At 45.8% G+C, this 69,990-nt stretch overlaps 2 protein-coding genes across 3 annotated transcripts in view; one reads left to right on the forward strand and one right to left on the reverse strand.

The window, feature by feature from the left end:
• GASK1A (golgi associated kinase 1A) overlaps positions 1–8,759 on the forward strand; it is a gene marked incomplete at both ends in the record, with an annotated part of 10,200 nt that extends 1,441 nt beyond the window's left edge. Inside the window, 5 exons of the mRNA XM_084208357.1 lie at positions 206–349; positions 3,288–4,112; positions 7,539–7,661; positions 7,910–8,013; positions 8,549–8,759. Of these exons, the coding sequence (XP_084064483.1) occupies positions 206–349; positions 3,288–4,112; positions 7,539–7,661; positions 7,910–8,013; positions 8,549–8,759 (1,407 nt within the window). The remainder of the gene's footprint in view (positions 1–205; positions 350–3,287; positions 4,113–7,538; positions 7,662–7,909; positions 8,014–8,548) is intronic.
• Positions 8,760–28,558: 19,799 nt separating this feature from the next.
• POMGNT2 (protein O-linked mannose N-acetylglucosaminyltransferase 2 (beta 1,4-)) lies at positions 28,559–60,694 on the reverse strand. 2 transcript variants are annotated; one of them, XM_084216642.1, is made up of 2 exons: positions 60,596–60,694; positions 28,559–30,796 (listed from the first exon to the last, which is right to left on the reverse strand). In XM_084216642.1, exon 2 carries the CDS (start codon positions 30,702–30,704, stop codon positions 28,968–28,970), a length of 1,737 nt encoding a protein of 578 aa, XP_084072768.1. In that variant the 5' UTR covers positions 30,705–30,796; positions 60,596–60,694; the 3' UTR covers positions 28,559–28,967. The 2 variants fall into 2 exon arrangements, with proteins under 2 accessions (XP_084072768.1, XP_084072769.1); XM_084216643.1 differs by lacking the exon at positions 60,596–60,694 and adding an exon at positions 35,205–35,296.
• Positions 60,695–69,990: the final 9,296 nt, after the last annotated feature.

The following is a 69,990-nucleotide window of genomic DNA, read 5'->3' on the forward strand; positions in this document are numbered from 1 at the left end:
CAGCTTAAACTGCAGCATTTTTTTACAGCATGGGCTCAGAGAAAGACTCTTTGGAAAAGTATTTACCCAGAGCTTGTAAATACAGTATTATTTCTGCAATGTTTTATCACCCAGGTTATTATTAAATTTGCAATATCAACTACCAGAAATAACAGAGAGACTGTACTTGCACCTTTTTTGTTTCTTTTTGTTGTTGATGTGGCAGGGAAACCCTGAAAAGCACTGGGGAAGGGAGCCTGCGCTGGCCCTTGCTCAACTTCACAGCCCAGGGTTTCGAGTTCAGGGTGGGAAAGCAATGGGGCTCCAACTTGTGATGCCCAAACCCAAGCTCACTGACAAGGAAGACAAAGTGGGTTTGGACAATAATGATTCCTTAACCACTTGGACTGTAAACTAACTTGACATTAGAAACCCAGCAATCGTTGCCATCCATTTGGCATACTCTGTTCTCTGGCTGTGGGTTGAAAAGAATTTTTCCTGCAGTGCTTTGAAGGTTCTCCACGTGGTTCCCACATGCATTCCTCCTCCAGGATACTGAAAGTTTTGGCAACAGGCTTTTTAGATACCCAGAGAAGGTATAAGCAACCAGAGGGTTATTATCAGCTGGATAACAAAAACAATCCCCCTGAAAATCCTCTGTGTTAAAGAAAAGGGTTACAGGGGTTTTGGTGAGAGTGGGATGGGCTGTGTCTCTCCAGAAGGGTGGGACATGGGAGGTGCTGGGAAAACATGCCCAGGAAAGCACAGATTGGGAAAGGACTTGGCTCGATGCAGATGGCAATACTGAGATTTACAGTTAGCCCTATCCTTTGGGATTGATGCCATAGATATCACTGCTGTTAATTCAGCATACTTTGAGGCCAGAGGAACAGACTGTGAGACACTTACAGTGATGATTAGAAAGGAATGTGGGCATCAGGATACCAGCACCAGCCCTTTATACGCCACAGAGTTACTTTACTGCGATTAAACTAGGATTTAGACATTGCACCTCCCCCAAACTCTTGCTCGGGAGGCCAGACATGGATTGCAGGTGTTTGGGAAAGAATGTGTGTCTCCACTCTGCAGAATTTGCTTGAAATCCGGGGCATGAAGGTTTTGAGTAGCTGAGCTTGGGTGTTGCCTGTGTCACTTGGTGTTGGCTGTGTTTCACAGCAAATCATTATTCCATTCAAGTGGGAGAGAGCTGGGATCACGACCAGCCTCTTGACAGAAGTCCTGCTGCCCCTCAGGGTGCCTAGGGGTGCTCATGCTCATCCCCTCCCCAGAGAGGCACCTACGACAATGATTTTAGCTATGTAGTTTGGTGCCTGGGACAGTTAATGCCAAGCCTTGAATAACCCTGATCTAGGACAGGACATCCCTCTCTGGACACCCTGAACTAGGTCCTTTCCACTCTGGGGAGAGATAAAGCAGAGGTCCCCTGGCAGGTCCCAAAGACCTGTACCAGGCAGCCCCAGGTTCCTGGCAGAGGCTGGTCTAAACCCTGTCTGAAAAAGAGCATTCAGCCCAGCAGATATACTTTGCTGCACTACATTGTGTTTCTGGGAGAGAAGCAATTAAGTGGGAGCTATAAAGCTGAATCACTCCAAGTGCACCATCAATAGCTCTTATAAACTGCATTAAATCTGCTCAGTCCTTGAAAGGGAGGCATGGAAGGAACACCCCTATGGCTGGGGCCAGTGAGCCAGTGCCTCCTCTTACCCACCTCAGCTGATGCAGTGTCTTTGCAAGGGATGTGGCTCTTCACCAGGGGGCTGCCTGAAGCAGTCTCCCCAAACTGAGGACGTGAAACCTGATGGATTTTAGGTCAGTGCTGTGTCAGCTCATAAGCTCATGCACTGGGGTTGCCTGGGGCAGCTGCTCATGGGGCAGGAGTTGTGCTGGTGGTGGGTCCCTGTGGTCACTGGGAGCCTGTGGTCCTAAAAGCCCCACAGCTGGAAAACCTTTTGCTTGCCCAGCTGCTTTCTGGAAGTAATTCTGGCTGCTGGCTCTCACCTCCCCAGCTTTTTAGCTCTTTTTTTCAAGCTTTTCATCTTATAAACAGTCACTTATCCCTTCTTTGGCAATATATTGTCCTGCTGTGGCTGCCATGGATATGCTTGTGCTTCCAAAATAAATAATTGGAAAAAAATGTATCCACTTGACCATCTCCTTGACTTCCAACATGGGTTTGAGCTGCTTGGAAATGCCTGTTGAAAGCAGAGAAATGGTGCCAAGGTGCTTTTTGTGGCTCCTGCCTCCTGAAGTGTGCGAGGCTGCCCAAACCCGAGTGAATGAGGCATGGGTGAAGCGTGGTCCAGGGACTGGATTGGCTTGGAGAATGTCTGCCATCTGCCAGGGATGGGGCTTCCACAGCTTATCTGAGCAACCTGTTCCAATGCCTCAACACTCTCACAGTGGAGAATTTTTTCCTAATATCTAACCTGAACCTCTCTTTCAGATTAAAGTCCTTTTCCCTTGTTCTGTCATTCCACATCCTTGTAAAAAATTCCTCTCCAGCTCTCTTGTGGGCACCTTTAGGCACAGGAAGGTGCTGTATGCTCTTCCCAGAGCCTTCTCTTTTCCAGTCTGAATGACCCTAGTTCTCTCAGCCTTTCTGCATGGAGAGGTGTTCCAGCCCACCAGGAGTTTGTGCCCTTTTGTTTAAAACATAGCCAGTCACAGGTCCTGACTGACACTTGGAGCCGCCTTGCTTTTGCTGGATACAGCGATGGGCAGAGCTCCAGAGGCCTTGTCTCAGCATACATGGAGATAGATAGCCACGTTATGGGTTCAGTGTGCAACTAGAATAGGAACCAGTGGCAGTGCCCAGAGTAAGGTCTGAAAAATAAAACCTCTTAGGAACTGGAAAGTGTTCACACCTAGAGAGGAATTTGCTCTAGTTTGTTTTTTTTTTTCCCCCTCTTCATTTCTTGAGTCTTTAAAGTGAAATATTTGACCATGACAAATTAATTGCCCATAAGGCCATCCTGTACCTCAGTGCTGCAGATATGGCAACCTCTGGGTGGGGAGTGAGCCCGTGCTCTGATTTGCTTCTGGAGGGACTGCAGCTAATTTCTGGCACAAACCATGGCACCAGCCATAACCCTGCTGCAGAGTGATAAGCTAGGGATAAGCAGCACGTCTGTCACCAGCCCCATCACATCCACGGTGGAACACCTCTTGCAGGGATCACACAAGCAGAGGGGCTGCTTCCCTGGAGCACGCCCTACCGAGGGCTCTGCCCGCAGTGACACTCCAGCAGTGTCATGCAGTGACATTATTCCCCCTTTCTGTCCCCGCAGGCCCAGCGACCCTGGCGAAGGGCGGGGATGAAGGCCCCGGCCCCGGCGGCGGTCGGGGCGCTGCTGGCCCTGGCCCTGCTGGCTCTTATCCACCTGCCCCCACCCCCGGAGCACTCCCTGCTCCCGCTGCCGGCCTCGGCCCCCCCAGGGCCCCCGAGGGAGGTGGCTGCCGCCCTGTCTGGAGGACAAGCCCACAGAAGAAGGCCCCCCATGTCCCGCACTCGCCTGCAGCAGGAGCGGGCCCCTGGCCGGGGCCGGAGGCGGCGGGGGCTGGAGAGGGACGCTGCCCCTTGGCTCTCTGCTGACGACCTCCAGAAGATGTGGCTGCTGTCCCGCGGGCAGGTGATCTCCAAAACCCGCATCCCTGCCCACGGGCAAATCATGCGAGTCGGGCTGCGTGCCGTCGGGGATGCCGAGGGAGATGCCGAGGGGGATGCCTTGCCAGCCGGCTCGGAAGGAGACTGCCGGGATGGGCGCTGCGGGCTCATCAAGCGCCCCGGGGACCTGTACGAGGTGCTGGCCTTCCACCTGGACAGGGTGCTGGGGCTGAACCGCAGCCTGCCCGCCGTGGCCCGGCGCTTCAGCAGCCGCCTCCTGCCCTACAGCTACACCGACGGCGCCCTGCGGCCCATCATCTGGTGGGCTCCTGACCTGCAGCACCTGGAGGACGCCAACAATGACCAGAACTCCTGTGCCCTGGGATGGCTGCAGTACCAGGAGATGCTGCAGTGCCACAGACCGATGCCGGTGGCCAGGGACGCTCCCTGCTCCAGCATCCCACACAGCGAGTGGAGCCGCCTGGCCCTCTTTGACTTTCTTCTCCAGGTAGGGCTGTGGTGGCTGAGGCCACCTGTCCCATCAGCTGTGGCACCCGGGTTCCCTGCACTTGCACCTCTATTGTCTGACCATGGTCTCCTTCTGCTCTGCGGGGTCACATAAGATGTGGTTTCTTGGGATGTATTTTCACTCTTCAGCTGATGGGGAGCAGCAGAACTTGGTGCAGAAGCGCTGTGGCCTGAGTTTGGCCCATGTTTGGCCCTTGCCAGGCAGGTTGTGGTGAGTCTGTCCTCATGTGGGAGAGCTTTCTGCTTTTTATTTTGTGCTGGCAGAGGCTTGGAACATCCCTAGGGGCATCCCTAGGGCACCCCTAGGGATAAGCAGCACGTCTGTCACCAGCCCCATCACATCCAAACTCAGGGATGTGCTGCTGGCATTGGAAATAAGGAGCCATGCCTTGGACAGCACTGCCTTCCTCCTCCTCAGCATTAATAGCACTTAATCTTCTGTCTGGAAAATCAATCCCTGCCGCTACGAGGGATTACAACAGTATCCCAGAGAGTTATCAGGTCTTGGAGGGCAGCTGTGAGGAGGCAAAAGTGATTTCTGTGGAGAAAAAGAAAGCCTGTTTAGGCACCTGGGGGCTGGTTATCAGACAAGAGAAAACTGCCTGAAAGGACAAGTATTAATACAAATAAAAAAGGGAAGAAAGAAAAAAAACCCTCAAACTACTAAAATATGTTTTCCTTACTCTTTTTCTTTTTTTACAACTCTGGCTGGCAGAGGTGCAGCTGTTCTGGCTCGACTTGAAAATATTTTAGCTGAAACAACTAGAGAAATGAGAAGATTAACCAATCCCCTTCCCTTCCCCAGGCCGAAATACTGCTGAGTGCAGTGGAAAGGGTGAGACTGCAGGAGAAAATATCTAGTTCTAAGGAGAGCTCCTCCTCAAGGGCTGAAGCAGTGCAATGATAATGTCAAGGGCAATCCACACGTTCTCCTCAATAATTCTAATGGAATCCTCCCATGCAGAGCAAGTCACAAAAAGGCAAAGAGGGTATTAAAGAAGTGGAGTAGCATCTTTCAGAAATGGCTTTAGCATCTCCCACCCTTGCTGGGGACGGAGAAGTTGGTGGCATTTGAGCCCTGTTGTACATTAGCATTGAAATCTTGGTAGTTTTCTTAAATTTCTCTTAAAATTTGGCTTCTTCTATGTTAATTTCTCTTGTTATTTGCCATAAGGGAACCCCCCACTATGTACAAAGTTTTAGTGGGGACAAAATGCCAAGCCTGGTAGAAAAGGGGCAGCTGCTGATAGCTTTGTCCTGCACTTGAAGATAGCCAAAACCAAATCAATTCTGCAGCCACATCCCTGCCCTGGGACATCCTCTTCCCAGCCAGGGGGAGAACAAGGAAAATTTCCCTAGGGGAAGCCATCCCAGGCTCAATGATAACTGGAAAAACCTGTCAAGTGCAAGGGGATGCCCCAGGATGGGCATAAGAGGGGCTGAAGGTGAGCTTCTGGTAGTGTTTGAGCTTGGATGGGAGAGGCAAGGCTCATGTATTTGTGTCTTAGCAATAATACCAAAATTCCCATGAATTAGAGCTGTTTAGGCTCTGGAAAGAAGAAATTAATACCAAAAAATCAGGGGAGGCCCAGGGGAGGGAGGGCTTGTCAGCATGTCAGGGCACTCCCAGCATCTCCACAGCCATCTGGTCCCTCTCCTGGGCTCCACTTGGACACCAGATCTGGCTCCACCTCACACCTCACACCAATCACCAGTTCAGCACCAACCCACCTTGGTTTCACAGGTGCTCGTGGGCGGGCGAGGGGAGTGCTGAGCCTATTTAATGTCTCTGTAAGTTCTCTCAGGTTGTCTTCACCTTCTGTGCAGCCTGCAAAACAACATAGCAGGTGAGAGAAACTGGCGTGCTGAGCTCTCCAGCAGGCAGAGCGAGGAGATGCAAGGAGGAAATGTGATATTTCTTCTGTTTCCATGTGTTTTGTGACAAGAGGCTCGAGCACTTTTTCACCGGAGTGTCTCCCAGTGGAGAAATACTGACCTGAGTTCTTCATTAAACCTCAGAAAACAGAGAGGTTTGAGAGGCTCCAGTGTGGGATTAATCCTTCTTTTCAAAGGGTTATGAATGGAATGGCCGTGGAGATCACAATTTGTGTTTCCCTGCAGCATCTTCTCCAGTGCTTGGTCAGTGTTTGGGTTCAGAGTGAATGCTGTGTCAAAGCACAGCCTGTAATTGGTAACTTGTGCTAATTACCAGGGCAAAGGGAATAGGCAGTCTCTGTGGGTCCCTTGGCTTCTCTCTCGTTGTCACCTGCAGATCCCTTCTGGATCACCTGAGAGCTGCTCCAGCCCTCCCTGTGGCTCCAGGAGCCTCTCTGCACCCCGAGCCCTGCCTCCTGGGCTGGCACCAGCAATGCTAAGCAAATCAGTCTGTCGGGCACTTCCATGCTGCAACCAGAAAATATATTTATTTTGTACTTTATACATATTTTTATATATTTCAAATATATTTCAAGGAGCATATATATACATGGGATTTTTTTGTAAACAGGCCTTGAGATCAGGAGGAGGTGAGGCAGTTCCCCTACAGGGTCATGTCAACACACAGCCTTGGGGAGGTCTGTTCACAGCCAAGGTCCTGTCTGCACCACAAATCACCCCAGAGGATGTACCAACTGCTTCTGACAAAGCTGAGGAAGCTCCATAAATACTGAGGCCAGGTCTGGCAGAGATTGCTGTCTTTTAAAAGCCCTTCGTTCCTCCAAGGGTGTGGTTGAAACACTGGAAGTTGTCAAGCAGCTCCAGGGTTTCTGCAGAGAACCGGGATGGGAAGCAGGAGGTTTGACAGCCTGGACAACATGGAGCCTTAGCAGCACCTGCAAATGATTAAACACAAATGTAGCTGAAACAAGTCACTGTGGCCCAACTTAAATGTCAGGCATGCTCTGCGTATGCACAGACCACTTTTTCCCTTGCCGATACTTTTCCATTCATCTTTCCATTGAGAACTGCTCCGGTTACCTTAGGGATGGATGAAAGGTTGCATATGTGACAGGAACCAGATCAAACCGTCACACTGAGCACCAGGACTTGGAAAAATAAATTATTTTTGAGGTTATAGACTCTAGGTTTCCTAGGGTGCTTTGTTGGTCTTTTTTATTCATTCATCATCGTGTACGTCTTCATTTCAGCTGGAAGCACAACCCCTTCATTCTGTGCAGATACAGAATGTGGAGGTACCAAGTGTCCAAACTCCGTCAGAAAGGCCTGTCACCATCACCTTCGTCATCACCTTCTTCATGCCAAAGGGGTTTTGCATGTGTGCTTCCGTTCCTCTCACTCACCACTGTGTGCAGCTTTTCCATTGCACGTCTCCTGAGGACCCCTAGAAATGTTTCATTTTCCTCTGTACAAGAACAACTCAGTTAAGATCCCCAAATGTCTCCTGCAGGTTCATGACCGCCTGGACCGCTACTGCTGTGGGTTTCAGCCTGATCCCTCTGAGCCCTGCGTGGAGGAGATGCTCCATGAGAAGTGCCGGAATCCAGCAGAGCTGGTCCTGGTCCACATCCTGGTAGGTCTCCCTGCTGTTCAAGGGCTGCTCTGGGGCTAACATGGAGGTGCCTGGGAGGTACTTGCAGGGCTGAGGTGGTAGCAAAGGGAATGTAGGTCTGCCCAGGCATGGAGGGACATAGACATTGGCATCTGCTTTCCCCCAAATACTCTCAGGCTTTCTCACTGCATTAAGAAGCAGCCTAAACCCCCACACTGCAGTGGGTGACGCTGCAGTGGATGAAATTCTCCTTGTCATCCTGCTGGCAGGTCCGGAGGAGCGCGCCGTCCCGCCTGGTGTTCATCGACAATGCGGGCAGGCCACAGCACCCTGAGGAGAAGCTCAACTTCAGGCTCCTGCAAGGCATAGACAGGTAGGAATGTGCACGTGCTGAGCAAGGGCTGAGCTGGCACACAGGGGATGTCCAGCAGCCCTGTGTGTGCTCACCTTCTTGCTGCTTCTGGCCTCCCTGATGGGGCATCCTTCTGAATGGGGATGGATGTTCTGGATGTCCCCAGAGCAGGGTGGGTGGCTAGGCTCTCAAAAACATCCCACGTGCCCCTGCCCTGAAACTAACTCTTTGTTCTACTCTGGGTGGCTGATGGCAGGCTCCAAACCCTATTTCCCATCTTTAATTGGCAGCTGCACAAAAATAATGAATAATCAGGTATTTCAGCATTTCTTGCACCATTGCCCATGAGGCATTTTGGCATGCTAGGGGCCTCTTGATTTGGAATTTGTTTGGGTCTGATGGAGCTATCCTGCATTCTCCCTATGGGTAAAGTTTTAAGCAGAAGGCTCCTCGTCCTGTGTGAGCATTTCCTCTTGAAGCATTGTTGCTCCAGTGCCCCGCTGCTTAGCCTTCCCTGGATAACCCCTTCTCTCCCTGTCTCTGCTCCTCCCTGCAGCTTCCCAGCAGCGGCCGTGGCCACGCTGCGGTCAGGCAGATTGCAGAGCCTGCTGCTGCAGTCCCTGCGCCTGGACCGGGAGCTCTGGGAGAGCCAGGGGGGCGCCGAGGGGCTGAGGCCCCTGCTCCAGACCATTGACAAGCGGGCACAGATCCTGCTCCACCACATCCAGGAGCACAACCTGACGGTGTTCGAGGACTCGCCGCGCTGAGCCGCCCTCGGGCTGGCTCACGGTGCCTGCCTTGCACGTCCCAGCAGCCTTGGATCTGCCTCGTGCCCTCAGCATGGACGTTATGAAGCTCCACACTGGTGCTTGGCTCTTCACAAGGTGTTTCCCCTCACCTTGTAGGATGACCTGGAGAAACAGATGGAACCACAGGGAGTAGGAAACATGGGGAGGAGATGTCTCCTAAGACAACCCACAACTGCTTGGGAAAGGCAAGTCATCAGGTTATGGTCTCAGTATGGATTTTCAAAGGGAGGGCACATCCGTGAGGTTTTTTGAGTGCCTTTACTCACACACACAGAAACAGACAAACAGCAATTATGAAAATGGAGTCTTGGACAGTTGAACAGCTGACAGGGACCCTGGAAAGAGTTAAAGAAGCAGCGGAAGAAGTCACTGGCAGTCTTTCCATGGCTTTTTGATGATGCCTTCGCTATTTCCAAAACATCACAGACAGAGAGGCAGGGGGAAAGCAGAGGGGAACTTTCTCAATGGATTAAACAAAGACAAGACACTAGAGCTGAGCTCGGCCTTTCCCCCTGCAGAAGAGGTGACGTGTGCCTGGGAAACTGTGAGCCGCTGCCTGGAGCTGAGACTAGGCAGGACCTTGAAGCTCAGCAGCACTGGGTAGCAGCTGCCCTCACATAGCCCGTGGTACCATCCCCAGGGAGAGCCACATGCTGTGTGCCATGTGCCATGGTCCATGCACACGCCCTGGTGGGCCTGGGCTGCTGCCAATGTTCTCAATGTCGGATTTGAAGATTTAAATCTCTCGTTTGCTCTTTGTCTTCACTGTCAGGGGATTAAAGGCAAAACTACCCCACTTCTGAAAAGCACTCCTGGCTGCTATCTTGGGCATGACGGCATGTAACTCTTCCCCAGGCTTGCAGAAATATGTTTTAACAAAAATGCCAAGCTATTTTAGCAGAAGGCAGTCGAGTGCAAAATGCTTTCTGAGCACGCTGGCACCTCCGGCAGAGCCCATCCTGTTCCTGTCACCCCTCAGGCTCTTTCCCAGCAGCCCATTCTGATGAAGCACAGCAGCATCCCAGCTGGGCAGGTCCTCAAGTGTCAGGGCTGAGAGATAATTCAAAATCAAAATGAACTGGAGGAAAAGAGATGCAGGGATGGGCTCCATCATTCCCCACAGTGTGTTTCCTAGCTGAGGCATGCAGTCAGTGTTTGCCTGGAGCAGTCAGTTGGCCTGTGGGTTTATGGTTTGCCACCAGAAGGCTTTTTAAAGGCCTCCATTTCTCCAGTGCTACAGACAGACCATCCATTGCTTCAGGTACTCCAATTCACTTGTGCCTTTGGAAAGTCTCAGTGAGACTGGCATTGGCATCCAGCTGCACCATGGTACAGCTGTCCCATTGCAATAGGTTTGGAGAACACAGCCACCATGCAATGGGAGAGGAAAAGCTGGGTGCGGATACCTTCCCTGCTCCATCCTTCTCAGCACTATGTCAGTTTGAGGAGATGCTTTAACACCCATGCTGATAAGCACAGGCAATTGCCTTATTTCCCCTTTTCCCTCTTGCTGAAGAGAGGGTGAAGCAAGATGTGGGTGACATGAATCAACAAGCAAGCACAAGTGCTCTCAGGAAGCATCAGCACTCAGCATCACAGGCACAGCAGCATGCAAAGTGCCATCAGCTTGTTCCTGGAGTCCTGCCCTCCAATTAGCCAGGGAGGGCCTTTCCCCCAGTACTCTCTCCACCCTGTGAATTATCACTCTATTTGCTGTGCCATGAGATGGATGACAGTCATGGAAGCCCTGCTAAAGCCTGAATCATGAGGATTTATTACTGGGAGGTGAGCTTAGCTTGTGAGCTTGAAAGAGAACAAAATAACTCATCCTGGGTCCTATGAAAAGCCAGGCGTGGCTGTGTAGGAGTAAAGGATACTAAATTTAACAAAATTAAATTCAAAAAATATGCTGGGAAAAAACGTGAGGTAATAAGAGCATTAGTTACAATGTACAGCATCAGTCAGAGTCTTGCTTTATCTCACTGAAGTGAGAAATTTCATCAAAGGAGAGGTTTTCATCCATGTAAGCCAAGTTCTCAGCAAGAATCAAGAGACAGGTGGGGCTCTGTGCTGTGGACATTGCTGAGCTGGACCAGCAGCTTTTGCCTTGCCTCTGGTTGCATCTGCTCTACCTTAACATTGCACAAGGTAGTGGGGTTTTTTTGCATTTCTTTAGTTGTAATGTGAGTTTGCTGGCTAAACTCATGTGGGAACATCTGTAAGCAGTTATACATGCGAATAAAAATCCCTCATGATTTAATAAAGAGCCATGTATGGATAAATGAGAGAAGCAAAAGCCAAGATCTTGCTGAGATTGATCATTAATCTTCTTGAATTAGTCCATTTTTCCATGAGCTTGCCTATGTAACCAGCACAGGCTCTGAACTGCAGTCATGGCTGTTCAGAAGGATTCTGTGCCCTGCTTGTGTCAGCCTTTACCCTGTCATGTTGGGTTCAGTTTGCTCCAGCTATCAGCGTGTATTTCCTATGGCAAACTTACTGTTATGGTTGTAGCTACTTCATAGTTGGAAATATTCCTGTGGGGCCATGCTTGACAAACTAGATTTCATCTGAGCAGGGATGCTGTTCTACCAGATTTTACTGCACATCATCACAGATCGTGTTGGGGTGCAGTCTCAAAAAAAAGTGATCCAAGCTGGCTGCAGGACGGCTGTTTTTAAGAAGGCAGCAGCAGCTAAGCAAGGGAAAAGCCAGTGGAGAGGCAAGAGCTCCTTGACAGGGGGGATCCCTGCAGCACTCTCCTGCTCATGCTTGGCACCTTGGAATGTGCTTGGAGCAGCATTTGGGAGCACGGGCACAGACCTCCACGGAGCTCCACTGGGAGGGAACTGCTTCACCCCGCAGTGATCCAAGCAACACGAGCCGTGTTTCACAGCTCTCTGGCTGTGCACAGCCTTTCAGCTGGCAGGAAATAGGGCTGGGGGTGGGAAGGCAGGGCCAGATTGGCTCCAACCTGCCGAGCACACGCACTCACATGTGCAGACATGCACCGTGTCACTGCTCCTGTTCAGCCTGATCTTAGCCCCCAAAGCTGGTGATCCCTGGCACCTCCAGCAGCCGCTCCAGTGCTTTGCTGGCCTCACCCTCCGTAAACTAAATGCCCATTTGCTGTACTTAAGGGCCATTCCTTGAGCTGGATGCAGGACACCAGGTAGTCTTTTCTGCAGCCCTGTGTGGACCTCACAGAGCAGCCCCAGCACCCACTGAGCCCACCCAGTGGCTAGGGGTGACCCGAGTGGGGTGGCACTTGGGGGTGAGATGATGACCCACCCTTGTGCTCCCTTCCCCTTAAGGGTGGGTTGTCACAGGTGACACTCAGAGTCCCCACAGGGTGCTCTGCAAAACCCACCCAAGCATCCTCGTGCTGCACAGGGAAGCGTGGGCTGACTGCTGCCTGAAAGGCACGAGCTAGCAAGTAAATCCAAATTCATTGTTAAATCTCTGTATATAAAAATAATCTAGCTTTTAGAAAGCAATTTATTTATTCTTTCAGAACTCACTTAAATATTTATGCAAAAAAGGGGGAAAAAAGCCTGCTCTGACATAGGATTATTGTTGTAGCAATGGTCTTTGAGATTAATGGAAGTAAATTAGCCTGATGTTTTATTTACATCCAGAAAAGCAATAGATAAACTCTCCTTGTGATGGATTTTCTTCATTAGCTGGGCGAACGCCTAAGGTACAGCTCTTGACATTGTTTCTTCCATGCAGTTAGACAAACAGTTTATCAAAAGAGTATAAAATTGTCAGGAAAAGGAGCAGATTAATGGCCAGTAAAGTGAAGATCATTGAATTTATGATATAAGTAGCAGTATCACTGGAGCTCAAGAAATGGCTTATTAGATAAGCACCATGTACACGCACAGGGAAGGGCTGAGCCCCCCCGGATCTGCCACATTGTCGGCAGCTGCTTCCCAAATCCCAGTGGGGTGGTGTCCACACTGAAGCTTCACCTCCCTCCTCCTTCCCTCCCTTTAGGTTTGGGTTTATTCTGTAACTCTCTCATACAATTTCCTCTCAATTAAAATCCCTTAAGATTTCAGAAATGATAACTTTTTCTTCATGTCTGTACTGATGCAACCATTTCTGCAATGTATTTTGGCAATTTTGGCTGCTTTTTACACCAGGGATAATCATGCCTATATCAGCAACAATGATGTACAGGTCTTATGATTATTTGTAAAAAATCCCCCAGCATTAGCTTATGGATCCCATATGGCTCCTGCAGCAATTACCACTGCAAAGATAATTACCTGCCAGATAAGGCAAATGGAAGAAAGGAGACAGAGAACCTGGGAGAAGCTAAACATTCCTGGGGATGGCAAAGGGGCTGTGTTTCAGGTTCCCGAGGTCTCTGCTCTGCCAGACATGGGCTCAGGTTTTCAAGCTTCAGAAGAGGGATTTCGGGTACATTGATGACTAAAAACCGTGAATTTTAACTGGGGCCATGAATCTTGGTGTCCGAGTGCTGTCTCCAGCAGGTGGCATTGGCTCGACAGGCTGTCTTTTCCCAGGGCTTGCCAAGAGCATCTTACAAGTTTCATCTCTGGACTGGCAGATTTCAGGCTGCTAAAGCATCATTAAGTCCCTAATTCCTTTGCAGCCTAATCTGCCCAGCTGTACTTTATATCTCTTCACCAGCACCACCTTTTCTCCCCCCATTTCTCTCTTTCCTACAAAAGTCTAGATTTAGGGAAGCGGAGTGTGATGTTGCGAACAAGAGAGAGCAAGTGGCTGCTTGAAGAATGAAATGCCACAGCACCCAGGGCTCTTCCCACCCTAGTGTGCACCCAAATGTGGACCCAGGTGCACAGCAGCCACAGGATTTTTGGATTGAAGATCTCAAATGGTCGTCAAGTCCAGGAGATTTCCCCTAGAGCCGTTTTGGATAGCTGCTGCTTTGGTAGGATTGTCTCTGTTCCAGAGAACTTGTAAAGTTCAGGACATTTTGAATGGGCCCTGCAGCTGTCCCTGGGGTGGATTTTAAAAGGATAAATCTCCCAGAGCTGTGTGCATCCAACTGGCAGATAACACAAACCCAGCCATGCTCTGGGGCTTTGAAATGCACTGGTTTGTAACCAAGGCAAACCAAAGATGGGAACAACCTCTCCCAAACAGGAGTAATTTTCTACCCCCAGACTATCACCATGGGGTCCTTGGGAATTTCCCTGGGTTTTTGCTTCACTCCTGACTGAAGGACCTGCCTCACATTTCCTCCTCTTCTAAGCTGAGCCAGTTTTTATTCCCTTGGGCCACACCCAGCATCACTAGAGATGCTGACTCCATGGTGCTGCTGGTCAGGCTCTCAGCAGGTGTGGTACCACCTCTTCCAGTCCTGCTTTTTGAGTGAATTTTGCTCCCTTGGATTGAATGTTTGGCTGTATCCAAGCAGGGATGTAGCTTTTATTGAGGATGAGGTGAGTGGAAAGAGTGGTGCAGGCTACACTGTAAATGTTGCTGTATTTTTGCATGTATTTGTTTTTAATTTCCCATTCTGGGCATCTGGGAAAGCTTGGAGTAAGCAAAGCGTGTTACAACCCAGGGCTCTTTATGTACATAAACAATTGGAGGCTTATTGCCTTGACCTTCCCTGAAACAAGTTCTTGGCTCCTCTGAGTTAAATCTTGGGGAAAAAAAGGGATCTAATAAGCTGAGCTGCAGATTTGGGCTTCTAGGAAGCACATCTAGGTGCCAGCAAGATACCAGGAGGCTGAGATTTGCCACAACTGGGACAAATCTTTTTGAATGGCTTTTGTTCAGTTCACCAGGGTCTGCCAGCTCTGCTCCTTGCCAACAGTAAATAGTCTGGAAGCAGGGAATTGGTGATTATATTAAATTTAAGGCAATTCAGCATGGTTTTACTTGATTTGGAGTGTGGGGGAGAGGTGGCACAACATCTACGCACAGAATGGACAGGTTCGGTCAGACACTTTATTGTCTGAGCATGAAACATTGCATCACATGGAAAGAGCCATAATAGGTGTTCAAGAAGAGTTCATCCTGCCCATTTGAGTACAGGTGTGAACTAAGAGGGCAGAGATCAAAGGCTTCCACTGAAGGCCAAAGCAATTTGCTGAGGAGCTAAACTGGAGGGGTAAGTGCCCTTATGGGGGCATCAAATCACCTTCAGCCTCTTCCTTGCCTTTAGTTTTACTCCTCTTCCAGAAACAGGACACAACCAAGGTGGGGAAGATAATCTCTACTTCAGCTTGGCCTTTTCAAGCCTTTTCAAGCCTGATCACAGTTCAAGAGGTGGGGGAAAAAAGCTCTGAAAAGGCACAGCTGTGCTTCTGTGGTGACAGCCCCTGGGTGGGCAATGTGGCTTCACATCCTGGGGCTTTGCTCCAGCCTGGCCCCAGGCTGTGCAGAGGGAAACCCTGCTCAGTCCTTCCCTGCCTCTCCCTCCTGGTGATGCTTTTGCACTCACCCTTCTAAAAGATCTCATCTTTCTGAGGCATTTTGATTGCTTTAGGTAGACACTGCCTTCTTTGCCTGCAGCGTTATCCCTTCCCTTCCCCTGCTTGCTGGAACTGCCTCTTCCATGCTCCACAAGGCACTGTCCTCTGTTTTAATTGCTTTTGCCCACCTCCTGGCTTGCCCTCACAGTAGCTTTAGGGGATGTGGAGCAGGGGAAGGGCTTGGAAACAGGGAACATTTGGATGCTGAGAGGCAGAGGAAGGAGGGTAGGCAGGTACCTTGCTGGCTTGGTGGGAGCAGATGTGTCAGTGCAGGCACCTGCATGGATATGGACAATAATTTCTCTGTCTTTGCAGAGCTATGGCCTTGAAGTTTGCATCTTTTATTCTGTAGGGACCATTGACTGCAGAAAACAGATGCCATCTGTCCACCGTGCCTTGTAAATCAGATTTTAATCATCTCAGGGAGAGCTCTGTCTCCAGCTGAGTGCTGCAAACCCAGTCTGCAGGAGTTACTCTGCAAAATTTACATTTCTGAGATAGGTTACTGATTAGGGCTCCAGCTTCATACCAGGGAGTCTGAAATCCAATTTCTTCCCCTCTCACAGATTTCCTTGCTGTGGGTGGAAAATAGCTTAGGCCAGGCCTGAATTGATCAGGTAAGTGCAGGTCTGTTTCTCACCTCCCAGCTGACCTCCCTCCCCAGCACGCTGACTCTGCAGCATAGCTGCATCCAGAGTGGGCAGAGAGGCTCCCATCATGAAGCACACCCCTGAGTTAGGAACAAGAGAGGCACCTCCAACATCCAGTTTTGCTCCATGAAAACTGAAGCCACAGATTTTAGAGGTGCTGGTGTTGGAGTTGCTGTCTCCTTCAGCAGTGCCTGATTCCCAGCAGCTACAGGCTTGCCTGGGGGATAACATGTTTGTTCCAAGGGCTGCTGCACTAGGTTGCAGTGGGCAGTGAGGGAAATGGCACAAGCTCTGACTCTGGTCTTGTACAGCCCTTACACAGGTCTGTAAGGCAAACTGTGTGTTCCTACAACAATAAAAGTGCTCTGTCGAGGATGGTCACAAGCACAGGTGAACTGTCCTTGTCCCTTTTTTCAAATCATTATATATTGCAAAATCATTGCAGGTATTGCAGGGAGGATGCCAAGCAACCTCTTTGTGAATAAAGAATCAATAATTTGTTTTCTTCTTCCTTATATGAAAACAATACCATAAAATCATGTTGGTTTATTAAAAAGGCAATACTCTCTGAGCACAAATGGCAAGGCTGATCACAGCCTGCCTGTCCTTGGGGAGATACAGCTCTTTTGTGCACAGTCTCTGTGGACTTATTTTACAAAAAAGAGCTTAACAAAGCCTCTAAAAACATAGTTATTTATTAGTTGGCATTGCCAAATTTTGACCCTGAGGAACTCGCAGGGGCAGAGCAGATGGAGCCCAGCATTACCTGCTGGAAGCTTTGAAACTAATCTCTGCCCCTTCTCCTCCATCCTCAAAAAAGAGATTTGCCAGGCAGGATGGCTCCTCACAGCTGTCCCAGGTCACTCATCTCTGCCATTTTACACAGAAGCAGTGCATCCTCCCAGGCTGTGTACCACCACATCACAAGAGGGTGGTTACAGCAGTCATATCCTGGGACGAGTCAAGTCCTGTCAGCCCATCAAACCCCAAATCTAATGGTTATAATGATGCTACCATTAATTTTTGGAATGTGATGCCATTAGAGTTTAAGCTCTTGCAAGGCTGCAGGAGAAGAAAGGTGCCTCCCGTCAGCAGCTTCTGACACGGTGCAGAAGCAAACCTGCCTCCTTGCTTCACATGAGTTGGGGCAGCCATCATTCATTTTGCACAAAACCTTTTTTCCCCCACCTCTGCAGTGCAGAGGAGATTGCAGCTGGGCCACACATTGAGGAACTGGGTTGTGCCCTGGGATGAGGGCACAAAGTCATCATGGCTTGCGTGGAAACCATTCAAAGGGGAATCAGTAAAGGAAATGCCCCCTTGTCCCCACCTTCCTGCCCCTTACACACCCCCAGGGAGTTGTTCTGTATGAAATCTCCATGGAGGTGCTTTGGCTGCAGCTCTCTAAAGGTTTGGGAAGGGCTCATGAGGCTGGTGTGAGGTGTCTGATGAGCAAATTCTGGAAATAAGGGCATCAAAGCTTATTTGTGAAAATGGGCTAATAAGGGGTAGTGTGGTACCCAGCTAATAGGGAGAGCCCAGGCTCCACTGCATAAGCCCCCCCACAGTTCTGGGATTCATTTTAATCAGCACTTAGATAGGAAGAGAAAATATTCCCCATCTTTTTTCATTAAAGATTAAATAATTCATTCAGCCAACACCCTAATGAGGCACCAACAGACATGTAATGAATAAATATTTTAAAAACAGTTAACTTAAACATTAAAAAACACCCCCATCTCTGTTGTGTAGGTAGTGTTTGGGGAACTAGGCTGGAGTGGGTAGGAGGTGGAACAGCCCCTTTCCAGAAGAGCAAAGGAGACTGCAGATTAAACCAATTCTTGAGCTGGTTTCTAATGAGCCTGCTGTATCTTTTCCAGGTGAATCAAATAAATGAAAATCATTGGGCAAAACAAATATTTCCATTCAAGTCCTGTTGTCTTCCTATTCCCTAATCTTCCCTCCAAATCCTTATTCCTGACCCAGATGCTCAGCCCAGTCTCAGTCATGAGGATGCTGGGACTAAGGGGTCACACCTATTTCCAGGTGAGACTGTGTTGTCCAGAGGATGTTGGAACCATCACTTTACTGGTGGTTCACCACCTCCCTGGAGCCCAGGGAGCCCTCACCAAGGCTGGCTTTGTCCTACATCCCTCCAAGAGACCCTGCACTTGTGGTCCTTCTCACAAGCACCAAGATTTCTCCTTTCTTTCTTCCTCTGCAAAGGAAGAGAAGTTAAATATTAAATCCCGCTGAGAAATTAAAAAATCATAGGTCTCTTGAGACACAAATACAGCTAAAGCCAACTGCACGAGCAGGGAAACAGATTTTCTACATGTTGGGGGAAGTTTGGCAGATAGGAAAATATTTCTCAGCTGAACACTCTCCCTCTGGTTTGAATTAATAGCTTGGGTCCAACTTCACTACTCCCATAACAAATAAATCTTAAACCATAACCAGCCTGAGAGAAGAAGTAACTGCTGGATATCTTTTCAATGCTGTATTTTGTTCCTCTGTAAAGCATTCCTCTTATGAAAGCTCTCTGGCTCTTCACAGCTTATTTTCCTTGGATTTTATAGAGATGTTGGCACCAAACACATGCACACAACTGAGGTTCCAGGTGGCAACATACACAAGATACATGTGGCAAAAAGTCCAAGGCAAGATGTTCCCAGCAAAACAATGTTTGATTTACTGCTTGTGAATGATCCATGAGGAGATCCAGACTTTTTTTTTTTACATATTCAGCTATAAGTCAAAATTATTTGATGCTCTGTAAGATCCCTCCACCAGTGTCCACAACCCTTCTGCAATACCCTGTCACAGGCTTCTCCTGCCCAAGGGGATGGAGGTTTGCATGGCTTTTTTCCCCATGGTTTTAGAATCTTCTGCAGCTGCAGAGAGCACCCTACACTGAGATTAATTCACCATTGTGTTGGAGCACTGGGGGAAGTTATGAAACAAGAATTCAATGTATCATTTGTACTTCTCTTAAACTAATAAACATTAGATGTTCCCTTCATAGGTAAAGGAACAGTTAATAAAACACTCACACTCACAAGCTCTGTCTTTCAACCCCAATAAAATCTCAGCCAGATGCCAAAGAAATCCTTAAACCCAAGCATTGAACTCGATGTTGGAACGTCAGCCCCCAAACGTGAGAGGAAAATGTCCATTTCCTCAATGTGCCTGGGAAGATGTGACAGAGTTTGAAGGGCTTAATCTTTCACTTTTGCTATCAGGTAGAACAAAATATTTCACATTAAACCTGATAGTCATAAATTAGGTCTTTGAATGCCTGCAGAGAAGTCTTCGAGCAGTTCTCAGCTCCAGATGTGGAATGAGTTTGGACAGACTTTTATGTCCATTTTAGCAAAACAGGTTATACTCCACAATTTTTTTTTGCAGTCCCCTCAAATAAAACCCTTTATCAGCTGTCCTTTTTTATTCATTGCGCTGTCTCTGAGGATGGGAGGAAAGAAAGGAAATTTGGAGTATAAAGGGGAACATAAATGGCTGCACTGAGACAACCCTCTTGCATGGCAGAGGTCCTCTCTCTGGGTAGAGAGCTTGAAACCACTCTGATAAATGATGGAGAGCAAGGCCAGCACACCCACAGGCTCTCCATGGTCCTTTGACTTGGCCAGGAAACAGTGGAAGAGGACAGGGAAGCTGCTTCCAATGCAGAGAGGCTTTAATCCCACTTTTGCAAAGAGTCCAAGAGCAGACTTCTGAGGTGGGAGGTGACACACCAGTCCCATCCAGACCTGGCAAAGCCTGGCCTTGCACCTTGCAAGCCCACTTGGTCCTTTCTCTGGCTTGCTGCTACTCTGCTGGCACCAGGGGAGTGGCTGATGAGAGCTGGCAGGAGCCTGGGCACGTGTTTGAAAGCCAGAGAGAAATGGGAAAGATGTGGCATTAATTAGGATGGCTTGGGACCAGCTGGAACTGTCAGAGTGAGTTAACTGAGGAGAAAATGGCTCACAGCTCAGGGACAGGGCGACCTGGTGGGCTTGGCAGGGGACACCAGATGAAAACCACCACCATGTGCCAACCCCCTGCTCTTTCCCAGCCTCGGCCCTGGAGCATCACCCTGGTGTCACCACGGATGCAGCTTGGACAATGGGAAAACAGAGTGAGCCCACTGTCAGCAGCATTTTCTTTTGAAGCCCTGCCATCACATGTGGGATCCCACTCTGGCAGAGTTTGAGCTGCCTTCTTAGCTAAACTGGGAAATTATTTACCCTGAGCCACACCTCCAAGTGAACAATGGCAACTTGGTCTTGGTGATGCCTGGTCTCAAGCAACTAAATCAAGCTCAGGGAAGCAGTCCAGCACTCATTGCGTGGTGTGCTGTAGGAACATGGCTTCCAGTAGGCAGGATGTTGAAATTAATACTCTGCATCAAGGTCTGAAATATTTGGAGCTCTTGGCAGCTGGAGAGCTGGGCTGGGGTAGCAGCAGGTGCATTGCAGGTGGGTGTAGAAGTACCAGTGTGGTTATTTAAGTGCTTTAAATGGAAACAGACAAAACATTTTAAAATAAATTGCACTGGTGTTTTGCTTCTTGTTGCCTCTGCTTCAAGCTGCAGGTTTGCAATCAGTTTGCATTTATGGATAGTTTACATTTCTAAAGCGTTTCGAAACACTCCAACCACAGAATCTAAACAGATTCATTTCCAGTCTGTTTAGATTCTGTGGAGAGGAACAGGCTCCCCTGTGAGGCAGCTTCAGAGTTAATAAATGGATCCCTTTTACAGTGACAGTCAGACTTCCCCAGCTGCTGTACATCCATACAAAAGTAAGTAGGCTCCCAAGGCAGTGCAGGTGGCTGCAGCCCCCACCAGGGCAGAGCCCCAGCAAAGGTGGCTGTGCCTGCAGTGCTGCACATGGGCTGCATGGAGCTCCACGTTGGTCCCTTTCCTGGGAAGCAATGACATTCAAGGGCCTGATTCTTGTTTATTCTGCTGCAACCCGTGTTGTTGTTTACATGAAGGCAAAGGGTATGAAAAAAGCCATCAGACCAGAACAGGGATAAAAAGGGAAAAGCTCCATGCAGCTGCTGCTGGATGCATGACTGCACCTGGCTGTGTTCAGGCATGTTTGCTTGCTCCTGAAGCTGTTGATCACCTAATGGTGTTGGGACCCAGGACATTCCTCTGGCTGCCCTGGGTTATTCAACACTCCGGCAAGGGGCTCAGAGACCTTGGCACGGAGTCAAAAAGACCTGTGCCTTTGATTTTAGTCCATGGAAAAAAAATTACCAACTTTGTGTGAAGATTTACAAGCCACAAGAGTTTGAGTGGAATGATAGTTAATTTGTCACAAGGTAAAAAAATAGAATTTTGGGGTTTTAGAATGGGGGTTCAAGAAGCAAGATGGAGGAACCTGGGCATGTCCTCTCCTTCTTCTCCTTCTTCTTGTCCTCCATCTTCTGCTGGGATGCTGACACTTTTTGATTGGTTTAGAGTAGAGACAGACTGTCTAACATAGGTAATTGGCATTGGAAAATTATTGTAAATAAAGTACACAGAGTTTGTAGTATAAAAAGTTAACACCACCCCAAGGGCAGTCCCTGTGCCACAACCCGACCTGCTGGACAGATCTCAGCAGGTCAGAGAAAGAATGTAATAGATAAGAAAAAATAAACAACCTTGAAAAGCAGAAGCAATGAATCTTGACTTCTTCTTTGGTCACAGAGCTGGAAAAAAAAAGACTTTCTAATACCTCAGCAGTCATCTCAACCACAGAAACCCGAGATAGTGGTGATCTGATCTTCCTACAGATCATGTGGGATTGGCTGTAAGATCCTCTTTAATTCCACCAAGGAGAGAGGGTTTCCAGGTAAATGGCTTGTCTGGTCTGGAGCAGCACAAACCAAGGTGCACCACTGCTCCACATGGGTCATTTTGTGGGTCTTTGTTTCCCCTGAAATGTTACTGCTTTGAAACAGAGCTGAGAAAGCAGAGCCAAAACCCTGGGACTGTGCAGCTTCTTTGTGTGTGGTGCTTACCTAGGTGGCCCTCATCTGAGCTGCTGGTGAGGATGCATCAGACTGGATAAGGATTAACTCAGCAGGAGCAGTGTAAGAGCAGTGGTGCTCACCTCAGGAAAAACCACATCAGCAGCTGTGTCCATCACAGCCTGGTGTTACACACCTGCCACCCTTCCCTCCACCACTGCTGTAGGAAGTGTGCTCTGCTGGTCAGAGTTTTCCCAAACCTGGGCCGTAAGAAATATGGTTTCTTTTTCCTGAGGAGAACACTTAAATTAGGTCCTTGCTCAGACCTAGACACCTAGAAGGGAAATGTGCAATGTAGAGAATGAAGCCAATTTCTCTTTGGTAGATTTCTTCCTGCCTACCAGCTTTGCAGCACAGTTTTGGGAGGAAAAGGCTGCCCTGAGACTTCCACTGAAAATTCTGCACTGCAGACAGGCACTATCAGGTCAGCCCCACCAATTTCCCAGCCCTTCCTCTAGCCTGGGAAAAGGAAAATGGCATAAACAAACCACTGTTTAATCAGAACCCCTCCTCTAGACCCTAATCAGTTGATGAAAATTGTTTCAAAACCAGTTTTGAGTGGAAAGATAGGTCTGGAATTTACATATTTCATGAAAAATTCTCCCAATAGAAGTTTGATTTTTTTTTTTTTTTTTGCTTGGCTTGGTTTTGTTTGCTTGTTTTTGTTTGTTTGTTTGTTTGTTTGTTTGTTTTTGTGGAGGAAGAAGTTGTCAGAGAAACAAAATGTTTCTCACAAAAGCAGCTGGGACATGCAACTGTGGTGTTTGGCCCTTTGGAGCTGCAGCAGCAATGTCTCTTTGTCCACCTTCTCCAAGGACAAGCATCTTCCAGGCATCAGCAATAACCAGACGATGCTCTACAGAGTCACCCCCTGCCCAAAATTTAGCAAGTGAGAAGTGGGAAAAGAGCAAGAATCCAAAGCATCTGAAGCTCTCACTCCCAGACAACCGAATCCCATTCTTCCCCCTAAGCAAACAGCATTTCTAATTGCTCCTCTGAAGCACCATCACCATCCTGAGGAAGGAATTTGGAGGAAGAAGAAAGGAAAGAGATTTTTCACAGCTGTCTGGCCCTGAAACTGACAAGTATTAATGTGTGGAGGAAAGCACCTTTTTCTGTCAGAAGGAAAGAGATGAAAAACAATACTTATGAAATATGGAGGGCAGCACTCATCTTCCATTGTCCTGCAGAAGCACTGCTGCCAGGGGCTTGCTGGCCACAGCTGGAGACACACAGGTGTTTTCTCATGGAGCTCTCCCCCTGCTCCCCTCTGCAGAAAGCACAGCTCAAATTTTTCATTTTTGAATGGCAAAACAGAAGATGGACTCTAGAGAAGAGCAAATGAAAAGGACAAAGTAATGGAGAATTATATAAATCCTTGAAACAGAGGAGCAGGATTGGAATGAGGACTTGTACAAACAGCAAGTCTTGGAGTGCTATGCTAAAACAAAAGGCTTTGATCTACAGTCCTCTGCTGGTGTCTCACCTAAAAAAGTAGAGGAGATCTTCCAGTAATTCACTCCAGAATACTCCCCCACATGCCACCTCCCTCTCCTCCACGTTTCTTGGAGTGAGAATCCCACAAAAAACCAGACACATTTCAGGAAAACCTCGGCCAGATGGCCACCAGTGCCTCTACCCCCCTTGGCAGCTTGAGCAGCAGCCTGAGCCTGTGTCTCCTCACCCAGGTCTGTCACACCTTGCCACCCCCACAAGCAGAGCTGGCCCCTGGGGCTGGCAGGTGAGGAAAGGCCAGGACCCAGCTCTGGTTGGGGTGAAATCACCCCAAAGCAGGAGATCCATGGGAGCCCAGAGAGCAGCTGCTGCCCCAGTACCTTTCCATGGATAGCCACAGTGCCCTGGCAGGTTTTTGCCGGTGGACTGAAGAAGCAGGAGGAATTGACTCATGACAGAAACATCACAGTGCTAGGAACATCCACAGGATAACCCTGCTGGAAACCCACAGTGGGAAAACAGCAGCGCTGCTGGGCTTGGAATGCCTGCAGACTGTCCCACCTCCATCCACCTCACCCACACACTGGCTGGCTATTGCTGGAGGCCAGGAAAACACTAAAGCAAGAAGAGACAAAGGAGCAGGGAGTCTCTAGGGCAGGGAACAGAGATGTTACCCTGAGTGGATCTGTCCTGGATGCTACATTGTGCATGCAGGGACACGGCTAACCCAGAAGGGAAATCAGGCAATTGGAGCGAGCCGTTTGAATGCACACCCAACAAAGGCAAACTCAGTGAAATTTTAAAGGCAGCACGTTTGAAAATGGCAGGACTAAGCAGCATTTAAAGGTGGCAATCGTTGCCAAGTTATTTTGAGCAAACAGGAGGCCATTCCATGCATCTGTCTGAACGTGCCAACAATTAATTTAGTAATCAGCACGTTCTGAAGGGATGACTTGAGAGGGTGACAAGCAGGGCTAGGCCCTCAATCAGTGTAAATTCACCATGGCTCTCTGTGTTGCAGCCAGCCCCACGCTAGCAAAAGGTTTGGCTGAAAGCCCCTCAGGAGGGACACGCTGGGGGAGGTAACTTCTCTTACATAAGGACCGTGATGTGCCTCACACACGTGCAGATGGTGATGCTTCTCATACCACCCACAGCACAGATGGACTGTCAGTCATCACATTGAAAGCCATTCCAAGACTGTGCCTACCCCAAGTCCGGCAGGGGAAAATTAAGTGCTCTTTTATCCACTAAACCAATCCTACCTTACACCAGCATAGACACCAGAAGCAAAAATATTACAGAAATAAGTCTGCTATTTATACAGCTCAGCAGAAGAGATACAGCAATAAAGATGCTGAAGTCACTGTTTTGTTCAATGAAAATTAAACGATGGTGTGCTTATAGAGCTCCTTCCACCCAGCGGTCCCAGAGAGCAACAACCTCCTTGCTGTGGACTTGGACCAACCCCTGCCCTGAGGAGGCTAAAGGCTTGTGTCAGGGCCTTGCCAGTCCACCTGCAGCAAATGTGCCTCTGCCTCAGAGCCATCTAAACCAACAACCTACAGGGTGTTGAGATGGATAATATCCTACATGCCTTCACTTAATTTGGGTCCTGTGAGGCGTTGGTGTCTTAGGACAAGAGACATCCACAGATCCCAGAGCGCTGGACATGCAAAGCCCTAAGAGATGGAGGCAAAAAAGTGGCTTGAAATGGAAGAAAGAATAAAAATTTTAACAATCAATAGACAGCTCTAACAAATAATCCTGTCACACATTTACCTTGAGTAATGTATTTAGCTCTTAGAGACTGAGGTGATAAAGCCAAAAAAGGTACTTTGCAAAGTCCCAAATTACTGCTGTTAAGAGTTATCATTTCCTTAAGAAAAGGATCTGTCAAAAAAGAATCAGGAGAGGGGAGAGGAAGGAGACAGAAACATCTCAGTTTGAACTCTGCAGACCCAAGTATTTTGATTAACTATCTCCAGTCACCTTCTGGAGCTGTAAAACCCATCCTAGGTGACCAACCTGGGCTGCAACCAGCCCATCACTGCCCGCCCCTACCACCCATGGGGGCAGGACCATCAACCTGCAGCTCCTGCTCCAAGACCTCAGCGGTCCAAGCCCTCCATTCAGCTCCTCTTCATCCTCACACATGTCAGTAAGAGCCCTCCCACAGCTGGCTGGTGCTTGCCCTTGGGCTCTTTAGAAGGAGATATGAAACGGCATCCAAAGGAAATCCTCCTGGATGATCCATCTCTGCAAGCATGGACAAGCCCATGAGCAGTGAATTCAAGACCAGCATCCTGCACTGCCCCCAAAGAGTTCTGGATTTAATCCCAGCTACAATTTAATTTTAATCTACTATTTTATCCCAGCTCTTCTTCCAGGACAGCGTGGACAGACAGCACCAGAGAGCATAATGTGTTTCGTTTGGGAAGGGAAACAAATGATGCAGCAGTAGAAAGTCCAAGTCTCTTGCACAAAAGCAACTTGTCAAAAGGAGCCCCACAAGCTCACCCAATGAAAAAAAATAGACTAATCCAGCTCCAGTCCTGCCTTCCTGCACATGGGAGAGATGCAGCCTCAGCCCCTGTGCACAGAGAGTCTGCATTCACTATAGGACAGAACTTTAAATGATGCCAGGCAAACATTCCTTCTGATCCATCAAGAAGTGACACTGACAGAGGAGCAAGGGAAACAAAGAGCCCGTGGGACAGGGGAGGTCTGGGCCTAAGAAATGGAGTGAACCTGCAAAGCATTGATGGCAAAGCTATGAAAAGAAAGAAAATTTACTATGCCAGCACTCCAGAGCAGTTCTTGAGGTAGTATAAATCAGCATAACATTAGCATGCCCAATTTATGACAGCCACAGGCTGCACCAGGGGCTCTCACTGCTGTGTGCTCTGGAGAGGAGAAATTCAGGTACAGCAGTGAGGTGCCAGCACAGACACTTTTACACTGAGCAGGTGTTGGAGGCAAATGGCAACACCACCAGCACAACTTCAGCTATTTGAGAATTTGAAAAGGAAAAAGCCTTTTTTTTTCCCCCCACCTCATAAAGTACTCATAGCACTGATGAGGAAGCCAGAACCTGAATGCACATTTTTGGAAAGCACATTTGATTATCTTCTGGAAAAAATGAGTCTCTCTCTGAACACGAGAGATTGTTTCATGCCAAAGTAAAGAGCACAGAAACCCACATATATGATACTTCATTGCTCTGTAGCCAATTTTGTTGATTAGTCATTAGGATACGAGAAGAAAATAGTTAATGTGCTGTAACCAATCTGCAAATGTTATAAAATCTGCAATCATATGGAACTAATTTTAAGTGAAATGGGATGATCTACAAATTACAGGCATAGGATTACTACAAAAAGCATGGAGAAAAGCAGGCAGGAAGGCAACAAGCAGATCAATATCCTGCTGAGGATGAACAATGGTTAGGAGAACACACACTCAAAGAAAATGATTTTTGAGAGCTGATACAAAATGAATGCTGACTAAATTTCAGACGTCTGCAGACTCATTCACTACCAAATAGGATACCAACAACACTACCTTTGCAAGAGCCAGCATGGATGTGGGGATACAGGACTGCTGCAAAACCCCTTTGTGAGCGGGAGCTCATGGCCAGCAAGTTCCTGGGGAGCCACAGGTCCTGGAAGCTTCCCTGAACATCTTGCTTTCACTGCCATCTTTTAGGAAATTTTTCTCACCTCAGCTCTGACATACATGGCGTGGAATGTGCAGCCATATGGAGACTTTGGGGCACAGCTCAAATACTCACTTCAGCAAGCAGCCCATTTTGTCCCAAGAAAACAACAATGGGAATATTCCTGTGCCCCTTCAAAATACCAAGGCAAAAACCATTAGTTGGCAAGGTTACAATTGCACAGCGAATGCAGACTTTGGGATTCATGTTCTGTTTCTTCCCCTCCTTTAAATCATAAACATGTTTGAAAACAAAGCGAAACATAATGAAAATGAATTTACAGAAGCAGCACTTGCCCAAAGGTCCAATGTTGTACCGTGTTTTGCTCATTTTTCAATCCCTTTCTTGTCAAAATTTGGACAGCCATTTGTACTCCCCCTTTCCTTAGAACCCATATTTATAATCCTGCCTTGAGATGCTCATCTATCAACCCAGAAAGCAAGACATTTATCCTATTCTTCAAATTTCCATCCAGACCTGGGGAGGAAGGTGTGGACTGGGAAGGAAAGGAGAAGAAAGCACTTTTGCTTCAATGCTGGTTATAAACTATAGAGGATGCTAATATCTATCAGGGAAACATCTCACACTCCTGCCCCTTTCCTTTTCCCCTCCTCAAGAACTGCACTTGTGATTCAGAGCCATTTTTCAAAGACAGTGCCATTTAGGGTCTCCAGGTAAAGCAGATCTGAGCAGGTTCAGCTCCAAAGTAGTCAGTGTGTTACCCTGGCAATGAAGCCAGATTCTGATCTCAGGGAAAATGAATTTAAGTCTAAACCAAACTACTGCCCCCCACTGGAGTAACAGAGGTGTGAGTGCCATCAGCCTGATCCCTGCCACGCGCTCTGGCCAGCCCAATTCCCTGGCACACCTATCTGTTTCCCGCTTCCACCAAAATCCAGGAACACCTGTGCAGAGGAAGCTTCCCTTTGCTACCACCTGCCTATTCCATAGCAAAGCATGTACTTATTAGTAGCTATTATCAACTGATTATTCTGATAAACACAAAAAAAAAAGGATTTTCTTGAGCAGATTGCTGTTAATGCAATCTCTTCCCCATCAGCTCTCCCAAATCACCCCACTCCTTTCTCACACACCTGTATGTAACTCACAAAATGAAAACTCCTAAAACACAGTAAATTATTTAATCTTCTCCATCCCTTCTACCTCTTACCTGTTACTACAACGTTTTGCAATAGAGGTGCATTAAAATCTGATTTTAAACATGAAGCTGTAGTCATTCTCTTCAGGCAAATATAAACAGAGGAAGCTACAGATACACATTTTATCACAGCAATGGACAAATCTATCACAGTAACGCTTTTGACAAATAATAAAAGGCAAAAAAGTATTGAGGAGGTTTACAGCAGTTTAATGAAGGCTCTCGTACAAAATCTTGAACTCAAAGTTACAGTCAAGAGTTACGGAAAAATAAAACTCACAGTGAAAAAGCAGATGAGATTTGCCCACTTAGCCATGGAATTAACTGCGCTTTAACGCTGTGCTTAAATAGTCACCACACAATAGGAACAAATTTAAATCACGACCAAGGTACACACAATTCACTTCCATTCTGTTTTCAATTACATGGATTCAGCATGTAATTTAACCTCTGGAAGTTACTCTGAAGAACACAGAGGTTTCTCCTTTTTTTTTTTTTTTTTTTTCCCAAACACTCACTGGAAATAAATACCATTGAAAGAATACATGTGGAGTGCAATAAAATGGACACTTAGGCACTGGTACAGTCTAGTCCTCTTCAGCCCTCTACAAACTACAAGATGAGAAGTTTTAAACCACAGATGGAGGGGAGAGCAGGTTAGAGCTGTACAGGTAGTGCAGCGGGTTATGTACTACACAAGAGCACATCTGCAAAAGGTCCCAAAAGATTTTTGTTGAAGATGCAGCGTATCCACACCAGGTATATCGTGAAGGGCTTAATGTTTTCTGAGAAGGTGTGATTCTGATGGGACAATATATAAGGCATGTAAGTATTTTCCCCTTGCTCTTGTATCCACACTTCGTATTTTACTTCTCTGACCTTGAGATACCTCAGATTCCAGGGGATCTGCCAGGACACGGCAAGTTTAGCTTCACTCGTGCCCTGGACAGAGGCCTGGCACTTGGCATCCCTCACTTTGCCAGGGTAGAGGCCACCAGACCACTTCTGCTTCTTGGGTCCGGGCTTGGACTTCACAGTCTGCCTAATGACGTGTATGAGAGACGGGATGTTCACCTTTGTGTCCTGGTAGGCACGGAACAGCCACTCAGGGTTGCGGCAGCAGAGGTGCCGCGGCACCTCCGTGCTCTTAATGATGCGCTCCTGCTCGGCTTTGTCCAGGTGAGCAATCCCACCCTGGTCCCAGGGTCTGTCCGGGTAGGTCACGGTGTCCTCCCTGGCGGTGTTCTGCCAGGCAATGTAGTGCAGGTCCATGCCAGGAAGGGTTGCCAGGGTTTTGTAGGGGGTGTAGTGTTCGGGGTTGATGGCATATGGGAAGAGCTCCACCACGGTGGCCCCTCTTGGCAGGAAGAGCGACATGACTAATTGTGCCCCGTGCATGCTGACCAGCATGGACGCATTGCTGATCAACCGGACGATGTCAGAAAATGAATGCTCCTCCAGAGAGACGGAAATGGTTTTCATCTGAAACTCCTGAGCAAGAGCCAGGATTAGTTCTGCCTCATTTAGGATAAGTCTGTTGATTGTCCGACTGAACACTACGATGTACTCCTCGCTGGAGCTTTCCTCCAAGCTGATGTTCAGTTTCTGCATCATGAATTTGGTGAACTGCCTGATCTCATTACCAGAAACCAAGATGTTAGCCTTTGGCCCTTGTGGCTGGACAAATCCGTACTGGTACCAGGTGGTGATTTTGGATAGTCCCACATAGGATTTGGTAAAGCAGAGGAGCCTGCCCAGGGTTTTAAGCTCCTCCCTGAGGAGCGGCTGCTTGTTACTCAGTAACTTGTAGAGGTCAAAGTGAACACCTTCATTCCACCCTTCCATGAAGAAGAGTCGTGCCTCCAGATCTAAGTCGGAGAACTGCTGCATGGTGTAATAGATGGGGAGGAGGTCGTCATGAAAGACGTGCATCAGGTTGTCTGGGTTGAACCTGTTGGCGATCAGCGCCACATCAGGCACAAAGACCGGCTTTGGCATAAACTTCAGCGCAGCAGCTGGCAGCTCCACAAAGTTGAAGTACTGGGTATTGTGATCTTCCACAGAGGAGAGGTCGAGCAGAGCTGGCTGGAACCTCCGGGAGCCCAGGTTGGGCAGCATGACGGAGGAGTTGCTGTGAAAGTAGACAAACTCCTCAGCCTCGGTGGAGTAGCAGAGGGACTCAAAGCGGCAGATGCGGTCGGTGTGCATCCTGCCAGTGCACACCATCCTGGTACCGTTCTCCACCAGAGCCTGCAGAGCTGCATGGTAGTCAATCTGAGCCTCAGAAAGCTCCTGAGACTGGCGCATGAGGACCAGCTCCTCCTCCACCATGGCGGCATGATCGCACAGTTTGATGTACTTCCACAGCACGGCAGCGAGGATGGACACGAGCAGGGCATTGAACACAGCTGCTATGTTCATTCTGTAGTTAGATCCTAGCAGGATGGCAGGTGGGGAATGCAATGGAGAAGGAACACATCATTAACACTCTTTGACATGGTGAGGGCAAAGACCTGTGGAAAATAAAACAAGAGAGGAACCTTTAAATGTCAGGTTTACAGCTCCATCATAAATCATATTTTATGGACTATTCCAGAGAGTTTAGGCTTCTTTCAGTAATTTTTTCCCCTTCCAGGGAATGAGGGGAAAGAAGAAAAAAAGTCACAAAGCTCTCCCCAAAACTGTAAAAAAATATAAAGCAAACAGAACTGGGAGCTGCTCTACAGGAAGGCTCCTCTTTCATTTTCATTTCTATGCTTTTGAAGAAGAAAATATAAAAGACTTTTAAGGATGAGCTCTATGAAGATCTGTTAGAAAGAAAAGTACTCTGTGACTCTGGATCACTCTGCTTTTTGCAGACCACTCCCACAGTGAGAGGAAATAGAGCAGTGCAATCACTGGGCCACCTGCAGAGGACTCAGCCCCAGCTCCTCCTCCCACTCTGCATGGCTGAGAGCACTCAGCGGTGCCCTCACCTTCACTGTGCGGGTAGCAACAGCTCGAGGAGTATTGCCAGGACGGACTGCGCTACACTCCAGTGTGCAATGTGAACGAGTGAACATCACATTCCATTTCATTTTATCCAGGGCTGGGGGAAGGACTTGCAGGTCTATGGACTGCCCTGAGGGAAAATCCCGCGTCACTGGGGTGTTGCTCTGGCTGCAATCTAGGATCAAAGGCTAGGAACTGCCATCATCTTCCAAAAGAAATATTGGCATGGAAGAGAGGGGAGCTCTGCTCTTTATGAGAGGAACTGATGTGTCATTAAAGCAATCACACCTTCATTTACTGAGAGCCTGCCTCGCACAGCACAGCCAGCCCTTATACAAATGATAAGCTAATGCATTCGAAGGGTTTCACTGCTGGCATTTTCCCATTCCAACCTGAGAACCTTTTCTGTGCTGCTCCAAAGCCTCCCTGATTATTTTTCCTTTAGAGCCTGCCACTGTTTTCCTTCTATGCAGAAACACTACTGGCTTATATCAGAGTATTGATTATAACTTCAACTGTGAACTTCAATTGAGGTATTGATTCACCTACAGAATTTATGGGCTTCAATTTTCATTATGCATCAAGATTCACTGCTAGCCAGGCTGTAAATAATTGCATCCATGACTCATGGGGAACTTCAGGAGGGGAAATTTCTGATTAGTATTTACCTCACCAGATTGCTTCAAGCTGCCATTCTTAAAGGTAGCAATTTTAAATTTCTTTTGGTGCAAGTTTGCCATGGGGGAAAAAAAAGAAATGTCTCAAGCACGTGTTCTGACATCCCAAGCATCCTTTAGCATTGTAACCATTTACTTCTTACATGGCAATGTAGAGGAAGTTAGCCAGGCATACCTGGGACCAAAGCAAACACCTCCTCTACTGCTAAAGGAGTTCCTTTGAAAAGAGCTACTGCAACTTAAAAGCTTGATCCTGCAACTTGGAATTGAATGGAGAAGCATGGAACTCAATGAAGTCAGAAGGGATTCCTACACCTCATGAGATCCCAACAGCCTGGGGGATCTATCTTAGGAAGAACTGAAGGTACTGAGAGTCTGAATAATGCCAAAGTAACGAGTGCTAGCTGCAAGCCACACAAACTCAAGAGGTGGTCTCTGGGGATCTGAGAAACAAATTCACTTCAATTTCTAGCAACTCAAATGAAAGAGAAATGAAGTCTACCTCCTTTGGCAAGTGATCTGAAAAACCGCTTCATTTAGAAACTCCCTAAAAGCAAGCAGCAAATTAAAAATGTGTTGTTTTGGTTTCAACCACGGAAAAAAGGAAAGGGACCGAGAGTGATCATCTGATTATCAGGGCAGGAACAATTCTCCATAAACCATGCCCCGAAGATGCTTCTTCTTAGTACTCATTCATCTCTTCAGCCAGCCTCTGTTGAGAGAGGCATGAAGGACTGTGATAAACTCTTTTCTAACACAGCCTTGGTTTCCACCACAGCAATTTTAACTGGGTCTCGTCCCAGGTGCCACAGATATCCTGCACAGAAAAAAGATGGCCGTCACGTCACATCACATCACATCTCAATCTGTCCTCCTCTGTCAACAGGGGTGACTGCTGCTCCTCATGGCTGTGCAACTCTCAATCATGGCTATTCCATGGACAGCCTGGAATAGAAACCCACTGGGGACAGCGGTACATCACTCAGGTTCTTCTAATGCAATCAAATCAGTTTTCAGGAAAAGAAAACTTTCATGCAGACAGATCCTGTTTATTTTATTGGTATCAACTTTCAAAGCTTTATTTTACTTCTTCACTGTTTTTGAAAAATGTTTAATGATATCACCCAATTCTGTACATAAACTCTCCACTACAAACTTCTCATCCTGTGAGCACAGCTTTAAGTGACTTTAACAGCCAGGAAAAGATCAAGCCCCAGCAGCTATGTGCAAAGCTTGATAATCAGTTCATGGAGGACACCTTTAACAAGCAGGTACTCTCCTGCAAGCACAGCCTTAAAGGAAGGCCAGCCCGCAGGCATTATGAAATTTAACTTCCGTGGGTCGGAAGAACAAAGCACATACAAGTTCAGTGGAGTCAATGCAAGTTGCAACAACTTGGCAGAGGAGGGAAAACCACATGGCTTCTTTATTACTCCATTATGGCAAGGTGAGTGTGTATGTGTGGGTGTTTCAAAGCCATGAGAAGCCCACAGTCCATAAAACCACCACTGATGCCACCTGCATTTCATGGGCATTTTGGTGGTGGAGAGCTCTGCTGACCATTACAAACCCCTTGAGCCAAACAGGTCTCCTTGAAAACAGCCTGTTTCACCCCTGACTGATTTGTTCTCTCCCCTCTAGCCCCAAGGGAAGGCCATAAGAGGCACTTCAGAGATGTGGCCAATATTCAGAGGTTAGCAATTCTCATTTCAGACTCTGCCACAGCCATACCTGCTAAATGGCTAGGAATGAACAACTCAGCTTTTTAGCAAAAATCACCTGCAAGGTTGTCATGGTTTGGTGCTGGCACGATGCCAGTGCCCCCCTGAAAATACATTTTCCCTAGTGTCTACTGTAAGATGTGATCAGAAATACAGCAAAGCAGGCTCCAGTTTAGGAATAAAAGGAAAAAAAACACAGTCTCACTTTCGGGACACATGTCCCCCTCCAAATTTCACCCCCTGGGGCCAAGGGGTCTCGAGAACAGAGATCTTCTCCTTCACTGAAGATCGAGGGCACTAACCACCCTCCTCACCCATCATCTCTGTTCATGCACTCCTTCACATCACATCACTGCACTTTCTTGGCTCCGAGCCATTGCCTCCCCCTAAATGCAGTCTCCGTGTCACAGGAGAAATGGTTCTGTCCATGGTTATAAAAGAAAAGTCCAGCCAAAGGCCACTCCATCATCTCCTCCCACCTAGGATTCTTCTCAACTTCTCTTGGACATCTTTCACTTGCCAAACTTGCACCACACTTGCCCATTTCCTGCTATTCCATCTCTATTTCTCTCCTCATTCAGCTCCAGGAAGATCAGCATTTGTAAGATTTCCATCATCCAAGAAAAGGGTTAAAATCTCAGGCTCTGCCTGTCCAGAACTCCCAGGCTGCCCTGCCAGGCACATTCCCACTGCCCCCTTGTCCTTATTGGCCGGCCATGCTGCCAGCACATGATATCGAATTTCAACGTGGCACAAGCTCTCTCTCTCTCTGGGGGGCTGCCCAACATCTCTCAGGGTTCCTCCACCCTTCCATCCTGCAGGGCCTTTACCTCCCTTCTCTGTCCAAGGCCCAGCCTACCTCACTCAGGCCTCATGGCCTCCCCAGCCCAGAGCCGGGCAGGGCAGGTCTGACCTCTTTCACAGACAGAACCCAAGAGAGCTTCCTCCTGTTCTCTGCTTTTAACCCCCCTGTGTTCTCAGAGGCGTAGCCATGTCCTCAGTGGCCACACGAGGTGCCAATATTCAAATCTGAGCACATACCGGTTTGACCACAGCATCCCAAAAAACTCATTTCCTCTCAAACCAGGACAAAGGTCCTCTTCTACCTCTTCCCTCATTGCAGCTCTTTCACTCCCCTGCACTTAGCTGAGGTGAGTGTATGTGCTTTAGCTAACCAGGGGTCAGGAATATATGTTAAATGTTAGCAATGCTGAAGTAATCCATCTTCATTTCTGTTCCTCGTTGCCAGTTCCTAAATCCTGGCTCATGCTGCTTAGGAGAAAGCTGCTTTTGATGGAAGTGAACAACGGGATGTGGACAGGAAGGGGTGTTGCAGGCAGAAGTGAAAGGAGAATTTCACAGGTACTCATTGAACTGTCTTAACTCTTTGCCTGTTTTCCCACATTTTATCATCCACTTTTTTTTCCAATCTGACACCTTCAGTGAAAACAGACCTTCAGGAACTATAATTTTTGGTCTCTCAGGGAACGATAGAGCATAAATAGTAACAAACACTGTTTGCTTTTACATACCCAAGAGAGGCTGTACCGAGGGAGTAAAGGCAAGCAACCATTCTCCATGTCCCCTGGTTCCTCAGTACCCCAAGCTGAGATCAGTCATAAAGTGCTGTCAGCAGCAGTAGACCTGGGATAAGAAATTTTCCCAGGAGGTAGAGGGTAACACTGAAAAAGGTGAAAGCATTTAGTTTTCCACCTGAAGAGAGCTGCTTCACAATAAAAGAAACCTACATGATTAAATCTCCCTCACTAAATGGGTCTAGAGCTGCCACTCCAACGGTGTCATCAAATATCCTAAGAACTGAAAGGCACTTGCAGAAGTGGCAGGCCAGACACACTGCTACTTTTCTTAAGAGCAGAGTGCTCTGTGCTGCTTCTTTCTACATAGAGGGCAGCCCCTAGGCCAGTCACCCCCAAGCTGCCCATATACTCCCTCCTCCCCATCCCTACCACATTCATCCACCCTCTTGCTTCCCAGTGACACCCAGGGCTCTGTTCCACGTGAGTAATATGCCCCAGTTACCAAAGAAATCGATTGGACTGACATTTTTTCACTCTCTGCTTTGAAATGCTAAAGCACCATTCTTCAGCACCTGGAGACAAGGCAACTGATAGAGCAGAGCCAAGGCAGAAGAGACGTGCATGTAAAAGCTGCACAGAGCTTCTGGCTGCCAAGCTGCCACAGGGCAATGATGTCCCATGGGAGGGCATGGGATGTGCCCTTGAGGACTCCCGAGAGGAGTGGGCTGCAGGGCGGCAGTGGGAGTGAGAGAGGGAGGTAGAAGAGGCAGATTTCCCTGGCAGTGATGCTGACAGGGCAGGAGGCAGCAGTCTTAGAGCCAGACAAGGGGAGTTCAACAAAAACACTGGTGTGGAGGCAGCTCAAGACTGTGCAGTGGAATTAACAGCATATCCTGAGGCTTGCAGCTCAGCCACAATGGATGCTGCTCCAGCAGCTAAGAGCCTGTGGGAGGCACTCTATTTTTGGTCAGCTCATCTTTACTCTTTTTCCAAGAGTTCACAGGCGTGAAGAGCTTACCCCATTTTCTTCCTCCACCCCCATTCACGTAGCAAAAGCATCACAGTTTCATTCTCACAGCTCAGCTACTTCTCCTCTAACTAGCACTGGCTGCTGGTGAGCAGGTGAAGTCTTCAGGAATATTCATCTGGTTTGCTCAGCAGGCACTCCTGGTAGAGCCCACTAGTGTCTTGCAGATCCATAACACTCATGCAATTTTGGACACAGCAGCACCTTCTGCCTGTTAGCTACAGGTTATCTGATGTATTAAACATCCTCAGGAAGTGGTAAGGACACAGGAAGCATAGATGGAGACACTGTTCTCCATCTCCTGTTAACATGCCTAGGAGATCAGAGTGGGCGGGATGAGAGAGGAATTTCCACTAATAGGCAGTTGGCATGAAGAACTGTTTGGATTCATTTAGGAGATGAGTTCTGTTGTTCTTTTTTTAATTGTGAAGCTACAGTAGGATGAATCACTAAAGCTATTAATATGATGGACAGTGTTCCAAATCTCCTCTCCATTTTAAAATCTGCAATCTAGGTGAGAAATAGGGAGAAAAGCTACAAAATCCACATTAAAAAAAAATCCCAACTACAAAAAATGACAAACATACACTACACTAAGACCCCCAAGGGGAAAAAACCAAGAGCTTGATTAGGGAGAACAAGGGTGAACAGGGTAACCAGTATGCCTAAGGAGGGGTTACCGATTCCTGCAGGTATTAACAAAATGAGAAGTGCTGGGTTTGTGTATTTAGGATTTGATGAACTTTTGTTACCAACTGCCCAACATTTTCCAGGCCAATGTTCAGCTTCCCATAGCTACAGCAGGCTAAAAAGCCTCATAAAATGGAGAACCAAAAAGCATGAAGGAGACACATCTCTAGAGAGCATCACCCCTCTGTGCATAGAGGAAATGTCTCCTCATGGAGGCCAACTTGGCACTGGCCCAGCTCCTGTGCACAGCCTGCCAGTAGTGGCAGGGTGTCCAAACAGAACCATGTCCACAGTTCCCAGAAATGCAACACAACTGGGAGTGGACTGGGGCTGCTCTTGTCACAGGACAGTGAAGGAGTTAGGGAAGAGTTGCAGGAAATGGGCTTCTGTTAAAGTAACATCGTGGGAAGGGCAGGAGCAGATACTCCCTCCTCAAGGACACGTTCCCCATCAGCTCTCCCTACCCCTGGATCCATCTCTTGCTAGACTGGCTTTCCAGGACCAGTACAGGAAAAAAGCATGCAAACATGGCATTTTGTACTCCCCCTGCAAAATGTCTTCTGTCCTTTCTTCCATCCCCGATGCAAGAGGCTTAGCTAAGGATTCAGTGTATGCAACACATGCAGTTTTAAATACCTACTTCATTCATCCTCAAAGCAGAAGTTGCTAGAAGGCAACTTTCCCAATTGGAAAGAGGGGGAGTTGGGATTCGGCAGCCAAGAATTTGCTTTTATTCTCATCTCTGTCACAGATTCCCACAGAACCACAAGCAAGTCAGTCCCCACAGCCCAAAAAGCTGTTATCATCTTATTCACTCTATTTATTTAATGAGATACATATATCTTTCACAGTACATAGCACATTAAAGAAAGGATGGTACACTGAATGATTGATATACTGGAACATTTTCTTTGTAAAAAGCAGCCAACTGTAGAAGTGCTGACTTTTTAAACAGGAAAAGAGCAGATTCTTGTAGAGGGAGTAAGCCCAGCAGTTAAAGATAAAAATATCATTATTGAAGCATGATACAAAGAAGGGACATGAAAAACAGGAATATCTTGACTATGTAGTCTCAAGAAGAATTTTAAAAATACAGCTTTATTCAGAAAAAAATCAAAATATAACTATATAATTTAAAAACCCCTGTCTTATAAAAACCTTATCTATAGATAGCTGGGATCAAAATTAGGTCCATCTTCAGTTTTTATAATTCAGCATAAGTGAAGAATAGAAAGCAAAACTGTAAATCTTTTTATACAAGACTGCAGTCAGGGAGACTGAGGCTCTGTGCAATGGTCCCTACTGCAAAAGTACCTTCCATATGAACAGGAGAAGACTGGTGGCTACAGGATACAAGACACCTCCCAGCTGCACTTATAGATAGAAAATCTAAGTTTTCTTCCATTTAAACTCCAAGTCTGTGAGAGCTGAGACAGGAAGAGATCTAACCTTTCACAATGACTAGCAGCCATTGATTTAATATTTGTTGATACTCCTGTTTTGATCTACAAAATAACAGGTTAAAAAAATTTCAACACTAAGCAGACAATGCATAGAAGCAAGCCACAAAGCTGAGCTAGAAGTATAAATCTAAAAAGAATACTTGGGCTTTTAAGATCTGCATTTCCAAGTTCTCCATCCATAATGGACTACAAAATTCTTTCCCCATACAAAATCCCAGATCTCAAAAAAATTTCCCTAAAAAAGATGCATTTTTGATAAACAAGCTTGAGGCAAAAGATGTTAGGAAAATGAGCTAAAAAAGATGAAGAAAAAGAAAAAACAAAAGGTATTTCTTTCAGTCCCTCCAGTCTTGTTCACCTTCTGAGAGTCCTAAGCCTAAAGATGAAAACCCAAGTTACTCAAAATAACCATGGCTAGACAGAGGTGAAAACTTAACAGGCGGAGTTCATTCCAGTTTATCTTTGTTGACCTGAGAACCCCACTGAAACCTATCTGGTTACATTGTCACTAACAGCCCTGTCAAAGGAATAAAAAACTCTCTCCTTTGGCCTGGTCTCTTGCTTTTAGTCTGTAAACAAGATACCTTTGTCGGAACAAAAAGTGCCAAGAGAGCAGCAGGTTTATCTTACTTCAGTGGTCTGCCTAAAGCAAAGACAGAGCGGGGGTGGCTGAAGGGAAAAATTACTAATGCTGCAAAACTGAATTTAAAAGATTATGATGTGAAATCCCAAAGTACTGAACAAGACGATCTTCAGCCACTCCAACTGTGCCTCTAGGCTTTAGCTGCCATTTGTTACTCTCTGTATTTTATCTATCCTTTCCTTCTGTGTTCTCCAGCAGGCAGAGTACCTGTGTTATTCGGGTACTGGGACTGGTGCTTAGCAGCACTCGCAGCCTGAGCTCTCCCTGCTCTCCATCAGCACGGTGCCCAGGACCGCTCCTGTGTGCTGCAAATCCTAAGCACGAGCCAAAATTGTTCGGAGCACAGCGCAGCCAATGAGAACAGCGACAATCCCTCCTTGGTTACCGCAAGCTCCACATTAGCATGTTTTTAGGGGAAGGTAAAAAAAGAGAAAGTAATCCCATAGCAGCACGTGTGGGGCAAGAAATACATTTCTGCAAACCTACAGAATTTAGTCCATATCAGAGATGTTTTTCCCATGAGACTTTTGTTTTAAAACGATAAAGCAAACCACTAGTCAAACAAAGAGGGACTACAAAGACGTGGGATTACAGATGAACTACCGACTCCCTTCCCACATGTGCACACACAGAGGAGGGATTCAGCGTGAACTTGCATGGAAGGGGGGAGAGAGGAGACACCATGGAAAACATGCCAACCTCCCCCCTCTCCTCAGTACACTGCAACCAGGACTGCCAACAAAACTGAATTCAGAGCCGTATGTGATCAGCACAGCAAACACAGCACAGTTACAATGACACCCAGCAAAGAAATACAGTAACTCAGAGCATCTGCAACCTTTTTAGTCTTGGAAGTACTGTCACTGGTAGATCAGTGTTTCAGAACATGCACGCATACCTGGTGTTGCTAAATAACAGGAAATGCTATCCGGTGCCTCTCTTTCACAGGAGAAAGAAAAAAAGAAGACACCTTAAAGCTATGCTTTGCAGGGGAACGAGTACTCTCCAGTCGCCTTCTTTGCTCACCACCACAAAGAAAAAGCAAAAATCCCACCTAAGAGCTGTCGGCACCGTAACCCGTGCACCATCGGCAGCCTGAGCTACCTTTCTCCCCCAGGTCTGAGCATGCTCTGTGTGCCGGCAGTGTCCTATCGCTCCAGCTGGCTCACCTCAATTTGTTAGCCTCCCAGAGGTCAGCCTTGCATGCAGGATGATTTGCTGCAGTATTCCTGCAAATCCCCGACGGGCGGCCACACTGAAACAAACACCACCGTGCTGTTCCACGGAGCTGAGCGTGTCTTGGGAGACGGGCGGCGAACTGCCCTGGGGAGGGGGGACACATGCATTTTAGAAATCCTGCTTTTGAGGATCATTAACGCCACTGCTATTCCAAACACTTCACACAAAAGAAGAAAACAATAGGAGAGAAAGGAAAAAAAAATGCCCCTTGCTTGAAGACGTGAAAGCCTTTGGTCGTGCTTTCTAGTAATTCCCCTGGCACCAGGAAAGCAATTTCCCAGCTGTGACGGTCAGCAAATGGCTTAGAATTGAACAGGGCTGTGATTGCCCTCCTTCAGAGATCCAGGGAACAGTATTTTCATACAACAGTTATTTTTTATGGCGGAAACAAGTAATTCCTAAGCACAAAGGCACAGAAATTATCCAGGAGCTTATAAGAGAATTTCCTACTGCACACAAGCTCACGGAGGTGAGTGCCTTACAGACACCTTCACAGCAGAGCTTGAACCTGTGCGGGCTGAACAGCTTCATAAGATGGCAAACCAGATAGAACTGACTGGGAACACTTCCAGTTCTTATCCCACAATGGGATCCTCATGCAGATGAGAGCCCTCCAAAAGGCTCATGGCACCAAGTCACACCATTAAACACAGGAGTGAGACCCCAGCCTTGCAGGGACAGTCCTGCAGGCAGACACCATGAAACACAGGAGGCTCTGCAAACCTGTTGATTATATGCTTGCAGGACACATCTTGTTCAGTATCTGTCTGTGAGGATTTTCCCTTTGAGACCTAACAGGTAAAATAAGAAGGATGAAAAAGAAGAAAAGTTCTCTAACACCTCCTCCCACATGCTCAAGGTGCACTTCAAACTACAGCAAGAGCCTATGCTTGTCCTGAGAGGATCTCAGAGAGACACTGCTCAGTCACATCTGCCTGGGGGAAATAAATAAGTGAAAAGAGCAAAGAGAAGCGAGCCCATCCAGCGCCCTCAGCCTGCCCTATTGGGACTAAGGAAATCCAAAGTCACCCTTCTCTTTCTAAGACCAACTCATTGTCCTGTTGTGCCTCTGAATACAAAGATCTTGCCTTGTGCAGAACAAGTCTGATATTTTTCCTCTGAATTTTGTAACTCTAGGAGTGGAGTTAGATTTGGAGCTGACTTCACTTGAGAAAACACATCTTGACTTTGTGCTTTCTGCACTTCAGAAACCTCCACAGCGTGACCTACCTCCCACTGATGCTAACGGAAGCCTTTCCACTGACCCCAACGATCCTGGCTAGCGACTTTATCAGTGGGACCCCTGATAGCCCAGACACACCATGTTGGTCTCTTTCTCTTAGACAAGCTTTTATTTTACTGGAGAAGAAAGGACAACATACACAGACTAGTCTTCTATTTATGAATAAGCTTCTTTTCCACCCCTGGATTAATGGATTTCTTAGGTACAATTTATCACAATGCATAGAGCTAGAGAGTTTAACCCCAGTCCTGAAGAGGGTCCTGTTTGTCAACCTGTCACACCGCAAAGTACAAAACTCCATCATTAAGGGGTGGGGGAGGAACCATAATCTAATAAATCCAGCAACTGTGAAATAATAACAGTCCATTACTATTGCACCATAAGGCACTAAGTGTGGCAGTCCCAAGCTCTTCACAGTCAGCACCTACTACAAGCTGGTAAGGTTTGAATAGGAGATCTTGGCTCAGAACTAAGGATTTGATGAATATTTAATACCTCTCATAAAGTTGCAGCCTTCAAAAACAGCACCACATTTTAGAACTCCTAAAAAGCAGTACAGCACAGACAAAACTCATCAAGCTAGCAAGAAAGTCTGAATAGATCCCTCTTGGATTAGGGCTGACAAAGAGCAGGTAAATCATTATTTACTGAATCTTTTCAGTGCACATATATGTTGCAAGGGTGCCTGCACCACTCTGAGTCACAGCATTTATTATTTATAGTCCCAGAAGGACTCTCTACAAGAAATTATTCCTCTTGCAGTGCTTTTGAACCAAAAGTGCATTTCAGTTTGAGAGCACACAAAAAAAAAAAATTATGCCTGGACTAACAAAAAAAGTCTTTGTACTGACAAATACAAAAAGGACACAAAGGAAGCATTTGGTTTCTGGACACCAAGATTGGGACTTCACACAGAGAGGATGACATTTTGATTCTCTAGAAGCTAAAATTAAAACTCATGCCAAAAGGACCAGGACTTCAGCCAAATATTGAAAATTTCTAAGCAAGAATATACTTTGACATGGTAAATGATATTTTTCTGAAGAATATCTCAGAGGCCAAACCACCCTTTACTCAAGTGCTTCAAGAATGACATGCTCCCAGGCTTAAGAGATGTAGGATGCAAGTTTTGCATAAATATTAGGTTTAGAAAGGTTGAAGTATGATCAAACATATTTTACACGCACACACACACACACAGAGGTTACATGTGTTGACATCAACAGGACAAATTCATAGATATCTATTCTCCTCTGCAGATGTGAGCATGTTTTATACATATAAAACACATACTTGCCTGCTATCTGAACTTGTCATATGCTAAACCACTCACTCTAATAAACCCCTCCATCCCTATTAGGAACCATCCTAGCAGCATTGCAGGGACACACTGGCCTGCTCCTGCAGCTGTATGCAGTGTGTGGTGGGAAGAAAGGTGTGGGAGAGTCACCTGCCAGTTCCCAAGGCAGGAGATGGCTTTGGTAGCAGTTCTGATTCAAGTTAGGTGCCACTTGTGCTCTTTCAAGTTCCCATTTGGCAATCAGTAATGACAGGTAAGCAGGGTGACAGAGATAAATCAATTCCCTCTCCTACAGCTTTGCCAACTGCACACCTGCAAATGTAATTAGTGCCAATGTGTCTGCAAGAGAATCTGAGATAATTCATGCTCATAAGAGCAGTTTGGTAAGTCAATAATGTTCGGCAAGACTGACATGAGAAACCAAGGGTAAAACATTGCCTGTGAGATCCCTGGGTACAGCCTCACCCTGGTGCTTCCCACAGTTGCTATTTGTTAACTGGTTTTGCCCAGGCAGCAGAAAGATCATCTGCCCTCACTTATAAGGGTCTCTTATGACACTTCAATATTCAGCCACAACCTCACCTGAAGAAACACATCTCCCATTTTACAGACAAAAAGACTGAACCTGTCAATGGGATCTGGGTGGGATGCACCACACCAACATCCATTAATATGGGAGCAGCTTCCTGTCAAAAATCTACCAACAATCAAAACCTTTTGTGTATTCCAAGGTTGTATTCATGGGCTTCAGGGCTCAAGACAGCAGTGGGGCCTCTAAGACCACAGGTGACAGAGTAAACACGGTAAAGGACAGAGAGGAGTAAGTTACCAGCTCTGTCACTGTTGTTCTCAAAGAGCTGCTGGAGGAGTAGCCACAAGCCTGACACACCCTCCTCCCAATTTCTATTCCCACTGCACATGCTGTACAGAAGGTCCAGCAGCCTCCAACACACCTGGGAAACCCCTCCAGGACCCACAACTTAGCTTTAAGTTGGAGGCCATTTCAGAATTACTTGTCCTGGGAATTTTGGAGGAAGAGAGCCTCTTCTCCTGGCTATTGAGACAAACAGGGTAGTCATAACCAGAAGTCTCATGGATGCCTTAGGAAATTAAGGTGTTAATATCACAGCAATTGAAAGAAAAAACACCCCTTAATGTGAACATAATAGGGGTGCCAAGTTATGGAAGACACATAATAGAAATACAAAATACCAACAGGCACTTAAACAGATCTATAGGGGTGAACAGGTAACAACTCTGTGGAAGTACTCAAAGGACAAGACTAAAGATGTCCAAGAATTTACCTGCCTTCACTGGATTATGCACCTGGTTTGCAAGTGGGCTGCAGCTGTCTCATAAATGATGAGTACATCTTGGTTGACAAGCAGGATTACAGGAGGGCTTCAAGGATCGAGGCCCAGGACTTGGACGGTCTTCATGGCTGCCTTCCAACTCAGAATGTTCTATGATAGGACTGTTGCCTGAAGCTGCCTTTGTTCTAACCTTCCCCTTTTTCTATGTTCAGAGACTTTGTGCTTTCTTAAAAACCTTGAGAATCCAAACCTACAAATCAAAGTCCTCGTACTTCATGGAAAGAACTCCACAAGGAAGCAGTAACAGCATCTACAGTCTGGATCAAAACAGCAGTTTCGATCCAAGCTGGAGCATGTGCTTCAATTAGCCAGCCTCTGACAAATGCCTGGAAGTAGCTAGAACAGCAGCATGACAGGAAAATAATTCAGAGCCAAGCTAAAGGAGAATCTAAATCAAATCAGGGGAAATAAAAAGGTTTACTGCCATTTTGAGTCCCATAATTGCAAACTGATTGTTTTGCCTCCAACGCCCCCTTCAGCCACACCTGTACAACACATCCTCCTCATATTTTAAAGGATGCAGCCAGCATACAACCCAACCCTATTCCTAGGTCATCAGTGTAATATTAACAACAGGTAGGAGCACAGTATCACAGGATACCCTCCCTGTAGTGTAACCTGTTAGATTGATGCTAAGGGGGCACAAAACATCCATGTTCTGAGTGGGGGGCATACCCCAGGGGTGCTGACAGTCACATGAAATTTCAGAACAAAGCATTAGGTCTCACAAATCATAAAATAACTTATACAGGAGGTAAAAAAAAACAAACCTGTGTTTCCTGACACCACAAGCCATAGAAATGAAAAATATCTGCTGGCCAATTAAAAAATATCCCAACAACTGGGTTTTGATTAATACTTAAAAATCTCAGTCTGATTTCCTGCAGGGAAAAGAATTCTTACCTCATCCCTCATCTGATTACAGTATCATCAGAAGGCCCAGAAGAGAAGTAGTAACACATGGCTGCAGGCCAGGCATTTACTGTTGCTCTGAGGGCTACTGCTGGTACTGACAGGAGGGAGAAGAAAGCAAATGAATCATCTTTCTCAGCTTCAACATGAACCGCTGCACACAACAGGGAAAGTGTGATGAATACACTGAATTAATTGTAAAAACCCATTTCAACTCCTCCAGGTGTCATATGCAACCATTTATAGTTCAATACCTAAGAAGAGCTTCTTCATGCCCTCAGCAGCTTGAAAATTCACAGAAAGACTATTGAATTTGGGCATATTTATCAAGGGCATAGCAGCAAGAGGAAGAAGTCCAAGCCTGACCTGATGGGAAATTTTTGTATTAGACTTGCCATTGTATTTATCTGAATAGTAATAAAAACCAAAGCGGTTAATTTTTGCCCCATTTCTTTCCATCAATAAATCAAAGTATTATTTCTCGACAATGAAAAGTAGGTCTCCTTGTGACCCACTTGTGTGGAGTTTTTAACACCCCCATAAATAAACAATGTGACACTCAATACACACAAGAAGTGAAAGTTTCAGAGAAAAAGCAGGAAAGAGGAACACCTGCTAAACTACTGACACAGTTGCTATTTGCCTGTGGCCCTTCCATGATGGGAGATTCCCTACCCAACCCTGCCACAGCAGCTCATTTCTGTTCCCCTCCTTCCTTCCAGCAATATCTGCTGCCTGTTTCATCAAATGCTGAATCAACTCTTTGGCAATAAGAATCTCTTCAAGTAACTGAAGTGTAACCTGACTGTTACTGAGAGAGGAGCAACATCAGCCCAATAAAGCAACTGCTGTTCAAGGCAGCTCCAGTTAAAAACATCTGCCCTCATTCATTTTGTACAGCTCTGGATCCATGTGCTGGTATTTGCAAAGCCAAGAATAGAGTAGTCTTTCAGCTACTTTACAGAGTATTTCAAGACATCAAGGGCTCTCCAGATAGCTTCCTACATCAGGATGTGCTTTTCCATCTCTATGCTTCTGCTGGCATTGATGCAGCCAGAGAAGCCACCAAGCACAGGGAGGGCTGGAGCAGGGCTGAACCCTCTCAGCAGTGAAGCATTCCTAACATGAGCCACAGTAAGGACATCAGTGCTGCCACACCCAGCAGCCCCAAAGAGGAAGGTCTGGTGACCTTGAAGACAAGACTAAAATATACATATGGATTGGCCATAGGCAGTGAATCTTATCCCAAGTGTGGAGAGGTCAGAGATAGAGCACATTTACAACCTTCCTGCCTTGGCTCCTCCTGCTTCACCCCTTCTGCGGCAGAATGATGTGCTTATAATCTAACCTAGAGGCTGACGGGAACAATCTGCTGAGATAGCCAACCCTTCCTTCCAGGCAAAGGGATTAAAGCTACAGCACAAAAAGCTTCTCTTGCAACTATGAAGACCCAAATCTGCACCTGTGTTACTGCAGCAAGTACATAAAATAAGAAAGCACAGAAGTCAGGGACTGAGGACTGACTAGGAAACAACCATCATGCTGAGTGACTTACAGTTACACAAAATAACAACCATTTCCCTACCATCAGGGTGATGAACCAAACTAAACCCCAAAATACAATGAAATAAAAACCCTCTTGTCTCATTTAATATACTTAAGGCTTAAAAATAAGCATGTATACAAGAGTCCTGCATTCCAGTGGGACAATACATGCACATAAATTAAGCAAGGACTAGAGAACTTTGTGTATAATAGCTTGCCTTGTGACCTCTGTGCTAAGTATATATATATATATATTTGTATATAATACATATGTATGACTATTCCAAAATTAATATAAAAGATTACAATTAAGACAGAGACTACGTATTTCTTCTATGTTTATACCCACATTAGAAGATGATTAATCAATGATTTTATAAATCCAAAGAAGTACATTTCAATGAGCTGTTAGCTTCCTAGCTTTAGCTTTATACTTTGACACAACCATAACAGAGCCAGAAGCCGAGATGCTGAAAAGCGTCATATAAATGTCTGTGGAACTGTCCCAGGCAACCTTACAGGAGAAGGGAAGGTGAGAGCAACTCCAATCTTCATTTTCTATTAACTCTCAGGTCTCTACATGAACATGAATAACAACCTAAGTAGTAAAGAACAAACAGCCAGAAGCAAGGAGCAGAGGTAAGAACAAATCATTAAAAAGTGATAAGCACCAAGGGTCCTAACTTAGCTAAAGGCAGTAAAAATGCAGACACACAGAGAAAACCCCATCATGCCTCCTCAAAATGAATCTGGTCGTATAGTTTTAGTGCTGAGTAAGTGAACTGCCTCAGTGCAACACCACAGTGTCTGCTAGAAAGGACAGTATTTCATCTGTGTGCTTACAGGTCTGATAGCCCATTTTCCCAGGTGTGTCTCTCCCTCCTTTTAAAGGAGAAAATTACACAGCAAATTAATCTTTGTGAACCTTTTTAGTTTTCACTGCTCCTCCTCTTCCCTCCCGCCACTCCTCCTATCTGTTGTGAAAGGTAAGCAGGAATATACCGAAATTAAAATTGAAATAAATGACAACAGCAGGAACAGCCTGAGTCTGGTTTGGCTCACAAAAGTGAGTTTATGATACGGTTGAGTCAGGGCAAAAAAAAGAGGTCATGAAAGTGCTGTCACACACCTTTCTGGAGAGAGCTTTTTGTCCACATAACTACAGATGAAAACCTCATCTGCTCAGGGAAACTAATTTTCCAGTGCAAAGGGATTTCAATTCACAATCCACCACCATCCCACTCAATTTACATTACATGTGGCCAGCTGGGAGAGGGGAAAACAACAACAAAGTAAGACACGAAGCAATTCACAAATCACTCATTTCCAATGCATCAAAGGTGTACCAGTGAGTGTTCTGCGTGATGGACTGTAGTGACTCTGTAACTACATCTGACTGCCTGCTTGCCAGAAGCACATGCAAAACCCCATCACATCCAGGGAACCACTGACTGCACAGGGGGAGTGCAGTTCCTACACACAAACTCAGAAGGGGTTTTTCCCTGGGACAGAAGAAGGCACAGAAGCAGTTGATTTCAAATTCTTTCAAGGCATTTCCAAGGTATGTTACATAGACTGTGCTTAAGTATTTCATTGGTCACCTGTGATTCAAAAGTCACATACAGCTTAAAACTGCAGGTGAGTCTCTGAACTTAAAGAAACCAAGGTCTAAACTCTCAGCTGAGTACCACTCCTAGAACAAAATATTCACATTGGTACACCAGTGAAGAGAACTGAACTGCCAAGAGCGTGATTCAGTGAGGAGTATACAAAACTGATCCCTAAAATATAATGGGTGAATTTTTAGTACCAGAAGACACTAAAAAGCTCACAGCATAGCTTTGAGAAGAATGTAGTAGAAACATCCCAGTCTGGTTTAGAAGCTCTGAGAAGGGAGAGCAAAGATTACTTTTCAGTATTAGCTATAAGACTTCACAAGAGGGATCTTTAAAAGCCTATATGGTTTATTATCAGAGAACATAACTAGATGCATAAGAAAGATCTGTGTGCAAGCCCTCTTCATACAAGGGGTACATGGAGCATAACTAGGAAACCCATCACAATTTCTTAATGTCATTAAAGCATGGTCCTAATGCACAACTCTGAGCTGTAGAAAGAGTTAGTTCCCTGAAACAGAAATAGCCTAAATTAACACAAGTAGCTAAATTTACACAACAAGGACTTCTAGTCAAGGACTCAAATCCCATAATTCAGCTGCTCTTTGCTTCTTGAGCAGCAAAGAAGCCAGCAGATCAGACTGTAGAGACATCTTTCCCTGCTAATTACATGATAACAGTTTAAAACAGAGATTGTATCACACCCACTGTCTCTCGAGAGCAAAAACACATGTATAATCAAATTGTTAAGGTAAAACAGTAAAAATATGGAAAGGCAATTAACACCATATACAAAGAAATCTTTGCAACTGAAAACACATGATCTGTTTTCACTGAGAATAACATTTTCTCAGCTGAACTTTGGCAAGTAAGCTGCGTGGTACAAAAGCCATTATTTCATAAATACGAGAAACCCCTTCTGTTATCAAACAAACTCTTATTCCTCTCATCTTTAATCCCAAGATCCATATATGCCACCTCCACACAAGAACCAGAATATCCTTATTTAATATCAAAATGAGCCCTTGTTCCCTTTTTATACACATGTGGCCTTCAGAAAATCTAGCAGCTGAAGAAAGGGCTCCTGGATGCAACTGAGCAGAGAAGTCCAGCTGCCAGTGAGTACCTAGATCTCTGCTGCAGTTTTACAAGGCAGAGTCAAAGGCCAGAGCAGAGGAGAACACTTGCATGTGTTTTGAAAGGAAAAGGTGAAACACTTTACAATGGAAAATGGAAACATCAGTTGGTTTGGATGTGAGAATTGGGCAGCACAGCCTCTCACAGGTATGACAAGCAAGCTTTGGAGCACAAGATGGTCAAAAGGCTATGAAAGCTGGAGGCAGGATGGCAAAAGTTTGTGAAACCTTTCAGGTGACACTGGAAAAAGCTTGAAGAGATGAAGAGGCAAATTACTGAGCTCTTTGCTTACATGGCAGTTGTAAGGAAAACTTCCAAGTTAACTCCAAATAGCCAACTGTACTTAATCTCAAGTGATTCTCTCCTCAAACCTAAACAAAACAACCCAAAAGAATAAAGACGACGTAGGACTAAAATAAAGGAAGAGAAGAAACAAGTAGGAGGGGAATAGACCACAAAAAAAAGACACACTTGGACAAATTATGTACAACAGAAGATTATCTTTTTTATCTGTATTTATCAATAAAACACCAAGAAATTTCCAGTCATGAGCTCGAGACCTCATTGCATTGTATGAAGTAAATAAAATCACTTAAAACACAGGAGAAGAATGTGAGAATGTCAGTGCCAGCCGCAATGCTGTTGGATCAGCTGGTGGTAATTCAGTGAAACTGATGCTGTAAAATCAGTGCATCAGGAAAACTCAGCCTCCACCTCTCTTTTAGAGTCTCAAGGATGCAAGAGGGATGACATCTAATTCAGTACCAAAAAAAACCCCCAAAAATATTACCACTTGTACACAAAAATGATACATCACCTCCCAGTTAGAAAATTAGTTCAATTCCATGAGGAAAGACATAGATGACTTCACATTACCAGGAATATGTGGACAGCAACCAGAGCAGAGAATACACTGCATCCTCAGAAAGCACATATGATATCAAATACAAAGAGGCAAGAAACATGGCAGGAAAACGAACTACAGGGGAGGAAAGAAAACAGAGCCAAAAAGAGTACTTCCACTAAAGGACAGCCAGAAAAAGAACTAGATAGAGAAAAGATCATAGAATCATAGAATATGCTAAGTTGGAAGGGACGCATCAGGATCGAGTCCAATTCTGGTCCTATGTAGAACACCTGAAGAATCACCATATGTCCCAGAGCATTGTCCAAATGCTTCTTGAACTCTGTCAGGCTTGGTGCTGTGACCACTTCTCTGGGGAGCCTCTTCCAGTGTTCAGCCACTGTTTGGGTGAAAAACTTTTTCCTGATATCCAAACTAAACATTCAAACATTCTCTGACTCAGCTTCATGCCATTTCCTCGGGTCCTGTCACTGGTCATGAGAGTGAAGAGATCAGTACCTGCCCCTCCTTTTCCCTCCTGGGGATTTTGAAGACCACAATGAGGTCTCTCCTCAGACTCCTCCAGGCTCCAGTGGCTCAGCCACTCCTCACCAGGCTTCCCTTCCACACCCTTCACCATCCTTGCTGCCCTCCTCTGGACACTCTCTAATAGTTAAATGTCTTCTTTACATTGTGGCTCCCAAAACTGCCCCCAGCACTGGAGGTGAGGCCACCCCAGTGCAGAACAGAGCAGGACAGTCCCCTGCCTTGCTCAGCTGGTGATGCTGTCCCTGATGCATCCCCAGGAAGTCACTGGCCTTCCTGGCTGAGTTGTGAATTATTGAAAATTTCTACATATTTCCTTGTTTGCTAGGGAGGAAAAGTCCTGCACTCTCATGTAACATCCTCAGTCTCTTTAGTGTTTCCACCTTTCAGGCTGAGGTGCCGTGGTGCTGTATCGTCTGCTACAAACAAGGCTCTCTGCTCATGGTTAGCAGACACGGGCAGAGGGTGGAAAGTGAGGAGAAGTGGAGGGATGCACTGTAAGGTACCAAACGATCAGCATTTCCATCACATCAGTTCACACTGTTGTGTGACAGTAACACAGAACAGCTAAACCTGCACTACCCTCAGACTGCTGTTCAAGGGCACACGAAAAGACTCATTTTCTTATCCCACTTCAAGCCACTAAAACAAGTCAGATCTCCTTTCACAGAATGAGCTTTGCTTACCCCACACAGCGTGGTGCCAGATATATACACCAAATGGAAGCAATGCTTCTGCTTAGATTTAAGGATGTGCTTAACTCCTGGCTGGATCTGCACTTTCACACACATCTCCTTGTGGGCCAAGGATTTGCATTCTTACACATCTTTAAGCTTTCCAGGACATGGCATTTATCATTCTGACTGTGATAAAGGATGGCAACACCCTGCTCGTTTATCTTGCTCTCAATACACTGCAGAAAACAAAAATATAGATTTTTTTACTACAAGGTGGAGGACACTGATATCACTCTCCCTCTCTGATAATTTAACTATAGCATAACATCATCAGGTTTAAATCAGAAGATGGAAGAAAAGCTTGAAGAAGCAAAAAAAAAAAAAAAAAAAAAGAAGGGGAAGCAAGATTTACTACAAAAGAAACAAACAAGTCTGTTTACAGATCATATCTGAAAAGAATATCCCTATTAAATGTGATTTCAGAAGAATTGACAAGGATAAATCCACGTGCAGCTCCAGGTATTTCAGCCTAAATGTGGAAAATACACATTTTTCTGAGTTTATGAAGGCCTTAGTTTTATCAGTACTTTTTGTACACACTTTCTTGGTTCATTTTAGACATATTGCAAGATTTTAAACCAACAGACTTGGGTGCTCACTGATTTTTAAAGACAATAGCTCCCTATTTTTTAACATGTTTCTGAATTATATATGGGCTGTGTACTCCTCCAGGCAAAGAACTCTGAAAAATTATGTTCTGCTTCTATCCAGGTGCTTCAAGTGATCTCCACCTCTTCATCACATGAAGTAAAGATGAAGACTGCACAACGTCAGTCATGCTGCAGACCTGTTCAGATGCTGCCTCTACCTGAAACAACACAATCCATGTGTTGAGATATCTCAATTATCAGAAGCTGAAATTTTTGCTACAGTGGGCTAGGCAGCTCCTGAGAGGGTGCTGACTGGAACACATTCTCCACAAACCAGCATTACGCCAGACTGCATCCAGCTCCTCTCACAAGTTTCCCCTGATGGGACTGCTCTCCTGCCTGCCTTTCTCTTTGATGCCTGGCTAAGTGATTTTGGCTGCACCTGTGGTCTGCAATACATTTAACAAACAGCACAGCGTGCTCCATGACCTGGCTGCTCCAGAGCCACGTGCGTGTGGGAGTGCTGCCTAGAGCATTAAGCCCACTGCGTGTGCTTGAGCGCACATGGCCCATTTTGGACCCGCTTCATTACCCTTTTCTCAGCAAGCTTGCCTGGAGTTAATTTAATGCATTTAAGGACTGAAGACCAGCTTTGCCACCCTGCAGTGCTATCAAATGTGTTACAGGCAGAGGATTTGGCCATATTCCATCTATGGGGTTTCCTTCAAAGTCCACTTCTGAAAATAGCTGAGCTGGTGCTTGAGCAGTATGAGAATAGTGCTCCATCCGACACAGATCACCACCACCATGGAGAGCTGCTGCATCTTTACACTGACCCTTGCATATTCAATCCCTCCCCTATCACAGGAGTGGGATCACTTCCAAGTCTCCTTATCTGATACTTTAAAAGTATGGAAGAAGACTGGAGTACACAACAGTGGTCCCTATATTCAGGTTCTGGAGGCCTGGTCAGCTTATTACGATCTCCCTCTCTCAACTGCCACAGAAGGGCACTCGCAGTCCCCAGTCCAGGAAGTAGCATCAAGGACTCAGAGGAGTAACCAGAGGCAAGTAAATGCTTTCCAGCTTCTTCCTCAGCAAGAGTCCCCTGAGCTTGGGGACAGTCATCTTAAGATCCAGATTCCCATGGAAGAAAGCTTTTTCCTTTTCAAGAGTGACTTCCAACTTCATCAACACTTTGGCAGGATGTAATGAGCAGGAGGCCCAGTATAACCAGGACAGCTTTGAGAGAGAAGGGGTGAGTATGTGTTCAGAGCCACACCTGGATGTGCTTTTGCAGGGCAATCCCACCTCTGTCTATAAACAGGCTTCCTCCCAACCCATTCAGAAATACCTGTACTATGCTTTCTACCAGTATTATATAAACTAAAAACCTTTGAAGTTCAAACACAAATCACTTATTTTCTGATCTAGCCAATTGAAAAGTGATGAATGACAACAGGTTGTGAAATTTATCTTGTCACCAGCCTATAATTGCTACTTGGAGCTTCAAATTATAGCAGAAAAAAAATGAAGAACAAAACTGAAGTGCTTATGGCTTATTTGGATTCTGGTTTACAAAGCAGAGCATTATCTTCGTCAGTGTGTGAGGAAATGCAATTGCACTGTGGATCTCTACATCAAAAACCATTTACTTTAATTAATTATTTGAGTATTATACCAGCAAGAAAAGAATTACTGTAGTTATTTCAGAGTTGCTTATTGCTTTTATACATGTGATCTGTCTGCAAAGGTTAATATGAATTTGTCAAAAATCTAAGTTCATTTAACTACAGAATTATTATGGTACTGGATTTAGGATTAGCATACTATGACTATTAGGATTTCTAATGGTATCCTAACAAATACAAAAATACTTTGAGGTCTTTCTAAAAAGGGACTGGATAAGGACTAAGGAGTAAAGGAGGAAGAAAAGGCTGCAATTTAAGCAGGTGCGAGATTGTCTACAGATGGATAGTTAGAGAACAACTAAGGAGCCCCGTGTCAAAGAAAAAATAAAACCAACAGCAAAACTACAGGCAGACTTCCAAGACCTTCCAAGTAAAATTACAGTAGTTTAGGTGCACTTGGTTTAAAGTTCACTCATTCACTCATTCACATTTCTTCACTAAAAAAGTCACCCATAAATACCAGAAATAAAAGCTCACCAATCCAAAGCAATCAAAGCTACATTTTAAAAGCTAGCTCTGCCCCTCTGTTCTTCCCCCCCAGGCTTCCAACTTCCCATCTCAGGACTGTCAGTAGCTGTCAGCAGATCATATGAGAAATTCATCTGAACATACAACATAACTTGACAGGCAATACATCAGAAAACCTAGATGTGACAACAGCAAATTCCACCAGATGGTCCTGGATCATATCTATCTATTAAAAAAATTCTGACAGAAAAAAAATTCTAACCACACATAAGCAGAGCTTCTGAGGAATGGAAAAAAAAAAAATTCTGGTATATGCACTGTTTCACCCTTTGTCCTTACCATGCCAGAAAAGGAGATACACAACAGCTCCAGCTTGTCCTCAACACTTTGTCCTCTCTTTAATATCTATATTTCATCCTCCTCTCCAAAGAAAAGACTTCTAAATAAAGATGCCTCTCCCTTAAAGGCAGCATGTACTACTAACAATGCTGGTTTTCAATTGAGAAAATTCTGTCAATGACTCTGGAGCCTGGTCTTGCTCCAGTACCAGCCTGGTCTCCAGGAACACCAAAACCATGTGGCTAACCCTGGGAGTAGCTGCAAACTTGAAGCACACTCCAGACTCCCTGTTTGCCACCTTTCCCATCTCCCTGTTGCTCTGGCAGGCAGCAGACTCTGGGTTCAGGCTGCCTACAAACCTCATCAGCCTTTGCAGCAGCTCTTTTAGGAGAGACCTTGTCCACTGTCAGTCACGCAGGTCAAACACTGACTGTCCAAACCCACCCTCAATCCAGGTAAAACTGCCTTTGATATATGTGGAATACAAACCACATTCCAGCAGGCACAACCTGCTCCAGCCTCAGGCCCACATGAAACAGTCCTGTGGCAGGCACAGGGTCAGGGTGCCACCCCCTGAGAGATGAGCACAGTCCCATGGCAGAAAACTCCAAGTTCAGAAGCAGCTCTCTAGCTATTTCACTGGTGCTGTCACTGTTCCTCAGGTGAGCACCACCAGCCTGGCCACAGCAGCAGCTCAGTTGTGACAAAAGTGACAGGCCTATGAAACGTAAATCAAACTGGAGCAGGCTGTCACTGCTCGAGTGAGACCCTCAGGGACACCATTCCATGTTCCTGTTCTGCCCCTGCCTCCTACAGCTGTGTGCAGATACATGTTTTGCTCTGTGAGATGAAGTTGTGTGTAACTGCAAAAAACTACCCCGTGTCCTTGTCCTCCCAACTACCCACGCTTGGAAGTAAAAGGTATTTAGTCAAATATATTTTTAATAGGTAAAGCAAACAGACATGAATCTGAATGCACAGAGGGAAGGAATACAGTGGAGGATGTGGTGTTACTTTATCATTGTTTAATAGGACAGGATAGTGCTCCAAATCCTTTGGAAATCTGACAGTTGCTTTGAATACAAAGCTGTGACTGTGGTAGAAAACAGATCTACTCCCTGTCAGTGCACAAGCTACACTCCACAGCTCAGGGCTGAAGTAATCTCTCTTCAGGCCAGTGTGGCAAAATCAGTTTCCACCAAGAAACCAGACTGATCCTATAACCAAGGAGTAGTTCTGTATATCACACAAACCTTTTTTCCTTTCCCTAAGGACAGCTCCTTCCATTATAGACTCTCCTTTGCTGTTAATCAAAGTGAACCCATTTCCTAAGAGAAACACCTGAGCGTAGGATTACTCCAGTGCGCTGTTTATTGTCTCCATCCAATCATTTTACAATTATCACCTTCAGCACAGAGAGAAAGCTACTTTTACATCATAGCCCTGAGAACAAAAAGCTTATGAAAAAGCCAATTCTCCCCTCCTCCTCGAATTTCAACAAGGAATATATGATTTTTCACTGTGCCTTTGTCATTTTGACATAAAAGAAAAAGTCAGTGGCACTTTCAAGTTTTGTTGTTGTGTACTGGTAGGGTTTCAAATACTGCAGAAGAACATAATTACATTTATAGATACTTTTGACTGGAACTTAAATGTTGCAACAGCTATAATAGTCTCTTAGAGATAAGAAAAATAGGCATTTAGCTCAAAATGTATGTTCTGATTAAACTGAAAATGGACACCATCTTTTTACTGGACTGCCTTTTGGCATCTAAAAGTTTTTTCTATAAATACTAGACTATGATTTTTCAAACCATCAACTTCCTACGGAGAGAAAAATACATGTCTTACTATTTAACTGTTCTCAGCCGAAATACTATAAAAGAGAAGATATAACATGTATTTAATAAAATTAATAGAAAGTCACTTCTTCCTATTCTGATATCTAATTATATCTCATTAGAAAAGCAAAAAATAGTGCAAATCAAAGTCCATGAATCAGCTGTTTACTTTATTTATTTATAGGCATTTATATAGTGCTCGTCACCATAGCAACCAGGAACCTTTTCTTCTTCCTGTTCAAAGGAAAAGTTGTAATTTCAAAATGTGATCCTTTGATGTCACAGTGCAAATAGGTACTTAGGTCCTTTGCTGCAAACACTTTAGGCAGGAGCCTGAAGTACACCAACCAAGTCAAAGGTGCGATGAAAGAGACAGAAACAGAGAAAGGAAAAATAAAAGGAAAGGGACCATGAAGCAAGTGAGAAAAAGGGAAAGAGGGAAAGAGTAAAGGGCTTTCTTAGGAAGATCCACAATGCACCATGTCCCACAATAAGCCATGATCACCCCAGTACTTTTTACCTGTAATAACAAGTGTCTGGTTGATGGAGAACAGTCCAATTAATGAAGACCAATCACCAAGTTCCAAATTTATGTTGAGGGCACTGGTGAATATTCTTAAGCAAGGATTTCTAAAAGGACAGTAGCTTAAAAATGAGGCTGCAGAGGGCTGTCTCCCTTTTGAGAGCAGAGAAGTCAGGAGCTTCACTTTGACTCCAGCTCTATTCTGATCCCCCAGCAATTAGGCATTACCAAATTCCCACAGAATTAATAGACCTTTTTAAAAATGCCATCTGCTCACAAAACATCAAAGAAATGTGTAAATTAGAACACTGCTCCTGCATACACCATTATAGAATGAATTACTAGGTATGTCCTGCAATTGCATTTAGTTTCCTCATGATACTGCTGGGAACTTCTTTTCAGACCCCCAAAAGAGACTAAAATTGGTTTTACGCTATTTCATCTGGCTCCTTCCCACCATTGTATAGATGAAACACATATATGAACAACATAGTATTTCAGATTCTTTTTAAAGCTAATGAATTTCTAATTGGGACAGAAAGGGAAAAAAAAAAAAGATATCTTTGGCCTGTTGTCATTTTGTTATGTAAGAGATATTATCATGAAGATTTCCTCAAGACACTGGTATGTGAAGTTATAATCTCCAACTCTGCATTTAACTTGATACTAACTTCCTCATAAACCAATACTGTCCAAAGCAGTTAAATAAGGAGTGTTCAGTTGTTACTAAACTAAACATATAAATCTTTACTTAAGACTGGTGGTTATTTTGTAGTCTTTTTTTATACTGTATTCTAAATAGGGCAGAAGCTGCATGTATGACAGCAGGAAAAGTGACAAGTTCCTTATCTGGAAAAGCACCAGCAGGCACTGTTATCAGAGCAGACCAGCTCTTTTAAAGTGGATTGATGAAGCTATTTTTAAAAACACCTAATAACATCACAGAGGAGACTCTGATCTCTGCAAAGGTGAGCCGCACAGCTCGATACTCCTGGGAGGCAGCTAATGAAACTGAAGCTTGTCATACACAGACTGCGTCCAGTAATTGGCTTTGAACACTCCCAGCTGAGCCTCCCCCGTGCTGAGCTCAATGCACGCTCACAGCTTGTGCCAAACGCAGGCAGAGCCCGGCGCTGTCTGGCACCACCAGGTGTGAGTGGCCCTCTCTCCCCTGCCCTGCCAGCAGGCAGAATCTGCATACTTGGAAGGCAAAGAAAGAAACCTGCTTTCTTCCAGCCTCTCACACCTACCAGTTGGCTTCCAGGACAGGGAGAGACAGTGGTGTGGGAAAGGTGGCAGAGTGGTGTCGGAGCAGGGTGTGTGCTGATGGAGAAGGGAACACGTTCTACCACAGAAGGTGAAGGAAAGGGGGGGAAGACCTAAAAGGAGAAGGAAGAGGGTCCCATGTCATGCCTTCATCCAGCACAGCAGAACCACCAACAAATGCTAACCCTCAGTCAGCGCTCTGTGCCAATGGTGCAAAGTGCCCTAGGGACAGACGCTGGCTTCCCCAGGAGGGCAGGCAGCAGAACAGGGGAGCATAACTCATCTTCCCCAAAATTCCACTGACCCTTCCTAGCCCACTCTTCCCTGACCTTTGTGGACCCACAGACTTACTCTAGCTCTCAATGTAAACTTCAACACTGAATTATGCAACCAGCCTGGAACGCAACCTAAGAAAATATTGCCCCACAGTGTGAGAAGATCTTTGTCCTCTTGAAGAAATTTTATCTGCATAGCTGAGGATCTCTGATCTGGTTCTTGTTCTGTGGTTTAATGCTCTCCTTTGCGCCACCTTCTTTTTCATGATTCTTCCCGCCTCCCACTACTTCCTAGAAAAATCTACTCCCTCATAGCCTAGATACACCCTGACTGGAAATGCCATTTTAAATAGAAAGCAGTTTCTTCTGCTGAGAAAAGTCATGTATGGCTCTGATCATTTGACAGTTTTACTCATGGAAGATCTCTAGGTGTCTATGTTTTAAAACACCTCCTAAAGACCTTGCTATGTTAGAGCACAGGCCAGACACATTAAAAACTCTGGGGAGCAGCAACTGAATGTGGGTTAATGTCATAGGGAACCATTTAAACCCACAGCACTTATGGAACACTTTAAAGCAACAACTTTTAAAGAAAGGGGGTGAGAAAAAGGGGAATGAGAATATTCAATTTACAGATGATTGAAGCAAACCTCAGTAAGTTCACAATGAGATGCAACTGAGGAGATTGGAAATTTAGCTGGAAAGAGATTTCCATATAGTCAATCCACTTTGCACATTGCTAAATAGAGAGTGGGCTCTAAGTAACTAGTTCCAAAACATTACCCAGGCATCTAGAGTGCATGTTCATGGCACACTTCACAAGTGTTGGAAGCTGAACTCCAGCTTTGATGACAGCTAATTAAAACACAAAAGTGAGACTCCAAGTAAAACTGCCACCTTGCAATCATAAGCCATTCAAAATGCACTCTGGCAGAAAAGCAGACTGCAAGGCAGCTTTCCTGTATCTACTTCACACATTTGGTATCTACCACGGTTTTGAAAATGACATTGCAAAATAAACACCCTGTCTTACAGCTGATGTGTTTAGCATAAGTCAGATTTGTTTCAGGGAGAACGTCCTTGCAGAGAATAAGAGCTCTTCTGGTTCCCAGCTAAGTCAAGGCTTGAGCTAACAAGCCAATCAATCAGTTCAAGCGTTTTGAGATTGCTCTTAAAAGGAGCCGTTTCTGTTTTATTACCAAAGTCAGCAGTCACCGTTTAACAGTCAGCATTTGTCAATAGTTATCCAACTATGGCACTGGTGTGAAAACACTGATACGTTCCCTTGGCTTGAGCAGTTGTTCAGATACAGTCCTTATTCTCATCACCAGATCAGAGTGTGCCTCTCCAATGTATTTATTTTTCGAAACATGACGCCTTTATCTTCACAGCGCATTTAAACACCAGGTTAATTGAGGGGGGCTGGAAGGGAGCAAGGGGACCCAGCAGACATTGGCGAGCCCACCCTCGGAACATGCGTGTGCAATGCATCCAGAGCTGACACAGCCAAGAGAAACTTTTCCACCATGCTTAGTCAGCACGCAATAATTAAAAAGGTGCAGGGTGTGATAAACCGGCATCCCTATCCATTGGGGCCAAACTTGCAAATTGATCGCTAAGCTTTCAAAGCCGCAGACAGCTGTAGGGGGGCTAGGGGGTGGTGTCCCAAGGCACTCAGCCATCAAGGAAAACAGTCAGGAGAACATAATTCCATCTTCACCTGCCCCAGTAGGCTTTAAACCTGCAGCGCCTTTGACCTCTGGGGAGGTTATCAGAGTTGGAATTGAGCAGCTGCCTGCTCCGCTCACCCTCACCGCGGGCTGCCGGCCCGGAGCGCTCTCGCTGCCCGCCTGTGCAGAGGTGTCCGCGGCCGCGGCGCCAGCCCCGCTCCGGGAGGGCTCCCCGGCTCGTCCGCCTCCCCGCCGCGGGGTCGCCGCCGACCACGAGGGACATGGCCCCGCTCCCCCATCACCCCCTCTCTCTCCCTTCGGGAACAAGGCGACAACCGCCACCGCCACCCCCCCCCGAACCGCCCCCTGCGGGAGCCCGGGCCGGCCCCCGCCCCGCGCCGCCTCACCTGCCGCCTGCGGCAGCGACCGCCCCTCGGCCCGGCCCGGCCCCGCCGCCCCGGCCGCCTCCTCGCTCACGGTGTCCCCGCCCGGCGGCGGGCGGGAACGGGGCGGGAGGGCCTGGCAGGCGGCGGCCGCGCATGCCCGGTGCGGGCCAAGGGCGTTGTGGAGGCTGCAGTTCGCCGGGCCCTGAGGGCGGGCGTCCTGTCCCCGCTCCTGCCCCCGCGCTCAGCGCACACCCTGCCCCTGGCCCTGCTCGGGGCTGTTCCGCGCACGCCCTACACCCGGTGCCAGCTCCCACCCCTCTCCCACCGCAGCCCGGCGAGTTCCCTTCCCGGCGCTCTTCCCAGCCCGCCCAGCCCTTGTCTCCTCGGCTGATCGAGTTCCTGGAGCCCTCTGCTTTTCGCAGCCCTCTGCGTTGCCCCCCTTCAGCTCCTCGTCTTTCTCCCAAATCCCCTTCAGCCTCCACAGAATCATCGAATCATCAAGGCTGGGAGAGACCTTTCAGATCATTCAGTCCAAGTGTCCACCCAGCACTACTGCTGTAACCCCTAAACCACTTCACCCAGCACCAGGTCCAAGTGTCTCTTGAACTCTTCCACACACCCCTGGGCAACCTGTTCCAATGTCTGACCACCCTAACAGGGAAAAATTTGTTCCTAATAGCTTATATGAATCTCCCCTGTCCCAACTTAAGGCCATTTCCTTTAGTCCTCTCATGCTAGGCATGGCAGAAGAGACCTGCCCCCACTGCAACCTCCCTTCAGTGGTTGCAGAGGGCAATGAAGTCTCCCTTGAGCCTCCTCTTCTGCTGTACCTCCCATCACCTCCCCACACTGCCCTACCCCTGTTGCTCTGGCTCCCTTTCTCATCCTCTGCTCCCCCTGCCTGACAGGCTTCTTCCTTGCTGCCCACACTCCTTGCCCTCTTCCACTCAGAAAGAGGTGGTAAAGCAGAGAGTAGCCATCCTTAAGATGAGTACACACCTCCAAATCCACCAGGAAAACCTGACAGACCTCAGGTGCCTGCATCCTTAGTGGAGGAAGGCTCCTTCCCACCAGGGAAATTGTGACAGCGGTGGCAGGTCACATTCACCTAGTGGTGTTTGCTATGGTAAGGCTTCACCAGAGCAACCCAGAGACCATTACACCTTGAAAAAGCCACCAAGAGCATGCTGAGCCTGCAACAAGAAGTTGGATCACCTGAGCAGGTGGACACGTGTGTGTAACAGCACCTCTGCTCCCAGCATCTCCCAAAATCACTGGGGCTTTTATCATCCACTTCACTGAGGCTCATTGGAGCTTCCCATTTCCAAACCCATACAGAGCTCTCACTCAATGGGAAGAACAGATAGAGTTTTGGTAGCATCTTTCACATTTGCTGGTGTTTGTATGCATAGCTAAATGCTCCCAGAGTGACAGGACTGCTAAATATGCATGCAGGAATTTAATATAAAAGTTTAACCATTGAAAAGTTTGCTCCTGAAAAGCTGATAATCAGTTGGGGGAAATCAAATCTAGTAGCTTAGTGCTCCTTCCTCCAGCCTCTTTTTTTCTGCCTTACAGATTTTGTAGCTAATAATCTGAAGAAGTAACTTGTGTTACAAGAGATACACACAAGAACTGAGGGTTTTCAGGAATGCTTGTTGCTACTTGAAATTTAATTTCGTTACAGTGTCTGTGAATTCTAGTGTTGAGCTCCCATGGACTGACAAGGCAAATGTCAGGCTTCTGAGATTTGTTTTTCAGTTTGTTCAAGAACTACTACACTAATGAGCTCCATTGCAAGAGATACCATCTACTCTGCTTCTCATTAAGTTCCTTAGTTATAGTCCAGTCTTGGATAGACTTCAGAATGTTGGACCCACATCCCTTTAACTAGAGGAACAGTACCAAATAATCATTATCATCATAATTTTCATTATTCCTTTGGAATTTTCACTGGAATAAAAAGTCATTATTTCAACAATGTTTAGAGATATCTATTCATCTTCCCAAAGCATTTGTGAGTAGAAATCCTGACTAAGATTTCACAAATACCTGCTTGCATATTCACGTAAATGTCATTGGCAGTGCTACTTTTCCTCCTTGCTATGAAATATTTAATGAACCAGTCAAAAGCCAGACACTACAGTAATTTGAATCAAGTGGCCAGTCACGTATCACAGACGATGAATGACTAAAGACACAGACATAATCGTTCAAGAAAAAAAGAACACCCATAAGCTGAGATGTGTTTCTATGAAATATTCATAGGGTTGTGGTGATTTATTGTCATGTCTGCTTCAGAATAACCTGCAATGGGAAAAAGAGCATAATCTGATAAACTTTTCATGCAGAACAGTTCATTCATTATTCCTGGAGTAAGAACTTTGTGGACCCACATCTGTTTAAGCACATCGTCTCTATGGGATAGGGATGTGTTTTCCTTAATGAAAGGTTTTACAAGGGATACCTACTGGAAGCAGTGTGAATATGCTAATGGCAGAGACAGCCCCTTTAGGTGCCCAGACACAGGTGCCCTTGTGCAATTTTGGACAGTTTAGGTTGCCCAAGACATCTGCACAAGGCTGGTAGATGCAACATGGGATCTATAAGACACTGCCTGACCTGAACTTGAGCTTCAACATAGTGTCACACAGTTACATTGCCCAAATCACTTCTGATGTGACCATTCAGGGAATAAATCAGCTTTTACAGACACAGGCAAAAGATGGGATCACAACTGGGAGCTAGAACTTAGCTTTTGCAGTTCAATAGGCAGAACTGTATCTCCAGCCTGAAGCTGGCTTCTTTGTTGTGTATCTCTGTGTGAGGCTGCCTCAGCTTTTTTGGCCATTTACCTAATACCTCTGCTCTCCCTTGCTTTTCACTACCTCTCTGTGCTGCACAAATTGTGGACACTTGTGCTCTAATCCTTTCCTCAGCAGGCTGGAGAGAAGGATCTACTGGGATCTTGCTGGGATTTAGCCACTCAGATTTTTTAAAATGTCAGCTTTGTGAAATGCATTTGGTGGGGTTAGTGGGACACAACCCCAAGGGATGTAGCAGTCTGCCTGTGGTGTAATCACAGCCCAGCAGAGCCTGTGGGCCAACCAGCAGGTATGTAAAACTGGATGAGCACCAGTGATTCCAGTCTTGTAGGAGGTAATAAGCAACATCCGTGGAGTGTGCTGCTGCCTAATCATCCTGCCAAGGAAAACTATTTCAGCCAAAATCATAAGTGAAGCCATTTGGGACTGAAGGCATCATGGAACTCTCTCCACATCCGCTCAGCATATGCTCAATTCGAGCAGCAGAGAGCTGAGCGAGGGACTTTGAAAGTGCTGTATGCCTCAAAACTCTCTTACAAATTCATGTAATTCACTAAAGAAATTATACATATTCATGTCATTTTACGTCAGGACTATGAATTTGTTTGGAGGGGATAAATGCTCTCTTGCCTCCAAAGAGCAAGATTTCATTAAACTGTCTCTCTTTTGGAAAAAGCAAGCAGTGACCCCAATCTCTGTAGTACCTGGCAGCCAGTAATAGCTGTATCATGATCAGTATCTGCCCTCTAGTAGCAATTTTTCACACACTGATGTCGAACACATGCAGGAGTAAAAAAAGAAATAAATCTGCTGCTGAGCAATGCTGCCACTGAAATGACTTGTGCCTACAGGGTGGTGAGGACACTGGGTGTTCTGAAAGCACAGCTCTGATCCCAGTGTTTCTCGCCTTAAGCCCAAGGGTTGGGTAATTGCTGGTGTTGCCAAAGAAGGTTAAGGCTTTGTTTATCTTGTTGCAGGTAAAATGACGTGAAATGAGCACATGTGCTGTTAAACAGGGGAGCAAACATGACTATTCTATACAAAGAGAGATCAAAAAAAGGCTTCTAAGGATGACAGTAAAAACTATGCACTAGTTTCATGGTCATACTAAGAGAACAAGAAGATTTCCCGGTCCCACAAGGAGGGCACCAACCCCTGCTTCTGCTGCTAGCAGTGGGATCCCACTGAGCACAGAAGTGAGCAGCACATGGCAATCCACACTAGCATGACAGCAAAGCAATGGAGAGAGTAGCTCTTTCCTAGCTCCTTCTGGAGTGGTGACAGCTTCTGCTTGGTTTTTGGAGTAGTCTGCCTGGTTTGGAATGCAGGACAGTTAGATAAGCAAACACCTGATTTATTTAGCCATTCACTTATTTAACAACATGGTACAGGCAAACTATTAAGCAATAAGGAATTTTTCCTTATAACAGGAAATCCATTCATTTATGGACTTGAAGTAGATGTTTCTGTTAAATATAGAAAAAGACTTGCACTAATCTAAATTCAACTGAATGTAAATCTCCACAATTCAAAAAGGAATAAATGGCTACTAATGACAATGGATAAAAAAGACAGGAAAATGGAGAAATCCAATGGCAGTCGGCATCAACAGATGTGCCAAAAGCTCCCTTGTATGACAAAATGACTGTCTCATGAAATATTAGCAACTATCCAAAACTGGAAAAGTGTGAAAATCTTGTTGCTGTATAAATTATCTAAGACACTCCTGCCAATTATAGACTTGCTGTGAGGAAGAGAGACATTGGTAATCATGACAGCAACTGTTCAAGTGTCGTGTGAATATTCTTGGGCGATTATTCAAATCAATCATTTCTTGTCCGTGTAGGAAAGATTCATCACTCTTAGTACTTTGTGTCACTCAGTGACTGAATTGATGGTGCTCTGCTATCTATGGTGTTCTCTCTGTGTAGTCTGCCTGTTTAAGGTGACAGCACTGTCACATATTTAACTGCTGAGGTGAAGAGCTGTCCAGCAGAAAGTAGGAGAGCATGGGCCCTGAATCCATAAGAAACATTACACTGGTTGTAAGAGACCAGTTCCCTTCTGCACTGAGCAATGTCCCACCCAGAGGCATTTTTGGAAGTGGCAGGAGCAATGCTGGCTGTTGCCACTGTGGCAGGGCATGAGAGGGCTCTAGGTGCAGAGGGAATGTGATCCATTTAATCCCTCTTCTTCCATACAGGATGTTTATGAGACCTGCTAGCCATGTCTTGTCATTACAAGTCCTCCAGCTTCAGTGCCTGCCATCCCTGTTCATTGAGAATGACTCACATATTTGATGATGTTCTTGCCTCTTGCTTTCCCAGCCCTGCATGCGCTGACCTACCCTCTCACACCGGCTGTTCTGCATAAAGAGGGCCTCCTATCCCCACAACTTCTTTCATCTTCCCACCCTTCCTGTCAGGAATTGCTCTAACAGAGGGCTGTGTCCTGCTTCCATGAGAATTACTGTTGGTAAGAGACATGACTGAAAAGGTGCAATGTGTCTGTGTGTTCACCAAACTGTGACTACATGAATTTTGATCTTTGACTTGGCTTGATACATCTGGTCTTATCTTCCTTTTTGTATATCATGAGGTATAATTTATCAGTTCCCTTTTTTATTTTTGATTAATATTCCCCATCTATTTCTTCTGCCTCTTCCTGTAAACTATGCATGTAGAAAGGCTGATTCCAGCCCGTTGTCACAAGGGGATGCATTAAAGCTGCAGATCTGCCTTTGCAAAGCCTTAAGCCCCTGATTTTGTAAATTAAATAAAATACCATCTACATCTTACAGCTAAAACTACCTAGTATCAGCTGGGTTTCAGTACCACAGGGCTTCCCTGCTTCTGTTTGAGAAACAAAACTAACACCAGCAAATGGTAACATGAAAAAGAATTTGTTCTTTAATAAAATAACAAAACAAAGTCTTCACAGAGGAGTAGTTTCCTTTTTTCTACATGTAAGTGTTTGTAACAAAATAAAAGAGCGTTTAACTCTTCAGGCTGGTGATAACAAATAAAGATGTGGTTCACCTCGACTTTCACATGCTCTGTTTCTCTTTTCAAAGAGCTTCTTTCCTTTATTCATGAGCTCTTCGGGGACAGGATTTTTAACAGTTCTTTCTGCCAACTTGTGGTTAGCAGAATATTTGCTTTCCATTTTTTTTTTAAGCGTGTGTTGTGGCTCCCAAGTATCCATCTGTAACTCTCTGAAAAATATCTGGTAGCTTGCGGCTAGAATATATTTTGGGATGCCTAGTTTATCACTGGTTAGCTTGGATGCTGAAGTTTAAACTGACACCTGAAATTCACCAAGATGAGCAGTCCTTTGGAGACCCTCTCTTCAGGCATCTCTTCCAGGTCACCCCGCTGAAATCCTGAGAGATTATTGACATTGCTACTGAGCCATCACACAGGAGAGAATTTTGATCTTTTTTTTTGCTTTAAGACAGATCATCCTCACTCCCTGGATCCTTTCTGCACCTCTAATGAGATATGATGCCTTTCATTCATGTAAGATTTTGGCAGTGCATGTCCTATTTTTAGGAAGTGATTTTACAGGAAAGGAATCAGTTTTATGTGTTACACCTCCACAGAAAAAGTGTAAGGTCTGGACATAGAAGATAACTATCCCTGCTTCACTTGATGGTTGAACAGTCCAGCCTCTTGCTCTCTAAAGCATCTGCTTTTTGTAAGATGTGCGCTTTGCCCCATGTAGCCTAGCCTAACTTTTGCCACCTTCATTTAATGACACACAGATATGAAACAAGGAGGCATTATACCTCCTCCCAAGACTGCAGCTTGAGAGCCACATCCATCCTGCAAAACAAAGGGAAACATCAAGCCTAATGCTAAGAAATCCTTGCTTTGCACCCCAGTCTTCCTTCGGGACAATTACTTTCATTTTCAGCAATTTGTTTGTTTTTGCATGCATGCACAACCACTGTGGTTCCGAATCTGAGTGGGGATGAGTTACAATGATTCCTCTGCTCCATAAACCCCACTGCCCACTACCTGGAGAAGTGGTCATCATTCCACTCTTCTCCCACTTGCAGAGGAGTCTGGACCAGCTGACTCCTGCCTAAAAAGGTTCAGATCTTTCTTCTCAGTGAGAGCAAATCCTCTCTATCTTTTCCTCTGAGTGACAGGGAATGGAAAGTGGTTGTCCTGCTTTTCAGGATGATCCTGTTCCAGGCCAGCCAGAAGGCAATGCCAACTACCAATCCTTGTGTGGCATTGTTTTCAAGTGGGAATGTTTGGTCTCAGGGAACTTTCCCACAACTTAGCTAGAACCTTGCCCTCCTTGACAGCAGCCCTAGGTACCACAAAAGTGAATTGGGAGAGCCAGGCCAGGTAATAAAGCTGGCTCCCTTGTTGGATTCTGTCTGCCCCAGGAAGTATGTTCCTATGAGCTCAATTTTTACCTAGCACAGCAAGTTCAATGAAGCCAAGGCAAAGAATAATGCTCCACTTCTCTGGAAACACAAGGTCTCAAGGATGTAACATGAATTCAGCATCTGTTTGCTGGGGAGTTCATACAGAGGATGGAACTCTCCGGGGCAAGAGCAACACAAGTATTCTTCCCTTCCCTTCCCTTCCCTTCCCTTCCCTTCCCTTCCCTTCCCTTCCCTTCCCTTCCCTTCCCTTCCCTTCCCTTCCCTTCCCTTCCCTTCCCTTCCCTTCCCTTCCCTTCCCTTCCCTTCCCTTCCCTTCCCTTCCCTTCCCTTCCCTTCCCTTCCCTTCCCTTCCCTTCCCTTCCCTTCCCTCTTATTCTTTTCTTTTAGTTTCCTTTTCTTTTTTTCTTTTTCTTTTCTTTAGTGGAAAACATATAGCATTTGCCTGTGCATTTGAGCAGTTTGGCTCCTTCCATTCATGTCACAGCAAGACAGAGCGTCTCTCAGACAGGATCCTTTCCCTGCTCTTTCAAAGCACCACTGTCTGTGAGCATGCCCCAGCTCTCCCCTCATGTGCTTTGTGTTGACAGAGAAATCATCTCCATCTGAAGCTGCTCCATCTCCCTGCAGCTACAGCCCCCTGTGAGCTGTGGCTGCCTTCCCCCTGCTCCCTCCCTTACAGATGACACATCCCATCTCATTTATATTATTAAAATGATTTCCACGGGGTCACCTTCTGCTTCACGCCTGAAATGATAGAGAAAATTAAGCTCTTCCTCTTGTGCCACTTGGATTTAAATTGTAGATTTTAAATCTGTCCTCACTTCTCCATCCTTTAATTTTCCACAGGCAGTGCCACTGCAGCAGCAGCTCCTAGTGACTGCATTAGACATTGAAAAAAAAAAAGAAATCCCAGGCACATCGACTCATATGATGTTATGATGAGTGAGGTGGATAATAACAAACATGCAGTACACCAATCACCCACTGGGTCTCTTTCCATTTTCTTCACAGAAAACCTAAACAGCCCACTGTGTGGAGTATGAAAAAGGTCGTATCAAAAGAACATCTGCACATTAGTGTAGTGATTAGCTTGTAGAGTAGCACCCAGTGGTGAAAGGGCTTTTATCTTCTTTTTCACACACAAAAGTGATGGGTCACGGGAAGGGATGCTTACACTGAAGTCAGACCTGATGTCTGTTGTGACTTCTCAAGCATTTCATCAAAAGTATTTCTATGCAGGTGAGTTTGGCAAAAGGCATTGGGCTGTTTAAGGTAAAATGCTGGACTTTTTTAGGAAATGTAATTGCAAATACTGTTTCACAGACAAAAATGCTGCCAGGAATGAGTAATTCTTGGTATGGGATGCAGACAATACAGTAAATATGCAAACCAATACTTTGGAAATTGTGTCTTTCACTTAAGCCTGATTTAAATGTGTGAATTCTTTGCAGCTTTCTGGTGTTTCCTAGTCTTTACCATTGTCTTTCTTTATTACAGGTCTGAAAGAAGCTGCTGCCATATGGAGAGCTGGAGCAGCCAAGAGTTATATTCACCAGCAATGCACTATTCAAAGCAATTAGAAGCTGCCAGTCCTCATGGTCCCAGACCAAAGCTAACCTTTGTAGCAGCACTATTAGGTTTTCTTGCTTCTCTTTCCAAGTCAGATGGTGTTGGCACTCTCTTGTGAAGAACACTGGATCAGATGGTCCGAGAGGTTACTCCTGATGGCAGTTCCTGTGCTAACTCTGTGCAGCTGCATCCCCAGTTACATTCAGTTCAGGGAACAGAATAATCCTCTGCATTTTTTCACTGTGTACAGCTCAGATCTGATGGGTCTTACCTGAGTACTGGACCAGGAATGGAAGAAAAGAGGAGCTTTTGCTCTTTCTTTTGGGCAAATGACTGAGCTATTCCACAGAGAAGGCTACACAATAAAAATTAATCCAACTCTTTCATAGTGGCTGCTGACTAAATACACAGCTGTTTAAAGAAGCACCAGGCTATCTGTTCAGCCTTCCTTGCAGCACATCCTTCTATCCAGAGCGTACTCCAGAATGTGGCTGGTGAGTGAGACAGGTCCGAGACTCTGGAAAGATGAAAGCTATTGGATTAGCATTTTTGTCCTAGGGCTGTAATAGAAATCTTTAGTAAGCAAAGCCCAGGCGTGAAAATTACATTGTAGCTTGAAG

This window comes from Fringilla coelebs, assembly GCF_963513975.1.
Source record: "Fringilla coelebs genome assembly, chromosome: 1".
NCBI classification, from domain to species: Eukaryota; Metazoa; Chordata; class Aves; order Passeriformes; family Fringillidae; genus Fringilla; species Fringilla coelebs.

Coding starts and splice junctions, on each gene's coding strand:
- POMGNT2 (XM_084216642.1), bottom strand. CDS start 30,704: ATGAACATAGCAGCTGTGTTCAATGCCCTGCTCGTGTCCATCCTCGCT.